This window comes from Equus caballus, chromosome 21, assembly GCF_041296265.1.
Source record: "Equus caballus isolate H_3958 breed thoroughbred chromosome 21, TB-T2T, whole genome shotgun sequence".
In the NCBI taxonomy this organism is placed as follows: Eukaryota; Metazoa; Chordata; class Mammalia; order Perissodactyla; family Equidae; genus Equus; species Equus caballus.
This window is the reverse complement of record NC_091704.1, coordinates 40,083,048-40,145,841: the sequence shown is the minus strand read 5'-3', so window position 1 is coordinate 40,145,841 and position 62,794 is coordinate 40,083,048. Positions and strand designations below refer to the sequence as shown.

The 62,794-nt window shown below is 39.8% G+C and overlaps 1 protein-coding gene across 2 annotated transcripts; it reads left to right on the top strand.

Moving 5' to 3' along the window:
• The first annotated feature begins 3,408 nt into the window (after positions 1-3,408).
• On the top strand, positions 3,409-52,779 carry C7 (complement C7). 2 transcript variants are annotated; one of them, XM_023625703.2, is made up of 19 exons: positions 3,411-3,655; positions 8,639-8,707; positions 9,029-9,084; positions 10,869-10,944; positions 14,053-14,194; positions 16,977-17,124; positions 18,165-18,303; positions 25,236-25,406; positions 26,682-26,925; positions 27,865-27,975; positions 32,017-32,183; positions 35,209-35,437; positions 37,802-37,973; positions 39,976-40,063; positions 42,249-42,381; positions 43,015-43,206; positions 47,379-47,469; positions 49,894-50,078; positions 51,524-52,779. In XM_023625703.2, the coding sequence occupies exons 1-19, from the start codon at positions 3,650-3,652 to the stop codon at positions 51,703-51,705; spliced, it is 2,601 nt and encodes an 866-aa protein (XP_023481471.2). In that variant the 5' UTR covers positions 3,411-3,649; the 3' UTR covers positions 51,706-52,779. The 2 variants fall into 2 exon arrangements, with proteins under 2 accessions (XP_005604353.3, XP_023481471.2); XM_005604296.4 differs by lacking the exon at positions 8,639-8,707 and having other exon boundaries at positions 3,409-3,655.
• The last annotated feature ends 10,015 nt before the right edge of the window (positions 52,780-62,794 follow it).

Here is a 62,794-nt window from a genome sequence, read left to right as displayed (position 1 = left end):
GGGGTTCTTGAGTTCAGATCCCGGGTGCGGACCCGCACATTGCACCACTTGTCAGGCCACACTGTGGTGGCATCCCACATATGAAGTGGAGGTGGATTGGCAGGAATGTTAGCTCAGGGTCCCTCTTCCTCCAGCAAACAGAAGAAGATTGGCAACATAAGAAAAAAGAAATAAACTTCCAGTGTGTGAGTTCCCATTGTCCCTTGAATAAAGTCCATGCAACTTATGCTGGCAGTCACATTTCCCAAAGTGTGGCTCCCACTTCTACTTAATGCCATCTTCCAATGGCTTCTCCATTGAAATTCCAGACAGAAGAAATACTGTTCACACAAGAGCAAATATGTAAGACTGCAAAGCATTCGGGGAAAGGAAGTATTTGTAAACTTTTTAGAGTTAAATAACCTCTGGAATACAATCTCTGGGAACTGAACAAGTCAAGTCCTAAATTATCATAGGTACATGTGTTTGCATGTGATCCATCCTCTAGCCTATGGTTACTCTATAAACAGGCTAATATGATCTATATAATACGTAAGGAATGAAAATAAAGAAGGATATGGCTCAAGGCTTCTATCTATCAAAGCCCAGAGCTTATCATGTTCTGCATCCTCAGTAAGTATTTGTTGAATGTAGAATGAACAAATGAATGCATGCACGCCTGCAGGAAAAGCTGCTGTAGCAGGTGCTCTTGGTGTCTTGCCTCTGTGCCCTCAGCACTCGCCTCTACGTGACAGGCAAATACTGGCGAGTACTGCAAACACCTGCAACTCTCTACTTGAAGGCCTTTTTGTTCTGGCTACAGATATGTGCTCAGCCTACCCCCAGGGCAAGCTGGAAGTGTCAGAGAGTTGATGAGTCCAGAGCCATCCTCAACCCACAACAGACAGAGTGTTGGTAGATATATTGCCTGGTTTTCTTTTTTTAAAGATTGGCCCTGAGCTAAAATCTGTTGCCAATTTGGTCTTCTCCCCAAATCTCCCCCAGTACATAGCAGTATATTTGATCTGTAGGTCCTTCTGGGTCTGCTATGTGGGTCACCGCTCCAGCATGGCTTGATGAGCAGTGCTAGGTCCTCGCCCAGGATCCGAACTGGCAGAACCCATGCCACTAAAGCGTAGTCGCGAACTCAGCCACTCAGCCATGGGACCAGCCCCTTGCCCAGTTTGCTTACCCTTTAGTTGGGATAACTCTGAGATGTGCTCTGCAGTGTCTCTCAGATTTCCTCATTAGACTGAGCTCTAATTGCCACAATCGTATCTTGCACGATAAAGTGCGTTTGACTGATTTCTTTCCTCCCCAATCTCGTTTTCCCACCTCTCAGCAGTGCTTTCTAGGACCACTTCTCAAAAATAAAACAAAACAACACAACGACAACAACTCCCTTCAAGAAACTCCCCCTCAAAACCAACAAAAACCAAAACCCAAAACGCAAAAAAAATCCTGCTTGCAATTGAATTCTTGTCTCAGAATCTACTTCCGGTGGAACCCAAACTAAGACAGCCATTGAATGTAGAATTCCACACTTAGTACTTAAGATAAGCCCTGACATCTGGAATTCATGCGCTTGGAGTTGAATAAAAAAAACATTTCTCAGGAATCAGGGATCATCTTCTCTGTGGCAAATTTCTTCCACACAAACCACTGATGGTTTGAACAAAAGGTGTGGAAGATTTGTCCCTGGAAGACCACACTCAGTTTATGAGGGGAGGGGAGGGGTAGGTCTCTATTGTTCAAGGTCTTTAGATACAGAAAGACAAAAATCATTAAAACTGGAAAATATTCACTAATGGAATGTTTACTCGTAAAATTACTCTCAACTCAAATTTCCTTTCCTACCTAACACTTGGGGTTCTCCTACCCATATCGGCTTAGTAGCAAGCATCAGAACATTTGGCCAAACCATGCACATAAAACTGTACCTCAACTTAAATAAAAAATCTGAAATCTGACCAAAAATGCAGCGTTTCATGAAATCTATGAAAGTGATGTTGGAGAACTGTTAGAATCAATGCAAAGCCGTGGAAAAGGAGATCTGGCAGAGTAAAATAAGGCAACAACTGAAGAAGAGAAAATGGACGTTGATGGCTACCATGATGAGAAGTTTCCAACAGAATTATCTGAATATCAAAAGATTAAGGGAAGTTCTTCAGAAAATTAGTGATGCCTTTAAATATGTTTGCAAAAAATGATGTTCTTAATAGTCTGATCAAAAAATGGGCAGAAGATATGAACAGACGTTTCTCCAAAGGAGATATGTAGATGGCCAATAGGTGCATGAAAAGATGCTCAACATCACTGATCATCAGGGATATGCAAATCAAATCTAAACTGAGATACCACATTACACCCATCAGAATGGCTATAACAACTAAGACAAAAAATAACAAATGTTGGAGAGCTTGTGGAGAAAAGGGAACCCTCATACACTGCTGGTGGGAATGCAAACTGGTGCAGCCACTATGGAAAACACTATGGAGATTCCTCAAAAAGTGAAAAATAGAACTACCGTACAATCCAGCTATCACACTACTGGGTATCTAGCCAAAGAACTTGAAAACAGCAATTCAAAGAGACTTATGCACCCCTATGTTCATTGCAGCATTATTCACAATAGCCAAGATGTGGAAGCAACCTAAGTGCCCATCAATTGATGATTGGATAAAAACAATATGGCATATATATATACAATGGAATACTACTCAGCCATAAAAAATGACAAAATCATCCCATTTGCAACAACATAGATGGAACTTAAGGGTATTATGTTAAACAAAATAAGCCAGAGAGAGAAAGACAAACACTGTATGACTTCACACATATGTGGAAGACAAATAAACACGGGGAAAATGAGAACTATTTAGTGGTTACCAGGGGGAAGGAGGGTGGGAGGTGGGCACAAAGGGTGCAGAGGCACATATATAGGCTGAGTGACAAATAATAATGTACAACTGAAATTTCACAATGTTGTAAACTGTCATAACCTCAACAAAAAAATGATGCTCTTTTTGATCCTTCTGCAGAAGTCAAGCATGAAGAGATAGATATTATAGTGTGTTAGGCTATATATATTTTTTGGGGGGAGGGGTGGGGAGAAATTCCACTCCAGAATGTTTCATTTACATTTTGAGTGACAGAACTGCATTTAGATCTTTTCTCCCGCAAAGTGTTTAATCTCAGTCTGGTGTACAACATCCTTTAAGAGAATATGACAATAGCTGCTTAGTTCAGTAGACTGAAACAGGAAGGAGGCTTACCCCTGGCCTTACAGAGTGTTATTTGGTTGAAAATCACTTAAACATGGCACTGACAATATTTGCTCCTTTTCTTGATTTACTGATGTTTTCTCAGAACTACACTTCCAAACAGCCCCAGCTGGCTGAATCTAAGGCCTGTGTAAATTGATAAGATGCATCTGGCTTCAAGACACAGACTGAGTACAGGCGCAGACTCTTCCGTGTTGCCGGAGAATCTGATTGGGGTAGGAGCTGAGTTTCAGAACCACTTGCTGTATATATCGGTGCCAAATTAACCCCCAGCAGGGAGAGACAGGGAGGGAGCAGACTGCTGGGTTCTTCCTGATGGTGAAATTCATGGGGGACACAAACTGGAGATTTTCTTCCTCTCTTCTGTCCTGAGTGTTTTCCCAAACATGAAGGTAAGATAACAATTTAATTACTTTTGTAAACTAAGCTTTCTCAACAGGGAAAGAGACTTAACTGAAAGAACTCAAATAAGGAAAACACGTGGGAAAGAAAGAAAGAGAAAGATCTAAGGGTGACTTTTAAAAAATCCTTACTTAATGTATTTAACAGTTCAGCCAGGGTGAATTCCTTTTTTTTGTCTTGCAGTTAAAATATTGGTTCAGAAGTCTGGGAATCAGAGAGTGGAGACAATGTTTATGAAAGCCCTGAGAAAACCGTTAAGAAGTACAATAGTACTATTGTTATTTCTTAGGGAAAAACTTCCTCCAGTGGATTTTGTTTGATTTGGAGCCATGCAATGAGCCCCTGGTGATTTGACTTATCTAAGAGTTTTATGGAAAAGTGAATTTAGACACTTGGAACTTCAGAACTTAGAATCCTGGATGAAAGCGTCAGGATTGTGACAGTAGAAGATACAGATAAAAGGAATGAAATTGAATGTTTACCAAACACACATGTTGGTCGCATGCAAAATGGCTAAATGTTTAAAAAAAGTACTATTCAACCAAAGATATGGCCAAAGGCAGAAATAACTATCATAGACTAGACTTCTAGTATGCAAAAATAAAATGAAATTGCTACTACAATTTTATTACTGCAAATTTTGGCATTTAAACTTTAAAAATTTTGTATTATAAGACTGGAACAGTAATTTCTGAGCCCTGTCAACTGCTCGATTGCTTTTGTGGTCACTGTGCCATCCATTTGCAATACTGAATCTATGCTCATTTTCTAATGGGGTTGGAGCAGGAGCCATATACAGGTCCTGAATAACTCATGCGTGAAATTACATGGCATTAAATAATTAAAAATTAAACACAAATTACAAAGTTAATTTGTTTAATGTTATGATGTTAGAATATCAACTAACCCTACAAAGTTAGGATTATAATCTAATCTAATCTCTATTACTCTGTCTTGTATTTTTATTTAGAACTTTAGAAAATTTGTTAGCTCAAAAAGAATATGGTGCTTTTCCTAATCATCTAATTAACATTCTTTCTTCTAATATTTGTATTAATCATCAATGAATTTCCCTATTTATTTTATGAGACATCTTAATAATTGTTTTGTGCTTAAAAATATGTTCACAATCATTGATTATTATGGTATTTTTCTTTTGTGATAATAAATATACTTTTCTCTGTCTATTGGCTGATACAATATCAACAAATAAAGAAATTATTTTCCTGCAAGTTGCATGCAGAGTTCTCACCTATATTTGAAGCAGATAGTCACACTTTTACAGTAAACCTGAAGGGCATGCTTTTGTGATACATTTCAGAGAAGGAAAACTTGGGCTATGAAGACACAGCCACAAATGACTGCCAGGTCTGGCCTTTTAAGGGGGAGTATTCTTTTGTCTCCTTCCCCCATTATTCACATGAACTAAATTCAGAGAGGTAGTCCCAGAATCCCCTTGGTTCTCTTGGTATCCTTTGCATAGGATTCAGTGTGGAAGGGGCTTCTCTCTGAGCTGGCTGTGGCCTAGCCTTTTATTCTCCCCTCCCTGTGAGATGAACCTGGGATTTGCCAACGTAAGGCATCATTCCCATGGGCTGGGATGTGGTCAGGCACAGGGATGTCCTAGCTCAAGTCCTCTCTGCTTCCTCACCACACCTAGAGCTGATCTGATGTTATCAGCTGTCTTCTACCAGTTGTACTGTGTTGTTGTTTGAGCCTTTAAAAAAATGTTCTTTTCCAGATTCAGATGCTACCTTATTGGCAAATATAAATTCAAAAAGAAGAAAATATCTATTATTTTTCCACCCAGAGATAACTGTTGTTAATATTTTAATCTATTTCTTTTCAGATTTTTAAATGAATATGTACAAAATATATTTCACTAAATTGTTATCAAATTGGATCTGGGTCTTTTTACTCTTTATATCATATGGATATGTTCTTTGGACAATCTATAACATGCTTCTGACGGCTATGAAACGCTCAATCATATTATTGTGCCGTTTAGCATTTCTTTATTATTAGAAGTGTTGCAAATTGATGTTTATTTCTAATAAAAATGTAAGTAAGCTGATTTTAAAATCTTCCTTATTCATCTGGAGAATGCCCTATGTTCTAAATTTTTGATCAAGATATTAATTAGGACATGATGAATTAGATTTGATTTTTCCATACTATGTTTTGGAATTTAGGTATGTGGAATCCAGGGTATACTACAGAAATTAATACTTTGTTTTTTACCCTAAAAGGGCTCATGGTTAAGTAGACAGACACAAATGACCAAACTTGGAGAAACTGGAAGCATAGAGATAATGTTTGTAGCTGGAACACATTAGAGGAAGGAGGTAGAGCTCATGCTCATTTGGTGATAAGAAAGAAGAGAAGAGAATTCTGGGGGATGTAGTTCCAGGTTAGCTACATTACACAGGACAAAGGTTGCATATCCTTTCAACTAAACAATTCTTTCATAGAGTCACCTTAGATGTATATCTATCTCTGTCATTAATGTGACTGTTTATTGATGTGGGATTGTTCTATCATGTCCGTTTGATGAGATACTCTTTGCAAAGGCAAGGAATGATAACTGCTTCCTTTCTAGGTCCTCGGCTAGCACATATTCAAGAAATTCTTTTGGTTAATAGATTCAGCTTGTGTAACTCATGAACAGACCTGACCTTGTACTATGTGTATCTTCATGGGTTACAATAAGGAGGATGTATGTGAGGAAGGAGCTGGCAAAGGCACTCCTGGTGAAGAAAAGTATATTCCCTAAAACTTGGTTGGCAGTCTTTTAAAACACATGTAATAGAATGTTAAAAATGGATTTTTCCTCATGCTTGTTTTGACTGAGGGTCAAAGGCCAAGAACAGTAAGTGGTCAGTACCCCCATGTTTTAAAGTGAGATGTTGGACATTCAATGCAGTATTACAAGAAGAGTAGCCCTAAACCTGTCTGGTGACCCTTTGGCCATCCCATTCCCCAAGAGTATGCAAGATCATATCTTTTGGAGTATGAGGGATATGGAGAATGATACCTGACCCACGTTTGAGGCATTCTAAAGGCACAGGCTGGTGACTGGCCTGCCTTTAATGGAGGAAATCAACACAGCATTATTGGTTACATCCTTGGCATTCAGAATTTGACAGGCCAAGGATGTGTGCAGGTATCCTATGGACCAGAAGTGGACCTTTGGAAAGGAGCCAGACTTGGGTTGTCAGAGGCTCTGCGTGAGACACTGCCTGCAGGATGAAGCAACCCTAACAGATAGCATCAGTATGGAAAGGACTCCCAGGAAGCAGGCACTGGTGAGAGGCACGAGTGATGAACAAAGAGATGAATCATTTGTGCCAGAGAACAGTGGCTGTAGATCCCAGAGGGGATACCCTAGGAGCCACAGAAACACTGTGAGAGAAAAAGAATTGACATTCAAACATCCAGTACACCCTGATTTACCATCACCAGACTAGCTGGATCAGTCAAACAATATACTTTTTGGCTTTTGTCCATCTCACTCATCCCTCTCTGACTTTGAAGAAGACAGAGGCAGCTTGGGGAGGTGAGGAAGAGATGCAGAAGAGCACAGTGAGGATTTTGAAGTGGACCCCATCCCTCCCCTATTATAAACATCTGGGAACTGGGAGTCGGAGAGAAATTTAAAATTGGATGATAAATCGAAATTTGACTATTAGATTGTTTCAAAAAAATTTTTTTTTTTTGAGGAAGATTAGCCCTGAGCTAACATCTGCTGTCAATCCTCCTCTTTTTGCTGAGGAAGACTGGCCTTGAGCTAACATCCGTGCCCATCTTCCTCTACTTTATACGTGGGACGCCTACCACAGCATGTCCTGTCAAGCGGTGCCATGTCTGCACCCGGATCCTAACCAGTGAACCCCAGGCTGCTGAAGTGGAATGTGCGCGCTTAACCACTGTGCCACCAGGCCGGCCCCCAAAATTTTTATTTTCTGAAAATGTGACTGTTAATGCCTGTGAGTAACTAGTAAAGCTATGAGATAGGATTTCCCAGGGGCAAGAGAAACAAGTTGACATAGCACAGAGTAAAGACATGCTGTTGAAAAAGAAAAAAAACACGAAGTTTATAATTTAAAAAAAAAAAACCTTTAAAAGGTATTGCTTTACAGTATGTGCTTCACATATTTGTTGAAAAGTCAGAAAAGCATTCATGGCATCCCCCAGCATTTTTCACTCATTTCCAGGATGCTCATAGCTGTGGGTACCTCTCTGCCCTTTTGGTTAAAGTAATCAGAATAATAGAGTAAAAGATTTTAAGAACTGTAAAAAGCAGAAGGAGGCAACTAGGATTTTACAACTGAAAGAAAGATACCTAATAAGAGGATGGGTGATCTAGAATGGCTAGTAGAAGAGTCTGGAAAAAAAGTTGGGAAGCCACTCCACAGCTACATTGAGACAAAAGAGGTTTGGGCTGGTCAGGGGGAAGAGAAAGAATACTGACCTGTTAAAATGTAGGGTGAGATGATTTTAAGGACTTTTACACTGGGCTATGAATCGAATGCATTTGTTATCTTAGAGAGTCTCTACGAAAGATTTGAATTGTATTCCCCCACTTCAGTTGTCAAAGTAGAAAAATACATAAAAGTAAAAATAAAAGAAATCATGTATAATTTCACAGCCAGAAATGAACTATTATCCTTTGTTATATTTCTTTCTAGATTTGTTTTCAGTGCATGTTTGATTTTTCAAACAAAATGTAACCACATTTTATGTACAATTTTGTAACCTGTCAGATCCTCAGTATTTAGGCTGGTGCTATCATGTAGCGATGATTATCAAAGGCCTCAGAGGTGTTTTAAAACTGAGGAGCCACCCACAGAACTAAGGAGTACAGGAGCTTCACCACCCCCGCGGCGAGGGATGTGCTTCACCTTTCGATTCTTCATTTATGAAGCTTATTTCCCTTTTAACTCCTCAGCCCTTGGCTCTGCTCTTTCTTGCAGGCTTTCTCCCCTCGGGATGTCCTCATGGGCGCTGAAGTTAGAGGAGACAGTGGAGAAAGGAATTTAAAGGTGATGGGACTCTAAGAAATGCTTGGAACCATTTAACTCTAGAGAACATTTTCAATTTGTTAGTCCATGACATCGCCCGCCCCTAGTTGTCTTTACAGAAATGAATAGTAGAAGGTGAGCTCAGCAGAATTATAATAAACCTTTATTTAAAATGGAAACTTAAAAGACAAACAGAGTCATCGAACATTCTCCATGGTTCTTCACTGTTTATCTTCCCAACTCACAAATCTTGATTGGTACCAATGTATTCAGTTTCAACTCATTAAAGAAATGCAGACTAAAATCATGTTTTATTGGGGTTTTTTTTTTTTTTTCACCCAGGCAATAAGTTTACTCATCTTGGTGGGATTTATAGGAGAGTTCCAAGTCTTTTCAAGGTAAGAATTGTTTGGATTGTGTGTGGAAATAATTAAAAATTACTTTTTTATTCTTAGGACATTCTTTATTGTGGCCTGAATTTTACATTGCAGCCTGAGCATACTTATCCCTTCAACACTTTATCTTTCCATGCTTTGAGAAAAGGCAATGATAGCAAAAGCTTATTTTATTTTTAATCTTATTTTATTCCCTGTAAGGAAGAAATGTGAAGACTAAAAATACCTCAAGGGTTTCTGCCTGTCCCAGCACCATGGTTTTACCTGTAATTCAGAGAATTGCAGACAGCCTACACATCTTAGAGCAGAATTTGATCTTTAAATGCAGCCATCGCAAAATATTCTTTGGATTTTAAAGGTTGAGAGCTTTTTAAGAAAATAGTTTTATTGGCTCTTGAGACCTGGAACAAAGCCAGCATCATCTGCCCATGGCCTTGTTTTGCTTTCCATGTCAGTTTGATGGGATGGGACCAGGTCAGTTCACTTTATCCGGCTATCAGAACATGTGTCAGGAGCTCTGCTGGTGACGATGAGGTACAAAGAGCACCAAGACAGCACTGAGAGTCCAGGGGTGATTCCGGTCTCGAAACAGCTGATTTCAATACAAATGTGCTAAGGGTTCTGGGAGAGGCTTGCACAGTGTGCTGTGGGAGCACAGAGGGGATGAGGCCAAGTGAGCTTCCCTACCTAAGCCTCGGTGTTTGGGGAAGACCTCTGCCTGTCCCTGGTTCACAAAATAGAAAAACAGCAAGTTTAGATTGTGTATGGGTCAAAGATGCTAAGGCATTTGGATCATTGGTGCCATGTCGAGGCTACAGGTTAGCAAGGTTGGCTCCATAAAAGCACCTGAGGCACACACTATGGAAGCAGACTCCTCACTTACAGAGTCACCTGACAGGCTTAAGATAAGCACGAATCACCTTGACTCAAGAAGTCTCGGAGGCTAGGAAGGTACTGCAAATCCAGAAACCAGGAGTCTTCAATCCTTTCTCCCTTGTAAAACGTGCTTGTAGGCTGGGCTCCCTTAATCTCATAGGACTAAGCCATGTGACCTCCTCGACACAGCCGGAGTGAAGCATTGTATGAGAGCCAACTATCTATTCTCCACATGTGTTTTATTTGAGTGGACTTGTTCAGGCTCAAATTGGCCCTGCTTGGGTGTGTGCTTGAGAAGTAGCCTAAATGAACAGGGGGAACATTTAAAAATAAACTCCTGTCCATTTAGCCTCTGGTAATTTTTAGTGCCTGCTTCTCATAGGGTTTTTTAGAGCTTCTTGTTTCCCTGTTAAGAGTTTCTGTATAACTCTTCAATTCATCATTTGAATCCTTTCAAGGGTCACAATATCTACCTCTTATATGTTCTTACTTATCTTCCCAACTCTGAGCACTCCTTTATTTATATTTCCATAACACATTATACTGTATACATTTCTGTTTTGAAATCTACCAAATTAGATATATTGTGTTATGGATTGTGATTGTATTATGGAATTATGATTATTTGTTTACACACCTGTGTCTTTGTCCTCCCCTCTATCAATGGTTGGTGACCTATCTCTTTTATTATGTTTACAACTCTAGTGTCTAAACAGTGCCTGCTACGTTATAGATGTTTAATAAACATTAATTTCTAAAAAATGTGGGTCTCTTCCATATATATTTGTATATATTTTGGATACCATTGGTACTTCTTAGGAAAAAATTGTGAAGCAAGTTTTTACAACTTTTGACTATTCTTTGTGTCTTCTCTCTCTCATTTTTCCACCTGCTCTATGACAATTTGACAGTGCCTCCTCTCCAGTCAATTGCCAGTGGGCTTCCTATGGCCCTTGGTCAGAATGCAGTGGTTGTACCAAGACTCAGGTAGGACCATTCAAAAACTTTGTTTACGATTTAGTTACAGAAGCAGCTTAGGTAGGGACAAAATGGCATTAACTTTTGAATGTTATTTTTTATGTTTCTCAAAAATAAAATTAGTAATTTTGAATGGAGAAAAGTATGACTTGTTTAATAATTAATATTGTAATAAAGTAATTTTTGCATTCTCATTTTTCTTGCAGGACTTTTCTGAATCTTATGTTGAGCCTAGAAATATACATAGGATAAAAGTTAAAAGCAACTCACTAATTCTTTAACTATTAGAGAAACAAGAATAGCATGAAATGACGTTCATAGATAATTCAAGATCTGTTTCATATTTACTGAGTTCAACTTCTTTTCTTATTTGAAACAAACAATAACAAGTAGCAAAATGGCTGCTTTGTTCTACCTAGCAAATAGTGAATGACAAAGAAAAGTCAAACATTTGCAAAGTTTTAAAGTTTACTTCTTGAATAATACAAACAAAATATGAGATTGATCTGGATTTTCTAGAGTACTTCTAAAACGTGTCTGCTTTTTTCCTTATTACAAATTTGTTCATTGGAGAAAACATAGAAAAGTATAAATAAAGAAAACACTACTTATAATTCCACCATTTAGAAGAAACCAGTATAACAGCATTTTGGTATTTATTCTTTCAATTTATTTTCTGTGTGTTTGTGATTTTTTAAAAATAGAATTATTTGACCATAGTTTTGTATTCTACTATTTTAACCTAACATTATACTATCAGCATGAATTTTAATAGCTATATTATGTTCCCTTATATGGATATGCCAGTCTTGTTTATCTGCCTTGCTATTGTTTGAGATTTAGGTTATTTACACTCTTTGTTATTATACATAAAACTTTAATGAACATTTTTGTACATAGATATCTGTCTTCTTTTCTGATAATTTTCTTAGGATAAATTCCAAAAATATAATGTTTGTTTTAAAGGTTCTGAACAGCTGAGTTGTTCAATATTTTTGTATTCATATATAATTGAAATAGGACATTATATTAGTTTCAGGTGTACAACATGATTCCATATTTATAAAATATTTTTTCACTTAGGATAAAAATGTGTATTTAAAAATCATTTTTTAATTATTACAATAACAGAACCATATTACAGAAGGTAATTTTTGTTTTGAAGCATCATCATTTTCATCAAGCATTTATTGAGAACCTACATGAATGGTGTTTACAAAACAAGTGACAAACGCAGAATTTGGTTTCTGGCAAATATAATAGATGATAACTCTTATTACAGGCACACAGCTACATGAATAACAAGGCAAAAGTCAAACAAACACTAAACCACAGAAAACAATTTTTTTTTACTGAGGAAGATTAGTGCCGAGCTAATCTCTTTTTGTTTGAGGAAGATTGTCACTGAGCTAACATCTGTGCCAATCTTCCTCTATTTTGTATGTGGGTCACCACCTTAGCATGGCTACGGAGTGGTATATATCTGTGCCTGGGATCCAGACCCGCAAACCCAGGTTGCCAAAGCAGAGTGCATCAAACTTAACCATTATGTCACAGGCTGGCCCCCAGAAAACATTTTTTATTAATTGAAAGAAGTTAAGAAAGAGTAATGAATAGAAGTAGATAGAAGGTATTTTTCCTATCAGTAATTTTTTTCTTTGAGTGAAGGTCATCATGCAATGAGTACATCCCTAGATTATAAAAGCAAAATTTTCATCCAGAAAGAGACAAGTGAAAATGAAAAAGCAGTCATAAGATCAGAATTTGACAGGTGAGAATGAGACCACTGAGAGCAGGCAGCCATCAAGGTCATCCTGGCATATGGAGAAGGACAACATTATTTATACCAAAAACACAATCTGTGCTTTAGAACTTCAGAAAAGGACAAATTAACAAGCCACATATGAGAGATGTTTTCATGAATTAAATATGGAAACTAAGAACTTATCAAGAAACTGCACTAAGTTTCATTTCCTAATCATATTCCTCCATGGCTCCTCTGCTGAGACACAATGAATGGTGCCGGAACCAGGCCCGGGCTGATGCAGAACTGCTCAGAGTTCAGATTTCATTACTGTGACCCCTTGTCCCAAGGAATCCCCACTTCTAACCTAGTTTAGGATGGATGAATAGATTCAACATTGGTTTGTATATCTAGTCTACCCTGTTAGTCTTTGTTCAAGGTTTAAATTCTCTGGAGTCTCAGATTTCATTCATTTTTTATTAATGGGGAAGAGATGAGTGCAGGAAGAGGTTTAAAGATGCTCCTTTGGTTGCCATTGGGGAGCAAAGGATTTTGTAAATCTTTCTTTTTGCTTAAATATTAGATACATGTCTTTATATTGATTAAGTGAATTTTAGGACGAATTAGTTGTTTTTCATTTAGCTTGATGATTTCCTCAATTCTCCTGTATTCCCCCCTCCCCCCCCGCCCGAGAAGTTAGCCTTTGACATATTTCCCATTTCAGAGCTCAAGGATTTAGATTGTCTAGTGAAATTCCATTGTAGATGTCCCTTCACCTGGGTAGCTGTACCTAGGCTTCTGTTTTGTGAATTTGACTTCCGTGTTAGCATATTTCTCTCTCTCAGGATTGTTTTGCCTTGCCTTGCCTTGCCTTCCTGAAGAAGGCTTACCATCCAGCACTCAAATCATTTTCTAAAGGTTTCCCTAATTCCACTTCCTCTCAAACACCCCCTCGCCCCCCAGTACCCTTCCCTCCCTCCGGCAAAATTCATTTTGACTTTTCTAATTGGCTCTTGATACACAGCTTTGGCAAAAATACTCATCATTTTATATTGTAACTTATTTGCATATTTGCCAGCTAACTCTGTCAAATTCCTTTCTTAAAGATTCACTAAATTTTTTTTTTTTTTTTTGCGCCCAACACTGAGAATAAATATATGGGTGGGAGTGCTCTGTAAATAATAAGTCAAGTGTTACTGGACTCAAGGACAAGCGGGTCTGTGGGTTTATTGATTTTGGAGGTTTTACTTCTGTAGGACACGAGGACAATTTCCTGAACATTGTTTCTCCAACTGTATTAATTTCTCTCAGATTTCATTTCTCAGGTAAAGGAAGCTGGAGCTATGACAAAGCACGGCTTGTTTTGTGTTTAGACTCGCAGGCGGTCCATTGCTGTTTATGGGCAGTATGGGGGCCATCCTTGTGTCGGAAGCGCTTTTGAGACGCAATCGTGTGAACCTACCCGAGGATGTCCAACGGAAGAGGGATGTGGAGAGCGTTTCAGGTGTTTCTCAGGTATTTATTTTCCGCAGCCTTGGCGTGCAGAGCTTGCATTCAAATGCTATTTGGTTCACTTGCTCAGTATGTATTTGTTGAATTTTACTGAATTTATACTGGCCTAAAAATTAATTTTCCCTAAATATCAGTAGGATTTTTCTTGGCATATTAATCACACACTCAGCTATCATTCTTTCAAATGCAAGGGGAGGCATCTGGTAATAAAGTTGGGGATACTCTTTGCCTCTCTGAGAAGAGATATGACTGTGGACAGACCCAAACAGTTCTTGATGTTGCATTTTTGGTGAAGATGTAGAGTAAGTCTGCTATGTACACTGAGATTGGGCAAAAACGACTTTACTGTCCAAAGTATTATTATGTTTATAAGAAAGGCAAGTCTAATTAGCTAGCCAAGGAGCAATACAGGTCACCCCATGCATGCGGTGATTGAAGCATAGTTTTGGCCCTGAGTCTTATTTGACCTATTGTCTACGTTGCAATTGTACAGTCAGATTAATTCAACCACCTTTAGCAAACATTTATTATTCTTATTATGTTCCAGATATTGTGATGAAGGTTGTGAATACAGAAATGAAACACATACCCTCTTCTCTCAAAAATAATAAAGTTTTATGGGTAAAATAATACATAAATGATGCCTGTGTTAGAAGTCGTCCCTGGGGTTAGCCCAGTAGTGCAGCGGTTAAGTGTGCACATTCCGCTTCGGCGGCCCCGGGGTTTGGCGGTTCGCATCCCGGGTGTGGACACGGCACTGCTTGGCAAGCCATGCTGTGGTGGGCGTCCCACATATAAAGGGGAGGAAGATGGGAGTGGATGTTAGCTCAGGGCCAGTCTTCCTCAACAAAAAGAGGAGGATTGACAGCAGATGTTAGCTCAGGGCTGGTCCTCCTCAGAAAAAAAAAAAAAAAAGTAGTCCTCAAAAATACCTGTCAAATTCGTATTTTACTTTCAAAACCCAAATCGGATGACACCTCCTTTGAGAAGCCTTCCCTAAACCCCCAAGTGATAGAGCTAATTCACAAATCACTTCTCTGTCTTCCCTACGTACATTGTACCGCTGTAAATGCCAACAGGGGTCTTCTGCTTGCCGCGACACAAGCCAACAGTCAAGGGGCAAGATGGTAGGAGGGAAACAGTCTTTTTACCACAGCTTTTCAGCAAGGGGGAGGATGGTGGACTAGTGTCCTAAAGAACCATCCTAAAACTACAAGATTTTGAAGCCGTTCTACAGGACAAACTCGCTGAAGGGAGTGGTCTCGGAATGTTGACCAAATGGTGTTATAGTCCTTGAGACTACAGGGGATCGCTTTCTCGTCACTGGTGACAGATACCAGCAGAGAGATTTTCCCCAAAGGTCGTAATAACCCTGGAAAAGCTCAAAGAACAAAGTTATTGCCTTATTGGAATGGGGAGGTCTATGTATAAGCCAAGGCTACAAAATTAGCAGAGCCTGCATATTTCTCACAAGCAGATGTGTACTTCTCTAAGCTACGTGCAAGCTAAAGCATCGATAACAAGGAAAAGGGGGTGTCTTGTGGGTCAGGGTCATTTATAGTCCTAACACGGTTCCCCTCTATAAGATGGCTCCCCTTACGCTAACCTGTTAACCATTGGCTGTGTTTATCTTAGCTATTTAGGTGGTGTTAACACCACCTGCAATCTGGAGTAGTTGTTGGCCAGGATGTCTCTCTTGGTAGACTGTGAATTCCTTGAAGATACGGATTATATTTCTTTCATTTTGCATTTGGAGTGCCTGGTACATAGTAGACTCAACAAATGTTTGTTGCATTAGATTGAAAGCATAGTGAGGTGCATGCTGTACTATCAGGACAGTGTGTGCGATGCATACTCTGAGGACACAGGAGAAGGACATGCATTGTAGCCTGTGGGGTAGGGAGGATTTCTGAGAGGAGATGATGTTTAATTTAATTCTTGAAGGACAAGTAAGTGATAGGAAGAGAAAACCCTTCTAGCCTGAGAGAACTGTAAGTGCAAGGTCAGTGGAGATGACAGCAAGCCTGACCTTTTATTTATGCAAGTGATCCAGTATGACTAGGGCGTAGGAAGCTGGTAGGGAGATTGGCTAGAGATGATACTGGGGAGGCACACAGGGGCTAGATCATCTGGTACCCTCCAGTGCTTCCTTGGTACCCTGGGCTTATGTCTATCATAACAATTATGTTGCTGAGTTATAATGATCTATGTCTTCATAGTCTTTCCTATTAGATTGTAAAGTATATGAAAAGCCCAACAAATACCTATTTATTCACATTTGTACCCCAACACCTGGAGGAGTGTCTTGCACAGGGTAGGTGCTAAAGAGATGTTTGGTTTTAATCTTTTGACCCAGTTCCCAGGCTCTCAAAGCTTATATATCTAAATCATCAAGAAAAGCAGGACTTTGGCATGTTGGTCAATGATTATAAAAAAGAAATAGAAAACTGAAGGGCAGGAGGTCGATCTAGCTTTCCAGTGGTTGATATTGTATGAATGTGGGGGATTCAGACAAACTGTGTGATGATTGTGAGTGAGAGCCTGGAATTTGAATTCAGATTCTATTTTCACTTTTGTGTCCAGCTGAGGTCAGAATCAGTTTTGTGTGTTGCAAAATGAGGACCAAAATAATCACCAGTCTTTCCCTTGACACTGAGGATTTATCTCAAATTCATGTTAGATTATAAGTGCAATGTTGGTGGTTGGGGACAAAACCTTTTTAATCCCAGGTAGTGCCTCCCTTCTTCCCTCTTTCATTTTTTGTGGGGGCTTTTGTTGCGTACAGGTCAGTGCATCAGCAAATCTTTGGTTTGCAATGGGGATTCTGACTGCGAAGAAGATAGCGCTGATGAAGACAGATGCGAGGACTCAGAAAGCAGACCTTCCTGTGACCTTGATAAACCTCCTCCCAACATAGAACTTACCGGAAATGGGTAAGGTGCCGGGCAGCCTTCGGTAGGTTGTAGTTTTTCATTTTGTTTTGCTTTATTTTATGGTTTGATAAGTCTAATGACAAATCACCTAATAGCCAAGCCTTTGGCCCAGAGCTCTTTGCCACATCCTGAAACATATTTTTAACTCATGCCTGTGTACTTATAATGATATGTGGTAAAACGTAGAGTGGTCAATTGTCCCTGGGCTGTCCAGCTTTTAGCACTGAAAGTCCTGTATCCAGGGAAGCCCCTCAGACCTGGGAAAACCCGGATAGTCGGTCACCCTACGGGAAGGAAGGAGAGAACTGATTCCATGATTTCAGTGATGTGTGGATACTCAAGAAGATGAAGAGAAAGCAGAATGAGAGCAGGGAAGGAAGACAGCCAGCAGTGGGTTGGGATACTCAGGCTGAGAAGCAATTGCCTAAACTAGCTGGGAATTTTCACTTCTAAGGGAAGTTGGGACAATTTTGTGTTTGCTTTTTCACAAAGAGTCCAGAGGAACTTTCAAGGGTCAGACTCAAATGAAAGTTTCAAGGCTTTAAAAGAACGTATTTTAGAGTGATCATTAGATGTGATTTTTCTGTAATATTTTAAAATTCATTAACAGAGAAATGGTAAAATTATTCTAAAGAGTATACCATTCAGCATACTAAGAGGCAATTAGTTGAAAGTCATTGTGGAGTGCTCTCTCTCAAGAGTAATCTTAATTGTATTGGTTTTATCTATAGATTCAATTCAAAACCAGCTGTTGCCATAGATACAAAAGAGCTGTGTTTCCCAAACATATTCTTAGGCTGAAAGGATGTTGGATTTTCCCAGCTATTGGTTTTAGCTATCATACCAAGCAGGGGAAGGTGGATAATGTGTAGTATGAATTAGGATGCTGTTCTCTTTACCTCAGTTCTCTCAAGGAGATGCTTAATGGTAAAGTATTTCAAGAATTTCTAGAGTTCTCTAATGACTCCGTTTTCAGCAAGTGCTATTTCTGGTTTTTAAGTGCCTTTTCTTCTGTCTTCCATTCTTTTTTTTTTAAACAGCTACAATGCACTCACTGGCCAGTTTAAGAACAGAGTCATCAACACTAAAAGTTTTGGTGGTCAATGCAGAAAGGTGTTTAGTGGGGATAGAAAAGATTTCTACAGATTGAGTGGAAATATCCTCTCCTATACATTCCAGGTACTTAATTACGTTGATTTAACTTATTTCCAATCTGTGAATTGTTGCCAGAGAACTGTTGCCAGTTATTTACGTGATATTGATTTTTTGGTGTTTATTGAGAATTTACTTGTGGTCTAATATGTAGTCAAATCTTATAAATGTTTTATATGGGCTTACAGGGCAATGATACTTTTAATTTGTGTCATTTAAGGTGAAATATCCTTTTGCCTCATTTTCAACTCTGTGCTCCAAGTGGGCCTGGGACCTTATGGTCTGTCCCTGTATGGGTGCTAAAACTCAAGGCCCTGGCCATGACTGGTTGTGATGATCTCCTTACCACTGACCCAGTGTCACTTCACTTAAAAATGCGTTTATTTTTAAATTGTGAAATATTTCATATCTACAAATGAGAGTGAATAACATATACATGCAGTTTAAAGAAAACTAATAAACCAAATACCCATGTATGCCCACCACCCACCTTAAGAAACAGAACATTGTCAGGGTCTTAAAAGCTTCCCATTTACCCCGCTCTGCTCACATCCCCCTCATCCCCACTCCCTGCGCAACCACTATCTTATATTTTGTTTTAATCATTTTCTTGTTTTTCTGTGTATGTTTATCCCATATGTCTTTGTCCCTAAATCAAAAATTTGTGATTTAGTTTTGACTGTTTTTGGCCATTTACATAAATAAATCTTATAGTATATATTCTTTCATGACTTGCTTTTTTACTCAAAATTATGATTTTGAAATTTATACCTGCTGATGTAGGTGGCATTTTTATTACTGTTACCAATTTTTCTTACAAAAATGCCTTGAACATTCCTGTGCATGAGTTTCCATGCAAATGAGCTAGAGTTTCTCTAGGACACACACCCGGAATCAAATTGCTGCCTTGTATATGTGACACTTTACTAGGTAAAGTTTCCGAAACGGATGTATCAATTTATACCCCCACTAGCTGTGTGGAAGAGTGGTCTGTGCTCCACATACTTGCCAACATCTGTATTGCCTGACTTTTTAATTTTGCTTATGGTCTCAGGATCTCCTCTGTCCCCAGGATTCTGTTTCTCGAACGCTGTTTCTGTCATACATGCTTAAACTCATCCTGTTCCTTGATTTCAACTCCAAATCTATGCATACAAAAATGTTATGGCTTTGGGGGACATTCTTGAAGATTTGGAGGGACTATAGAGGAGAGATTTCCTGTTGCAGTAGTGCAAAAACATTCAACAAAAACAGTTGGCATCCTCCATCTTAAAACGTCCATCCTTCCACAACCTCAACAAAATGAAGTTTCTGGTCTCATCTTGTTTTAGCCTCTTTCTTGCTGTCTTTTCCAAGATCTCCTTTCTCACTCCCTTACCCCCTTCTTCCCAGAACTTCCCAAAATTTCTGATTCAGTGCTCCTTATCTATTACTCCAAAATTTGTAAACCCAAACTGTTAGGATGTTCAGACGGAAGGGCCTTTTGCTTACCCAAATTAACCTTCTCCAGAAAGCAGAGGGTTTTTTTTGTTTTTAAGTAATTTTATTTGGATTATAATGGTTTATAGCATTATGTAATTTCGGGTGTACATTATTGTTTATCACTTCCTGAATATACTTCATTGTGCTCACCCCCAATAGTCTAATTTTTACCCATCACCATACACATGTGCCCCTTTGTCCCTTTTGCCCACCCCCAGCCCCCTGCCCCTCTGGTAACCACTAATCTGTTCTCTTTATCCATGTATTTGTTATCTTCCACATATGAGGGAAGTCATGCGGTATTTGTCTTTCTCTGTCTGGCTTATTTCACTTAACATCACACCCTCCAGGTCCATCCGTGTTGTTGCAAATGGGACCATTTTGTCTTTTTTTTTTTTTACGGCTGAGTAGTATTCTATTGTATATATATATATACCACATCTTCTTTATTCATTCACAAAAATTAACTCAATATGGATTTAAAATTTGGATGTAAGACCTGAACCATAAAACTCCCAGAAGAAAATATAGACAGTACTCTCTTTGACATTGGTCTTAGCAATGTCTTTTTGAATACCATGTCTACTCCGGCAAGGGAAACAAAAGAAAAAGTTAACAAATGGGACTACATCAGACTAAAAATCTTCTGCGAAGCAAAGGAAACCATGAACAAAACAGAAAGACAACCCACCAACTGGGAGAACATATTTGCAAATCATTTATCAGACAAGGGGTTGATCTTCAAAATATATAAAGAACTCATACAACTCCAGAAAGCAGTTTTGATTATGAACAGCAAATTCCATCTTCCAATTGACAATGGAATAAGTTACATTTAAGAGTTATCAAATCTTGAAAATGGAAAGTGAACCTGATCTGAAAAATGATCATAGCTGCCAATTTTTGAATATCTACTGTGGCATCTGAGTCATTTTAGGCAATTTTTATATGATTAATCCTCACAATATGTGTGGAAGGTAAGCAATATTTTCCTATATTTATATATGTAGAAATCGAGGCTTACAGGACTTCAGCTAATTTGTTCCGAGTCACCAAATTAATGAGTAGCAGAACTTGGATCCAGTTTGTCAGATTTCACAGCCCTTTATTTTTCTACTGTATTTCACTCTCCCAGCGTATGGTATTTCATTGCTGTTCAACTCTAAATTCTACATAGCGAGTAATGTGAATTGTAATTTAACTTTTGTCCAGAAGGGAGAATGTGAAATAGGCATTTGCACAGAATTCGTTTTCTGCTTCTATTCCTAGGAGGATATATCGATAATTCTTTCATAATTATAAGGGGAGTTTTATAATATGTATTTGGGTCAAATTTAGAAAGTTACAGAGCAGAGAAAATAATAAGGAAGAGAATTTCTGACATAGTTGGAAGGTAGACATGCTGGAAGTCTGCAGCTTCTGAAAAAGAGGAATAGTTTAATAACAGCATAATCCTGACATTCGTTTTCCTCAGCATGGCGTGGTTTGTGGATTGACATCTGAAATGCCTTTCCAGTCACTGAATTTGAAGGTGTTTGTCAGAAAGAGAGGGAAATTATAGCCTGTTATTGAGTGAAGAATAGAGATGTCTTGAAGATCCAGCCTGAGGGAAGTGAGGTGGAAGCAATAGGCAGAGAGTCAATCACTGAGGTGCTAAACCCAGGTGCGGCTGTGGAGGCTGTGAATGTCCTTCACAGTTCAAATAGATTGATCTGCGGCCACTGGGATTCAGATATCTACGAGGTGGAAGGTGACTTGGACCATAAATATTAGTAAATAAACATAAAACAGAATCAGTCAATCTCTCTTACAGTCTCTGGGTTATCAGCATGGTAGTTTATCCAGGGCAAACCTGGTTTCTTACTGAGTAAACCACTTACTTTGATGCCACGTGCATTCTCTGTTTCCTCATATTTTTCATACCACAAGGAAACCTTTGAAACAAACACATTTCTGCAACATGGTTTCTTTGGGAAGGTGTCCCTTTGTTTAGTTCAGCCTGGGAGACAGCTGAAGACTGTCGGGTTTATTCTCAGCATGTAATGAGTTGCAAATGAGAGTGAGTAAAGACTAAGATGGAACAATTAACAACTTCCTGGATCCTCCTGTATTTGGTCTTGAATGTACTTGACTTTATTGTTTGAAGATCCTATATGCCTGTCAAATAAATAACAAAAACGTATTCTAAAGGCAATTTTAACTAACGCTTAATGATCTGATCCTCTGCTCCCTCTGTTGGTATCAGTCTAGATATCTGAGATTTCTAAATCTACCTTGTTAACCAAGAACAATTTGAATGATGTTAAAAATAGCTCACATATAATAAAAACCTTTTATATGCAAAGCACTATTTCAAGTGCTTTACATGGATATTTTTTCTTTATAATAACCCAAGAAGGTGTCATCTCTATTGTTACAGATGAGGAAACTGAGGCAAAGAAATGCTGAATAACTTACCCACGATCATAGAGGAAGTAGATGACAAACCTGGGATCTGGACCCTAGAAGTGTGAGTCTAGAGCCCTTGCAGTGGACTAGACTTTGGTGGGGTTAGAATATGTATAGGTATTGATAGGAATGAGCCAATGGAGAAAGAAAAATTGAAGCTATAGAAGAGGGAATAATCAATCAAGTTAATAAATCCTTTGAAGAGGCGAGAGGGAATGCCATACAGAGAAGAGACAGAGAAATTAACCCTAGATAGGGAGGAGGGACACTTGTGGAGGAAAGGAAGAGAAGAAATGTTAAGAAGGTTGTAGATTAATTAGCCAGAAGTTTAAGAGGACTCTGTGATAGGAGGAGTGTTGGTAAGGAAAGAGGTTGAGTCATCTTCTGAGGGTGAAGGAAGTGGTTGTAAGATTGGGGAATTGAAGTAGGGGTATAAGTTTTGAAATTGATACTATAGAGAATGGGAGAGAGTGAGAATTGGCTAGAGAAATACAGGATTGCTAGAATATATTGAAGGTTCCACTGAGGTTGGAAATCAAGAATGGATTTATAGTGGCACCAATCTATAGTTGTGTGAGTTTTGCATAGTAGCACTAAGCAGCCTGGCTGTAAGCATTGAACCAGGGTTGGGTTTTTTCCGGGCAAATTTGATGGTGGGACATATCTAGGCAAGGAAGTTAAGTTCACTGGCAAGAAAATGGTTGAAGTCATGGACCACAAAGCCTAATTGCAACAGGAGGGGCGTAAAAAAATGAAGGTGCTGATAGGGAGAGTGATGGGAAAATAAATTGTCTTATTTTGTCTCTCCAAAGTTGAATACTCAATATGGCAATGATAGAATGAGAGTCAAAAGAGTAAGAGAAGGCAGAGTGTAGTATGTTTGAATTTGTGATTTCGGAGGATCAGTGTGGAGGAATTTAAGGTCTAAGCTGGAAGAAAGAAGGTATGAAAACAATTTAAGATCATACTACTTTGAAAAAGATGATTCTTGCAGCTATGTGTAGGGTAGATGGAGTGAGGAGATGCTGAACTAAAGCAGCTAAGAGGCTTATTTGCATAAATCATAAATCAAGTATTTGAATTGTGGATCTGAAAACGAGGGAAAATAGGCCTTTTTTTCTTTTTGCATTGAAAAGGAGGTAGATAATCTCTCTTTCTGAAGAGACATAAAAACTTAAATTCTGTGTCTATCCAAAACCAAACAGGACTGAGACACTGTCTAATGATTGTAGAAATCTCTAATCGCAATTTTAATAATATTCTCTTTGTAGTCAATAATAATACATATATTCTCCATTTCATCTTGAGGCTGAATTTTTGCATTTGACTTTTAAACAAAATAATTTCATAATACAATGAAAATAATGCTCTAATAAAAGATATGGGGGCCGGTCCCGTGGCCTAGTGGTTAAGTTCGCGTGCTGCGCTTGGGCGGCCCAGGGTTTCGCTGGTTCGGATTCTGGGCGTGGACATGGCACCACTCATTAAGCCACCGTGAGGCGGCGTCCCACGTGCCACAACTAGAAGGACCCACAATTAAAATATACAACTATATACTGGGGGGGATTTGGGGAGAGAAAAAGCAGGAAAAAAAATATATGATAAAATCTATCTTATTTTCTGATGTATTTTTAGCATGCATGCCTAGTTTTTAACATGGGTAGTGATAAAAGTAGCATAATATTTTTTGGCATTTTGCTGAATTTCTTTATAGTCTTTTTTTGACTGGGCATATACTTGCAAGGTTGTAGTTAACAGAATTATTACATTTATACCTGCTTTCTCATTTAACATGCATATTTTGTCTTCATAAAAATCATTTAAGATAGCTGCATAACATTCTGTCACTTTCTTTCCTTTCAGTTTTGTTTTTAAAGTGTATTATATTCATCATTTCAACTTTTTCTGTGCTTATTTATACTTTGATCTCAAATGCAGATATGAATGGATATATAATAACACAAATGCTTGTGAAAGGAGAGTTACTGATTTGAGCATTTATACAGAGCAGACACTGTGAGAGGGCATCGTATTGCATGTTTTGTTTAATTCTCATGGTGATTGACATTTTTAACAAATTACCTTCCTATGACTTTTAAAACTCTAGAGATTTTTACTTAAAGATTCAGATTTATCTCTTTTCTTGAAAAATCAGACAATCTGTCAATGCTAGAACCTGTAATTACATATGGCGACTATCTGATGGATTCGAGTGTTGGGTGTCCCTTAGACAGGGTGTGTCCTCACCTCTTCATCACCTTCCCTTCCTCTAGATGCTTCTGACATTTATATTACTTGCCAGCACACTGTAGACATTTCATTTTGACACTTGATCTGGAGAACATAAAGGATATATAAATGATTGTCTTCTCTATGAATGTTGGAGCTGTAAGTTCTCAGTTAGCCACATATGACTATCACATATGACATATGATACATATGACTATCCTGTTGTCTGTTTCAAAATTCTTTTGGGGTGGCGTTTTCCTCTACCATCCAGCATAGGGAAAAAAATTCCAATTTTAGCATTTGTTCAAGTCAAACAGAATTAGGAAGTTAAATCTACTACTGGATCACAAGGAACAATCCAAAACAAAGTCCAAAAGATCTCATTGCTTCATATCACCTATTTGCATCTCAATTCCCCTCTATTGGATAAAAAGCCAAATGCTTTGTAGTTCTCTGTTAGTGTAGCTTTGTTAATTTGCTCACTTCTGGACTAAATTTTAAAATTAAAGGAAAATAAAAGATGTTTGTACACAAATGGATTTTGTGAATCTCTTGGGATTGCCATTATTGATACCATGCCTCCTACTTAACAAAAAGTAATTATAGGAGGAACTCTATTCTTTGTACTCATACAGCCCTGGTCTTAATGAGAGTCTCAGTTTTGTGTCAATGAAGAGCTTTGTCTTTTGGAGGAGATTGTATGAATAAAGTATCTGTGTTAAAGGATCTGTGAAAAAAGGTTCTTGGTTATATCCAAGGCCTTAACCTGGTCACAACAAAACTTTTCATTTTCTTTATAGGTGAAAATAGATAATGATTTTAATTATGAATTTTACAACAGTAGCTGGTCTTACGTAAAACATACATCGACAGAACGTACATCATCTAGCAGGAGGAGATTCTTTTTTAGCTCTTCATCATCTTCTTCGCACAGTTATACTTCACATCAAGATGAAATCCATAACAAAAAGGTTAGTATGAAATATTAGTTAACTTTTTCATATTTTACTGGTTTAAGTATTTCTAATATTAACAGAAGTGTATTTACCAAAAGGATCAGCTTTCATTTTTTAAGGCAATAGTATCTTCTTCAAAAAGAAAATAGAAAATGTTTCTTTAAAAGGTATGATCTTGTCTTATGAATTCTCTTGATAATATGTTTATTTATACTTTTTATCATCTCATTAAAGTATTTGTTCTTACTTGAAAATCTTAAATAAAAAATATTACTTTCAAATCTTCTAGTTAAAACTATCCTAGGTTTCTAGTTCATGATTATTGATGCTATTTTATAGTATTTTACAGTATTATTTTTAGTATCCAATTTATGTGCTTCCTAAACACTAATACCAGAGTCTTTTTTAGAAGGTGAATGAAACTAAAAGATTTTAAAACTTTATTATTTTTGAGATACCAAAATTTTCTTCCGAGGAAGCTACAAGACTTGTTTTCAGATACTTTGTTGTTTTCAGATACTGAAACTCTCATCTTGGGCAACCTGAACAGTTGCGATGGATTGTACTATTTGATATACACTTACTGCTGATGAATTTTTCTGGTTGATCATCAGTCACAATCTGCCTATTTTTCTCATTCTTAAAGTCAGTAACTTGATTAATAAATCACACAAAGGAGGTATAAAGGAATATTGATTTTATCTGTTTTATGACTAAGAAGCTGACCGTGGAAATACGAGCTGTGAAGACATTTATTATCTCCATATTATACTGTTTACATAAGTGAAGATTTGTTGTAAGGTAGATCTGTCTTGAACATTATTAAAAGATACTTAGGAAATATTTAAAAGACCTCATTATAAAGTGGCTTACCGTGGAAACGCCCCCGTATGGGAGATAAATTATATGGTCACCCTAACTATAGGTTATCATCAAGATGTGGACCCTAGGCACACATTATTTTATATACTTATTTGTGAGATTATTTACCAGTTAATGAAGTTGATTCTCTTTTTCTAGTTGAGGAGGGTGTAACGACTTGGTCGTATGGTTTTAAAAGTCATGTATAAAAGAAATTACCCTGACATCACTCAGATATTATTCCTATTGGGATTCCAAAAATTCCTGCGATTACTTTAAGTGGGTGGGCCCATTATGCATCAAAAATAAAAATTTGTATAGTCTGCATTGATTGGAGGTGACCGTTTATAGACATATTGGACAGAAAACCATTTCCATTGCCTTTTTATCTTCAATCTAAAACTCTTTTACTCTTTCTTCTTCCTATAGAGTTATCAATTATTGGTTATTCAGAACACTGTTGAAGTGGCTCAGTTTATCAATAACAATCCGGAATTTTTACAACTTGCTGAGCCATTCTGGAAGGAACTCTCCTACCTTCCCTCTCTGTATGATTACAGTGCCTACAGAAGATTAATCGACCGGTATGGGACACATTATCTGCAGTCTGGGTCCTTAGGAGGAGAATACAAAGTTCTATTTTATGTGGACTCAGAAAAAATGAAACAAAGCGGTAGAGTATTAAAAACATTATTGTATAAAAGCATTGTGGGGATTTTAATGGGGGAAATACATATAGTTAACTTAAACTTTAGAGCTTCAAAGTATGACAAACAGAGATGAAATTGCAAAGGAATCCAAAATTGCGAGAATCCATTCAACTCAAAATCTTGCAGTCTTTAAAAAAAGCCAGCCTACTCTTTTGGATAGTACCCTGACACGTGAGTTAAGCCATTATTATTATTGGCTATCTCCAGAGGGTGTTCACTGGATTTTTTAGAATACTTTTTAACCTTTCCCATTTCTCAGATTAAATAATATCCCTTGAGGAAAACTAACGCGGAATTTACTGATATTGCAGAAGTCAAAATGTTTTAAAGAAGTATTTTATTCACCTCTGTTTGTTACCACTCACATTGCTTTAAAAAAATCTGCTCTGGATACACAAGTTTGCTTACTACCTAATACTTGCAACAATAGCTTACATTTATTGGATTCCTTCCTCACAACAGGTGTGTTACACGTGTTAGCAATGATCCTCACTACTACCCAGTGAGATGACCACTATAATTCCTCTTCTGCATCCTGAGAAATGGAGACTCGGTGCTATGATAAGACTCATCCAAGAGGATATAGATTATAAGGAGGTCTAACTAGCTCCAGAGTCAGCTGAGCTTTTTCCTTATGCTATGTTGCTGCAAAATTGCCTGATTTTTGTTGGAATCTATTATCTATGTATCTACTATTTTGTTTAATAACAAAAATCAAATATCCCTTTTTATGACCCTTGATCCTTCTAGAACGCTTGAAAATGTACATATTACATCACTCTTGATTGGATGGCCACAGTGGTAGGAAACAACCTTTCATCCCCACTCTCACACCTGGTTGCATCTCAAAGGAGGTCTTCAATAAATGTGGAAATTAAGCACCTTTTAAATTTTTTCCCTAGGTATTAGTTCAGCAGATGAGATGGAATGTACTTCGTCAGATGTCAATCTTATTTTTAAATCATCAAAACACAAATGCCAGGCACTGAAAGAGGCCTTAAAATCAGCTGCAGGTAAATGAGAAGTTACAAGCTTGACCTCCATCCCTCTCTCTTGTGGTTAATTCTTGGTCTCCAAGGGCCTTTGAAATGTCAGCAGGTGTTTTATTTTATGTTTTTCGTATATTTCTTTATTTTTGCCTCTGAACTCTCTTTCCTATGTCATGGCAGTGAGGCATCATGCAGAGTGGAAAGTTTAGTGGGTATCTCCTGTGTATGTAAATACGTCCTCAGTGTACACCACCTTTCTCCCTTATGATGATGGTTGGCAAATAAGTCTAGGAAAATGACATCAGCAGAAGGTTCAGTTCCACTCTGTGACATGGCTGCTCAGTGCAGTTAAAGTTTTTGGTGCACACTGGTGGTGGTAGTGTTGGTGGTAGTGGTGGTGGTAGAGAGGGTGGGGAAGGTAGCATGTTAGTCTTTGAGTGATTGAAGAAAGAATTGGAAGGGTAAGCGGATTTAGACTGTATCTGAGATCCCACGTGAAGGTGTTTGGATTTCATCCTGATGACAAGGGTGCCATTAAAGGATTTAATACAGGGAGTGATTAAATGAAAGATTACAAAAGTAAAGTTGTAGAGAAAGAAGAGGGACTGTGAAGGAATAATCTAATAGGATAAAAACCAGAAAAGATCAGAAATATGGGAAGTAAAGGAGAAGCATTTCTCTCAGCGAGGAACTGGGAATTCTTGGGATATTGGTGGATGGCTGCAAGAAGGAGGGAGACAGAGTAGTAAAAGCAGGTTTATTTACTCGTTCACTTACTTTATTCATCAACTATTTATGGAGCCTGCGGTATGTCCCAGGAATTGTTCGAGGTCTTGGGGATATAGCAGTGAATATGTCAGACAAAGTGCCTGTCTTCATGGAGCAGATACGACAAAGGAGGAGGATGAGCTTTTGAACAAGATGGAAAAAGGATGATCTGGAAACAGAAGTGGAAGCGGGAGCTTTGGGAACATACTGACATCAGTTATCAGTGGGGCTGGCAATTGGAAGCTGCTCCCCAGTTTTATTTTATTTTGTATTTAACAAACACGTAGCACTTACTATGTGCCAAGCACAACGTTAAGTGATTTACAAAAGTTAACCAATGTACTCCTCTTATGTAAAAGTTAAGTATTATTCATACTATCATTTTACAGACAGGAACACTGAGGGACAGAAAGCTTGCCCAAGATCACAGTTGATAAGCATCAGACAAGCGCTTCAAATACATGAAATCTGGCTTCACAATCTAGGCTCTTCTCTCTTGCACGAGGCTGATTGTCTAGGGGTAAAGCGCTAGTGGGAGCAGAGAGCTCACTGGCATGTGATAGGCTGGCTAGAGGCTAAAAAATAAACATAAAAACTGATTTCTTAGAATCTGCAGTTCTTAAACAGGTGTGCCAGTTAAGGCAGTGATATTTTTGTTTTGTTTTCCTAAGATTCACTGCGTGCTAACATCTGTTGCCAATCTTCCTCCTTTTTTGCTGGAGGAAGACTAGCCCTGAGCTAACCTGAGCAAAGATCCATACCAATATTCCCCTATTTTGTATGTGGGTTACTGCCCCAGCGTGGCTGACAAGTGTTGTAGGTCTGTGTCTGGGACCCAAACCTGAGAACCCAGCCTGCCAAAGCAGAGGGTGCTGAACTTTAACCACTATGCCATGGGGTTGGCCCCAAGGCAGTGATTCTTAAACTTTAGTATGCACAAGGATTAGCTGGGGAAGCCTGTTAGAATGCTGGTTCCAAGGCTCATTCTCTCAGCTATTCTCTTGTAGGTCTCAGAAATCTGCAGTCACACCAGGTGATTCTGATTCAGGCAGTTCAGGGGCTGAACTCTGTGATACACTGCGTTAAAAGGGTGACTACTTGGATATTAAAAACACAGGAACTCCCAGCTATAAAATAAACAAGACATGGGCATATAATGCATGGGGACTATAGTTAATAATACCGTATTGTATATTTGAAATTTTCTAAGAGAGTAGACCTTAAAAGTTTTCATCACGGGGCCGGCCCCGTGGCCGAGCGGTTAAGTTCATGCGCTCCACTTCAGCGGCCCAGGGTTTCACTGGTTTGCATCCTGGGTGCAGACCTAGCACTACTCATCAAGCCATGCTGTGGTGGCATCCAACATACAAGAACTAGAAGGACCTACAACTAGAATATACAACTATGTACTGGGGGGTTTTGGGGAGAAGAAAAAGAAAAAAAAAGAAGATTGGCAACAGATGTTAGCTCAGGGCCAGTCTCTAAGAAAAAAGTTTTGTAACTATGTATGGTGATGGATATTAGCTAGAGTTATTGTGGTGATCATTTCTCAATATATACAAATATTGAATCATGTTGTATACCTGAAACATATGTAATGTTATATGTCAGTTATATCTAAATTAAAAAAATAAGGGGCTGGCCTATTGGCGTAGTGTTTGAGTTCGTGTGCTCTGCTTCAGCTGCCCGGGGTTCATGGGTTTGGGTCCTGGGTACAGACCTACACACTGCTCATCAAGCTGTGCTGTGGTGGTCTCCCACATACAAAATAGAGGAAGACTGGTGCAGATGTTAGCTCAGGGCCAATCTTCCTCACCAAAAAGAAAAAAAAAGTAACGAAGATGAGGAAGCATTCAGCCAATTTATTAAAAATATTAAGCTTTCATAATTTCTGATAATAAAAGTATACTTTTTGAATTGCAAAATTTCATGAAATTGCAAAGTTTAGACAGTTACAAGAAAAGGAAAATTGCCCCTAATCTGATCTGCAAGTTAGGAATTTCTAGTCATGACCACAGTAAAAATCACTTGCAAATAGATATTAAAAACTATTTTTGGAATTGAGGCACATAAATAGAAAAAATTGTTCAACTGGTGTTCAAAGTTTTTACAACACTTTTCATGACTTAATGTATGCTTTTTAATTAATAGCTTTTTTGCTTATTGTTAGTATTCTGGATGCAATGAACTGTTTTCCCCTCAATATTTTATTATGAAAACTTGGAAACGTATGGCAAAGTTGAAAAAAATGTAGTAATAAATGTCCATGTACCCAGCTTATATATGTAACAATTATTTTGACATTTTGCTATGTATATCTACATATGATATTTATAATATGGACTATTTAGCAATACATAAATATTGTATATTTAAAATATTTTTAATATTTGCTGAACCATTTGGAAGCAAATTTTAGACATCATGATGCTTCATCCCTAAATATACATGTACTTTCTAGAAGAAAGTCTCCTCAATAACATAATAACTTTTACTAAACTAAGAACATTAAAAATATGAACAATAATTCCCTAATATCATCTACTGTCAGGTAATGATTATGTTTTTCTTTTCTTTTTTCTTTTAACGGATTTTTTTTTCTTGCTGAGGAAGATTAGCTCTGAGCTGACATCTGTGCCAATCTTCCTCTATTTTTTTGCGTGTAGGACACCTTCACAGCATGGCTGGTGAGTGGAGCAGGTCTGTGCCTGGGATCTGAATCTGTGAACCCTGGCTGTTGAAGTGGAGCATGTGAAACTTTAACCACTCAGCCGTAGGGCTGTACCCTTGATGGATATTACTTTTTAGAGTAGTTTCAGGATTGCAGCACAATTGAGCAGAAAGTACAGAGAGTTCCCGTACTTCCCCTGTCCTCACACAGGCACAGCCTCCCCCACTGTTAGACTCCGGTGCCACAGTAGTACATTTGTTACAATCAGTGAACCCACGTTGATCCTTTATTATTGCCCAAAGACTATATTTTATATGAGGGTTCACTCTTGCTGTTGTACATTCTGTGGATTTGGACAAATGTGTAATGACATGTATCCACCATTATAATATCATTAAGATCAATTTCACTGCCCTAAAAATCCTCTGTGCTCCATTGATTCATCCCTCCCATCCCCCACCCTGGCACACTGATCTTTTTCCAGTCCCCATAGTTTTGCCTTTTCCAGAAGGTCATACAGTTGGATGGATTGTGTTTTCATACTTGATAGACTTTTCACTTTTACGTTCTCATTTTCACTTTGTTTGCGCATCCTGACTTGTTTCATTCGCTTTCTCCTTGTGTAGGAACTGAGGGCAATGTGTTGCGAGGCAAGCCATTTGTCAGAGGAGGAAGTGCAGGCTTCGTGTCTGGCCTGAGTTACCTGGAGCTGGACAATCCTGCTGGAAACAAAAACCGATATTCTTCCTGGGCAGGTTCGGTGACTGATCTTCCCCAAGTCATAAAACAAAAGGTATGCGATGCTCTGTTGACAGGAGCAGAAAGCAGTCATGTTTATTTGCACTGGGGAAATTAGGTTAAATCAAGGTGGTTAAATAGAGAAGGCTGTAATTAGCATTTTCGGTATCCCAGTTATGTTTTGCATAGTAAAATAAATGCATAACTTATAAGATGAAACAGAAGGTTTGTTATCTTCTATGTCCATATTTCAGTTTGAAAGGTTAAATGTCTTGTAAATCTCAAGAGAAATTAATGACAAAATTTACATTTTAAGCTTTTGACCTAAATTTGATTATATTTTTCTTGGTCTCTAATTCAGAGGAGTTATAGATTTTCGCAAGAAGAAGGCATTTAGGCTTGTCTACTGTTATATCTGTAAGATCACCATTCTTCCTGCAGCCACGGATTGGATTAGAGGCTCTGGGAGTTATGTAAATTAAGATAGAACTGATTTGGCTGGTAGAATTTTAGGATGTTTTATTGATACAATCACTTCTTTTATATTGCAACATGTATGTTCCTAAAAGTCAGAGAGCCAGGCAAAATTGCACAATAAAGACCACAGGGCTTATGGGAAAAATGGGGGTAGGGACACAGCACTTAAAAATTTGATCTTTGACACTCATTTTAAAAAAAAATAGGCATCAGGGGCCAGCCCTGTGGCGCAGTGGTTAAGTTCACATGTTCTGCTTTGGGGGCCTGGGGTTTGCCGGTTCAGATCCCAGGTGCGACATGGCACAGCTTGGCAAACCATGCTGTGGTAGGCGTCCCACATATAAAGTAGAGGGAGATAGGCATGGATGTTAGCTCAGGGCCAGGCTTCCTCAGCAAAAAGAGGAGGATTGGCAGCAGATGTTAGCTCAGGGCTCATCTTCCTAAAAAAAAATAAATAAAAATTAAAAAATAGGCATCAATAAAAATAGTAGCAGAATTTTATGTTAAAATTGTTAAGAAATGCGTATGTGCTACAATAAATGTGGCATTTTACCTAGAAAAACCCTGAAACTTGCTGGGTGAAGGAGGAGTTATAGCTTGTGAATTACTGTGACATGGTAGGAGAGCAATCAGAAATGGCAGCTCTGACACCGGCTGTGGGTGGGTGTAGTTTATTACACACACAGTGAACCAGATGGATGTTTGAGGTGTATGTGTGTACGTGCAAGTGTTGTGTATTCTTATGCAGCTTGGTTCAATTGTGTCCAGTTTTCTGTTTCTCCTGGTGTTTCTCGTGGACGAAATTACATGTAGGAAAACACAAAATTTGTGATACATCATATTATTCCTTAATATAGCATATTGTCCCTTAATGGAACAAATTCACGTTTTCAAAACAAATGCTATAGCAGAAGTGATTCCATGATCTGTTCCCTGTCTTGGGAATCAAGCAACATCCCAGGTGAAATGACTTTCGGAGATTAAGAAACCTGGACACGTTTTGTAAACTCAAACATTACAATAGCTCCTCAAGTGCCCTCCTGACACCATACTGCACCTACTCACCTCTAAACAAGGGTGACAGTGGCAGGAGGGTTTTTCCAGGGAAGTCTTGTTCTAAAGTGCCATCTGTTAGTACTCAAAATGGCCCATTTTCATGGCTGGTCTTCCACACAAATCTTTAAAAATCTTAAATTGTTGATTATGGAAAAACAGACATTGTCTCTCATTATCAACTACGCTCTTTTCCACCCGGGACTGGAATTATCACAGCTTTGCTAATTGATTAGCTGGGCAGGAAAGGCACAGGCAAAGAAGAGACATTTTACCTGTATGACCATGCAATGCCAAGCAGTTTGAAAGAGCCTGGGCAGAGATGGAGGGAAATGTACCTGATCTTGTCGGTGTCGCAATCCAATGTATACATCAGGATAGATGCAGAGAGGGCTGATGGCCACTCTGAGTTTATTATAACCAGCGTTTCAATATATACATAGTTTACATCTGTTAAACATACACAGGTGTTCTGGATGAAGTAATTAGCAGATGCCAAGAATTCTTAGTGATTTCTCAAGGAGCCCTCCCTCAGACCCTGTTTTGATATTATCATGTTATTGCTGTGCTCGTATATTTTTATCTTGGAGAAGGCAAGATCTCCTAGGCAACAGCCCCTCCTGCTCCTAATATCGATATTGTGTCTCCATCTGTGCCCCCAGGCGACTGCGCCTGTCTTAGGTTGCCCCGCCCTGGAGGTCTTACCCATCATTGGCTGACCGGCCTTCTCACCTCTGGGTCCCAGTTTGTTGGCAAGCCTTTTCCAGTGATTATTAACCCTTCCTGCATCAGGGGTGGCTACAGATCTGCGTTAATCTCCATACTCACAGGGTACGCTGCAGCCAGCTCTCCTTGACTTTCTCAAGAGCCAATGGTGCATATCTGTCACCAGCTCTGTGCTCTGTGACATCGTGGTGGCAGCCAGAGACCAGCCATGGTTAGAGTAGCTATGCTGCAGAAATTGGCAAACACTGCGAATTAGAGACTTTTTGTTCCTGGGAGAACAGATTGTTAAAGCTTAGCTAACACATGTGATCTCGAAGTTGCTTTTCATCTGACATATCAAACACAGAGTGATAATGTCTACCTGTTTTAAACTTCTCCAGGGAGAAAGAGTCATTGTCTTCCCTCGAGTGACACAATAAGTCTCTCAGAGTCAGGAAATTTAATCTTAAATTTAATTGCACTTGCTTCTTGGCTCTAATTTAAGTGTATTTTCTTTTCTTCTGTCCTCTGCAGGGGTGGAAATGTATTATTTTCAAAATAATCTTTCAAAAACTAGAAAATGAAAGTCCTATTGGTTTTTAAAAAATTTATGCATGCATACCAGATACAAAAAATATTCCTTCCTTATCTCTTGCTAGTTTCCCCTAGGTTTGTCTTGCAAAGAAAGTGAATTGCTTTCTCTTTTTATTTGAACAAGAAATAATTGGAATTAACCTAAGAGTGACTTTTGATTTTGTTTTAGTGGGGATAGAGCCTGAAGGCCAAAAGGAAAGTATTCTTGCCTAAAACCCTGATTGCTGACCATGATGTCTTTATCTGTATAGCTGACACCTTTGTATGAGCTGGTAAAGGAAGTCCCCTGTGCCTCTGTGAAGAGACTCTACCTGAAACGGGCTGTTGAGGAATATTTGGATGAATTTGACCCCTGCCATTGCCAGCCTTGTCAAAATGGTGGCATCGCCACTGTTGAGGGGACCCAGTGTCAGTGCCATTGCAAACCATACACATTTGGTGTGGCGTGTGAGCAAGGAGTCCTCGTAGGGGATCAAGCAGGTCAGTGCTGAATTGTCTCTAGTGATGCTGGACACATGGGGAAGAGAAGTACCCTTTCCCTCTGGCCCCTGAGACGGTGCTTCTTTGCGTATGGAAGTGTCACCAGGCATTTTGATTTAGTATCTCCCTCCCTATTCCACTTCCGGATTACAGCTACTGCAGTCAAGGTCCTTTGCTGTCTCCATGTTCCTGTCTGAATTAACACGGTGGTGCCCTCCATTCCCTGTTCTCCATTAAAATAGATTGATGACTGAAACACCTTCCATCCTTCCATCTCACTAAGGTTTTGTCTTAACGTGGGTCTGTGGAGCTTGTTTGCTTAATCTTTCTGACGGCAAGTTCTTCAAAACATCTCTATTTGTAATTTTGTATTATGTCCCATCTATTAATTATTCACAAGTGTTTGTTGAACATCTGCTGTGTGCTCAAAAGTGTGCTTGGTGCTAAAAGCACTATAGTACAGGGCTATGTGAAGTTGACTTTATGAGGAGGCAAAATATGAGTCAATTTATGTACATCTGTTTTTATATTTATTTCTATGTCTCTCTCCTCCAGAAAGCTCATTCCTTAACATCAGGACTGTTTGATTCCTTTCTTTATTCTCAGAGCCTAACATAGAGCTTGATTCATGGAAGCCTCTTAGTAAATGTTTGATAAATGAATAAACACAGCACTAAACCACAGTCGCTTACAGACAGGCATCAGGAAGGCATCGTTACCTCCAAATGTCTCCCCAAGTGGGCCAGTCCTGGTAATTTGAAATTCCACCACTGTGATTTCATTCCTCTGTGGAATGGGGTGATTCCTGCTGGTAAGGAACGGGGTAGCAATCATAGTGTATTAAGCTACTACTACCCCGTATTAATATACTCTGAGGATTACTTTATTAACTCAATTTCTGATTATGGAAGAAAACATAAGGAAGATAATGGGAAAATATCATACAAACTAGTTTAGTTTCGGTGCTTGTGATACCGAGGAGTGGGTGTGGGGTAGGAGACAAAGAGGGGTGTAAGTTGCACAGCAGAAATAGCTAAAGAGTAGTAAACACACCCATCTAGTATCAAGTATCGATGCAAAATAGCCAGTAACCATTCTATAGATAAGAGAGATAAGATGAGTTTTGCTTGAGCCGGAGTGAGGCTTATAACCCTGGAAGGCAGTTTCCACACAGCAAGAAATCATTCCACAGAGCAAGAAAGCATTCTGGGTTTCAGTACAGTCTTATACCTTTTTGGAACAAAGAACATGCATTCAACATGCCCAGGATACATATTCGTCAAAGTTTCAAAGAGGTATTCAGTTGCAAATCAATGTGAACCTAGTGTCCAAGAAAAGGACTAGTATGGGCATTACCGATAGGGTGTTACAGATACTGGCATAGGAGGGGGAGTATGCGTTCTTAAGAGAGTGCATTCTTTACTTTACCGGATAAAACAGTTGTGCAATGTATGTTTGACAGGCCAGAAGTCAGGCTTCTTTAGCTCAGAATGAATCAATTTTGAACCAGAAGTTAGCCCATACACCCCAATATGTGAAAATCTCTTGTCACAAGAAAGAATGCTTCAGGGAATGGTTTCTGAGATCAGTTTCTAACTAGGAAAGCAAAGCTCTTAGAATATGGTATCAGTTCTCTCTTGCCTCTCCCAAAGAGTATGTTGGGGGAAAATACCAAAAGAACTGTGAGTCATGAATTGGCCCTGAGATGGAGGGTGGCCAGAGTGGGTTGAGGAAGTGCCTGTAGACTGAATGAGAAGGATGCTGACAGGAAATAAAAGCATTTCTCCTACTTACTCATTTTCTCGTTTTATACAATGCCAGCTCTGGGGTTGGCAGCCTGGAATACCCAGTAGCTTATGTCCTTCTCATGCCCAAGCACTGCTTTAACAATAGGAACTTATTTGCCTTATTGAGAGACTGTGGGGTCATGAAAAGAGCCCGGACTCAGCCATTAGACTTTGGCAGCCATTACAGCATTGGGAATGGCATTTAACCACTTTGTTTTAGATTCCACGCCTATCAAATAAGAAAGGTAACAGACCTCTGCCCACTTGGATTCATTCTTGTGAGAAGTAAATGAATGATATAATGTACATGCTTTAAAAGAACATGCTTTATGTGCTTGTAAAATAATAAGTTTAATATATTATTGCAAGAAGTTTGTTAATGCAGCCTTAATATGCACAATGCTAGTCAGTGTGGAGACGTTCTGGCCCTTGTTGAAGACCTCAGTGAACAGAATGAAGGTAATAAAGCCCCAGATCATCCCCTCCCCCAATAACCACATGAGCAGGAAGCTTAGCCCCAAACTCTGAAATCTTCCTCTGCACATACTTTCTGAACAGCCTCTCTCTTTTCTTGCAGGAGGGGTTGATGGAGATTGGAGTTGCTGGTCCTCTTGGGGCCCCTGTGTTCAAGGGAAGAAAACAAGGCGCCGAGAATGCAATAACCCGCCTCCCAGTCGGGGTGGGAAATCCTGTATTGGAGAAACGTCGGAAAGCAGGCAGTGTGAAGATGAGGAGCTGAAGCATTTTAGGTAATGGAGACCAGACCTCCTGGCACTCACCTAGAACACAGTGCCCTCTGCAGTAAGCATGGAATACGTGATTGCTGCTATTAAAAGGTTTAAAAGTTAAATGGGAATTTTTATCAGTGACTGCTTTGCCCTTAGCACTGGGGCCAATTGAAGGAGGGAGGCGAGGTGTGCCCCACTTGCGCATGTGTGTTTCGAGTTTCCTGACACAGATGTTACAAAAGACTAGGTAACTGGGAGCAGTCTGGCTGAGTGGACATGAGCAGCAGCTTTGGCATCAAGCAGATCTGCCACCTACTTGCTGTGTGACCTTGGGCAAGTTACTTGCCACACCTCTAAAATCATTATAATAATAGTAGATAAAACGGTAATAGGATGTTGCCAGAATTGAATGAGATTAAGCATGTAAACGGATTAGTTCAGAGCCTGGCACATAGTAAGCATTCGATAATAGTTGCATTGCTTTTCAGATATACCACTCCCTCTCACTCATTCATTCCTTCCTTCCTTCATTCATCTATTTCTTTAGGATTAAGCCTAAAGCCAGATGCTTGAGATGGCTAAAATCTTGACTGATTAGCTCAGTTGTCTGATACCAATTTCCCATTTACCAGAACCTTGGAAAAACTATCTCAAAAGTGCTTAGTTGATGAATCATACCCCTGGGTCAGAATTCTTTACACCACGCTCCACTGTTCTACACTGTCCTTACTAACCTCTTCAGATCAGGGATTGGCAAAAAGTTGTAGTAAGATAGTTTGAAGGTCCTATGAGTTGAAGAAAGATGTGAGATGCTTGGGTATCTGGTGGGAGCCTAGGGAGGAGGGATGCCTTACTCCTATATCTTCCGTGCCTCGTAATCTAACAATAAGCAATATCTCTTGATGGGGCAACTGGCAAGCAGATGAGATTATGGTAGGAGGAGAATGCTGGCTTCAGGATATGCACCTCTAGGAAGATGAGGGTCTCTGAGGGGGCCGCTGCCCAGTGGGTGTATTTCCCCCGGCTTTAGACAGAAAGCTGGAGGGAAGGGAACATCCTAAGGAAGGTGTTGAAGGAATTCTCGCTCCTCTTAGTGCTCAGAGGAGGGGAAATATCCTCCTTCTCCTCAGTATGAGGGAGGAAAGTGACGATCAATACTTCACATTTCTGGGTTTCTTCAGAGTGTGGCAAGAGGATAAGGAACTCAACTGAGAAAGAGCGACACACAGGCCATTTGTGATGCTTTCCTCAGATTTCGCATCTCCTGAGTGGAGATAATACTGATGGTATATTGACCTCAGAGGTGCTATTGGAAACCACTGTTTAATGATGAATATCACTGTTATCATTTTCATGACTGTGAGCTCCCTCTAGAAATTGCCTTGTGAGAGGTAGAAAGAGCATGGTTTGAGGAGCCTAACTGACTAGATATGAATCCAGCCCTGATATGTTTTACTTTATAACCTTGGACAAGTTATTCAAACTTTCTGAGCCTGATTTCTCCACGTATCTCAGAGGGTTACCGTGAATGTGAATGGAGACAATGCACATTTGTAGAGCACATTTGTGGAGCCAAGGTCCCTAGCACATAGTAATGTTCAATCAGAAGTAATTATTTTGTGTTACCTCTCTCGCAGGATCACTTGCTCTAATTACCTTATTTTTAATACAGAATTAACTTTCTGTTAAAGGAATTTCAGAACCAAACAGCAGGAGAAAAAGCAGGTCTGAGAAGGTGACCTCTAGAAGTCACATAAAGTAGTTTAGTTTTTTTTCCCTTTTCTTTCTGTTTTTCATACTACTGACCTTATAGCTATCCTTTGGAAGCTTGCGTTTACATTTGAATTTTCTGTCACAGGATGTGATCAGATATTTGGTTCTGAGAATGACAAAAATATCACATCAATACATACATGGAGGGAGTCCCTTCAGATGCCAATGAAGAATTCACTGTGGTACACAATGTTTATTACACTGTGGAAATCCATCACATTAATTTAGTTTTATTTCCTTTTCCTTTCAGATTGCTTGAACCTCATTGTTTTCCTTTGTCTTTGGTTCCGACAGAATTCTGTTCGTCACCTCCAGCCTTGAAAGATGGATTTGTTCAAGTTGGTTATGAAAGATATTTTTTCCTTTACTCATACCCTTTGCTCCAAGTGTTATCTCACTACTGATGTTATAATCTATTTCCTTCTTCCATGATGAAATAGTGCTAAAAGTATTGTAAGTGTGCATTTCACTTTTAGTGGTGAGGGTTTTCATTTGTGACTTTTCTCCTTTGGCTGAAGGTGATTAGAATTCTGCAGAAGGCAGTATATCGTCTGTGGTAAGCTGACTCCATACTGTTGCTTAGTGAATTAGAAATGTAGTCATGCCAGAGGGCTGCTGAACATTTCTGTTCTGAACACTAACATAGGACTCTATAAGCACGTTCCTCAACACAGAGTACTTTCCCTATTCTTGCCACTGAAAGAAGTTCTTTTTCATTTTTCATAAATATGGGGTTTGGGATGAAGTATTAGCTTTATTCTCGGAACTGATAAGACATTTAGCCAGTGTTGGTGAGATATGGGTCATTGTGCTTGGAGCAATTTTCTTGTTTGGGAAGGAACACAAGTCATGTGCCCTTGTCATTCTAGGAAATTTTCTTGGCTTTGGGGTCATATGAATTTGTGCTCTTTTCACCCTTTGTTATGATGAGGCTTTGGCCTCAAGCCCCAGTGAAGTCTCCTCATGGCGCACATAGGAGATATTGTTCATCAGGACTCTCTCAGTGCTGCCAGCCTTGCTTTCTCCACAAAGGATTTTGCCTCTCAAATTCCAGGCCCTTGAACACACACTGAGATTTTGCTGAAGGTTCCCCAAATGTAGGTACTGTTGGGAGATGGAAGAGGTGTGTATGTGTGTGTGTGTGTGTGTGTGTGTGTAAAGAGAGAGAGAGAGAGAGGGTGAACCTAGCATCTCTAACACTCATACTGTCCCACTGCAGTCACCACAATCCATGAAGTTCCTGAAGGAAACATATTTTTGGAGAATGAGGCCAAACAAACTCACATACTTCAGCAAACCATGAAGCTGCTGTCTCAAGCTTCAGTGCACGTGGTGTTGTCTGAGGCGCCAGGGATTCCCAACACTGCTCCATGCAGGGGCTTCGTCACAGTCACCCAGGGAACTTAACAATAGAGATTGCCGTTTGCCCCTCGTCCTCCATTTTTTCTCATTCTGTAGGTTTATGGTAGATCCTGAGAGTCTTTCCTTTTTTTCTTTTTTTAATTGCTACTAGTGGTTTTGGACACTGTTGAGTTGACTTCCCCATGCAGAAGTCCCTTTTGCAAGGCAGAGGAAGGCCTCGGGGCTAGAACCAAAGCAGATCAAGTGGCTTTCCCTATTTTCTTCAAACCTCCATGTCAGCCTGGGCCCTCTGCTTCCTACCAACTCCCACGATGGAGCCAGGCTGAGCCAGGACTGACAGTGAGGAAAGGAGGCACCACAGAATTTTGTTTGTATGCCTACAGCAGAGCTGGTCCAGCTCCAAGTTCTCTCCAAGGCCGATTTTCTTCACTATCATCTTGGGTGGCAGAGAACCAAAAGGACAAGGGAAAGAACCAAGAGAGATCTCAAACGAGCATGATTACCCCCTCAAGGCGCATGCTTCAAATTCTTCCTTGCTCCCATGAAAGCTCACTCGCTGGCAATCTAGGCTAATGACATGTCCTTGAATCTGACCCAGCTGCAGCAGTACTTCCCTGACAGGGCAGGGGTTGGACGGTGGGCTGGGAGAAAATCAACATGGAATTTCCCCTAAAAGTCTTCAGTGAGAAACTTAAGCTTTCAAGAACATGCTGATTGCATTCGAGCATTTTCCATACTGGCATTTATTAGGCAGTACTGCCAATGAATAGCCCATAACACATTATTATGAACACTTGACTGACAAGGACATTTCCAAAATCTGATAACAAACTGCCTTTTCCTGAAAGTATAAGGGAAAGCAGTTACTCGGGCACTAAAGTAATTTTGGTAAAATGCTAAGTATAGTGCTTGGTACTTTGGGAACAATCAACATTATAGTGGCATCAATGTTTATTTCAATTAATGGTGGTACCAGTGTTGTTGGCTAGGACTATAAAGGGAAAAACATTTTTATAGACAGTTTTCCAAATCAGTGATTTCAATGTAGGTTGCCTGATGATTAAAAGAACGCGTTATTTATAGGCCAAATATATCTAAAGAAACATTTTGTTAACTCAAAATAGACATACTCTTTCTCTTCCATCTTTTATTTCTGTTTAGGATGAAGGTGCCATGTTTCCTGTTGGGAAAAACATAGTGTATACTTGCAATGAAGGATACTCTCTTGTTGGAGACCCTGTTGCCAGATGTGGAGAAGATTTACAGTGGCTTGTTGGGAAAATGTATTGTCAGAGTGAGTTGCTTTGGTTGTAGTATATAATTTAAGATGAGAGAATAATGTGGGAGAGAATGAATCAAGATAAATAACTGCTCACCCTATGCCCCACGTCTTGACCTCGCTTTCCTGAAATGCTCATATGATCTTGTCCAAGTTCCGGTTGTGTCTTGAAAAAGCCCTCAGCAGTCTCCAGTTGATAGTGCCTCTGTTAGGCAAGACACATTTTATTGCAATTTTCAAGTTTCTAGTGCTAATTAGAATAGGCCAGGTGCTCAGTTCTGGCTGAGACTATCAGGACATTCTTTAGAGTTCAATTTCTAGAGGTCCACCACAATCAATCTACTTCTTTAAATGCTTTGGATCCTGTTCTGTTTATAAGGCTTATTCATTTTAAGTTGTCACATTGCTTTGAGAGCCGGGGTGGGAGGGTGGGAACAGTTTTGATTTTCAGTCATTCATTGGTCATTACATGCCAGGCATTGTGGGACACGTCTTTCAGGCACCCTAAGAGTGAACTCATCTCTTCCTCCTTGTCCTCAAATGTGATAAGGCAGAGCAAGTGTACCAGCACCATTCAAGGCTGTTATTCTTTAAAAAGATGGCTTAGGAAAGCAATGACCCTTGTGTTCTGCTCTCCTCTATCTTTAGAAATTGCCTGTGTTTTACCTGCTCTGATGGATGGCATACAGAGTCATCCCCACAAACCTTTCTACACAGTTGGCGAGAAGGTGACCTTTTCCTGTTCAGGTGGCATGTCCTTAGAAGGCCCTTCAGCATTTCTCTGTGGATCCAGCCTTAAGTGGAGTCCTGAGATAAAGAATGTCCGGTGTGTGCAAAAAGGTGAGCAGCTCCTGGTTCTGTCCAAGGACATCTGCACTAAGGCAAGTTACAGGCCTTGTGGCCATCCTTTATGGCACCAAATCACCATATCTGTGACTCATTCCCTCTACCCCTGCCCCTCTACAAGAAGGAGATCAGTTCATAGACTGGGTAACAGACTTTTTTCACATGGCAAAGGTAGAGTCATAGAATGCGAGAGAAGGCAAGAATAACCCTAAGGATTCTGAAATTTTAACTTAAATCCTTCATTTCAAAGATTAGCTTTATATCTGTTTTGTTGCCAAGAAAATAGAATTTTCTTTTGTTTTTTTGCTGAGGAATATTAGCCGTGAGCTAACATCTGTTGCCAATCATCCTCTTCTTTTTGCTTGAGGAAGATTAGTGCTGAGCTAACATCTGTGCCAAACTTCCTCCACTTTATATGTGGGTTGCCACCACAGCGTGGCTGATGAGTGGTGTAGGTCCATGTCTGGGATCTGAACCCATGATCTGGGCCACTAAAGTGGAGCAGACCAAACTTAACCACTATGCCACAGGACTGGCCCCGAAAATAAAGAATTTTTAAGAGCTGATTTCTGGTTTCATCCTGATTTTTTAATTGTACTTTTGTTAAGTACAGAATTGAGATCATAATTTATATAAAATTTAGTATGTTTCATTTCTGGGCTCTCAGAGTTTATTAGTATTACTGAAATCGAAAATTTAAAAGAATTTGCACTTAGCACTGCAAAGCAGAAATTACTGAAGGAAAAGTGTTGTGGTTTGTGAAGTTGTTCTTAATAGAGGAAATCCAAAAATCTGGTATTTTTGAACACCAGGCAAATTAAAATGGCCTTTTAAGAAGCTAAGGTAGGAAGAGATGTAGAAAGCCAAAAGATTTCTTTTTAGAGATATTCAAGATGGGATGGATTTGTTTTTAAAATAATCTCCTATTTCTTCTTTGTTTACATTTTTTAAAATAAATGGAAAATATATGTTTGTAACAATTAAAAAGAGGAAAGGAGAAAAACTCACCTGCATTCTATTTTGTACGGTATTCTTATGTCGCAAGTGTAAGATTTTTAATTCAGTGCTGGAACTGTCTTTTATAGTGAGGACGAGCGGCTGGATTCTGTGAGTGGGACTATCAGGTGCATTAGGTGGTGACAGCTGGAGAGAGAGCAGGCTGCGCCAGGCGCTCCGGGGCTGACGGTGGGCGGGGGTCGTGGTGGTGAATGATCATTGACCTCAGGAGAGGGGGCAGCATGGCCAACGCAGTGCCCACCATGCCAGTGCCCACGTGCTCTTTAGCTGTCAAAGGCCCACATCAGAGACAAGTGCTTTGTTTTCTACATGCACTGACGCATAAATATGAATTTATTTGGGATAGTTGAAGGAATGGACCTGGACCAGTAATTCTAAAATTAAAGAGAACAATGTACAGTTGATGAGGTTGCTCTTTTATTCCAAATGAGATCATATACTTATCTTTCTAAATTGTCTGCTTCAGTCCCCTTATAGCACAATTTGGTATGAGTTTTCTCCCACTCAGGAGCAAATTCCATTAAAGTTTTAGTTAAGGATGTTTTTCAGACCTGTGTGTTTTTCGAAAGATGTGGATAACAATAATAACTACCCTGAAAATAAGCCTATAACAAACCAAAAATTCCAGCTTTGTCATCCTCCAAAGGTGATGTTGCAAAATACTGTTGTAAAAGTATTTAGTCTTTTTTTTTTATTGTGGTAAAATATATAAAACATAAAATGTACCATTTTAACCATTTTTAAATGCACAGTTCAGTGGCATTAAGTCCATTCGCATTATTTGCAACCATGACCACCATCCATCTCCAGGACCTTTTCATCTTCCCAAACTGACACTCTGTACCCATTAAACACTAACCCTTCATTTCTCCCTTCTCCCGTCTGCATTCGGTCTTGAAGTGAAGATATTTGGTTTTGAGACAGTAAAGGTAGATACTGTAGGTGGGCCCTAAGAGCATGTTTATTTGGTTAACCGAGCTATGAAGATAACCAAGCGATGTTCTTCTCAAATGCAAAAGTCTGCAGGTAATTCCATCAGTGATTTTGCACAAATTATAATAACTTTTAAAATCTAAAATTTCATCCTTATGAATGATAAGCAAATAAACTTCTTTTTAAAAATATTTTTTCCAGTTTTATTAAGGAATAATTCGACATACATCACTGTATAAGTTCAAGGTGTACAGTGTGATAGTTTGCTTCACGTATATTGTGAAATGATTACAATAGGTCTACTTAACATCTATCATCTCACAAAAATACAGTAAGAAGAAAAGAAAAAAAATTTCTCCTTGTGATGAGAACTCTTCAGATCCACCCTCCCAGCAACCTTCCTGTGCACAATGCGGCAGTGTTAGCACAGTGATCGTAATGATCATTGCCTCCCTGGTACCCATCTGTCTCAGAACTGGAACGTTGTACCCTGTGACTACTTTCCTCCAAGTCCCCTCCCATGCCCCCGCTTCCAGCAAATAAACTTCTAATCATAATGCAGAACTAAGTTACACAGCTTTGTCATTGAACTTTAGTTTTGGCACATTTAGATTAGAATTTCTCAACTTCTATGCTATTAGAATTTTGGGTCTGGTAATTCTTTGTTGTGGGAGCCTGTCCTGTGCATTGTAAGATGTTTAGTCCTTGTCACTAGATGCCAGTAGGACACTTATAGAACACTACTAGGATGCCAGTAGAAAACTCATACCCAGTTATAATAGCCAAAAATGTCTCCAGACATCACTAAATGTCCCCTGGGGGAGGGGGGAGGGCAAAATGGCCCCTGGTTGAGAAGTGCTGATCTAGGTAACACCATTTTAACAAACATTTTATTTTGCAATAAGAAAAGTTGCAAATATAGTTTCCTTGTAGTTTACCCATCTTTCCAAATTTTCCCATCTTCCCATAATATTAACATCTCACATGACTTGACATAATTTAATAGATTAAAATGAAGACATTAATATTAGTACAATACTATTGACTAAACTACAGACTTTATTCATATGTCACCAGTTTTTTCACTAATATCGTATATGATCTAGGATCCAATTCAAGATACTACACTCCATTTAGGATAATATCATTTTAAAGGGAAGTCTTTAAAGAATGAATACTTATTACAGATATTGCTGGACGTGACAGACATGCTTCATATGGCTACCATTTTTACAGGTTTATGAATTGTTCATGAGATTTTACCTTCATGTCTAAAGTTCTTAAGTTTTCCAAAGTAAGGAAGTAATCCATAGTTTGTTCAACCATAAGAACATGTTTTTCTGCTAAACTACCTTTATAGATATATCCAACAGGTAATAGTGTTATGGTGGGAAAGTATATGCCACTGGATTCTGTTGTAATGAAGCTGGCAGGAGGTGGACATAGTGGAGTGCTTTAGGTCATTCACATTGTAATCAGGTATAGCTGAAGAGATGGCAGTCAGAGTGTGCTCTTGTAAGCTGGACCAAGGTGTTTTCCAGCTGATTGACTTTTAATCAGTTTGTAGAAAACACAAAGCAGTGGAAAGGATTTTATGAATGTAAGTAACTCCAGGCATTTACTCACTGTTGAGCGGAGACCACTTGGACATTTACATGTAAGAGGTTACTATGGATCTCCTCGGGATACCATGGAGTTTGCCATGTATAAGTCAAGTTATGCTGCTGCTGCCTGTCCCATTATAAGCACAGTGGGAAAAATGAGGTCCAGACAACAGTCTGTCAGCACCAGCTTCTTGAGAAAAGGGAGCCTGCTCTACTGGCCTTGGATTCAGACAAATATGGACTTAAATCTTGGCTTGGTCAACTTGTTAAATGTGTGAACTAGCACCAATTTCCTAACTTTTGTGACCCTTAGTTTCTTCATCTCTTAAATGGGCATTTGTTGAGGAGGATTAAATATCACACTGTATAAGAAGTGCATGGCCAATAGAAAATGCTCCAGAAATGGTAGCTATTAGGATCAGTGAAATTATTTGTAGAATGCTCTCTCTCTTGGAAAATGCTTTAAAGATTTACTTTTTTACTGTACAAACTTGTGGCAGTTGAGAATATTACAGAGCCTGATTCAACAATTGGAATAATGCCTTGTTTACCATGAAGAAGTTCTTCTCCTAATGATTGCCTCCTCTGCTCATCCTCATCCTTTTCTTTTAGGGGCCCCTTCGACACACACAGTGCCTGCATGTCAGCGCTGGGAGAAACCAAAGAATTCAAGATGTGTTTGTAAAATGCCCTATGAGTGTGGGTAAGCTCTGTCTTTGCTCACTTCTCATTTTATTTTATTCGAGATAAATGAAATGATTTCTCAGACGCTAGTCTTTGTTAGATTGAAGGTGTTGCTTACCAAGAGTTAAGGCTCTCTGCATTTTAATGTGGCCCATCTGCTGCCTGTTACTTGCCTGGGTCACCAGGACTGACAACTGGTGGCATTAAGCAGTGTTCTAAACTGGCTAGTGAGGAAGGCTGAAGCAGTACTTGAGCACTGCTTGTTCCATATATAAAATGGGGCAACATGACAAAGCTGCTGCCTAAGGATTTAGAGCATGAGAGGATCACGGCTGAAATTCCCTTGAGATGTAAACTCTTAAAGCAATACTGATAGACCAAAAAGCAGCTGCTTTTCTGGTTCTTGAAATATCCACGTCTCCAGATTTGCATTGCAGGAATGCCACCCAACTTGAAATCACTCCATTGTAAGTGGGTATCTGAAGTAGTTACCAGATGTCTGTGCCGTGGTCCTAGTGGGATACAGATGGCACGGTTAAATTAGGACAAGAGGTTTATTGGTGGGACTATTTACACAAGTGTTCAGAGTAAAGGAAGCTGCACGTCACAGGGTGGTACTCTGGACTGGTGACAGCTCGGGTATGTATCCATGCCCAGGCCTGAAGGAGTGAGGGGAGGAGCATGTAAGAAAACTGAAGACAGAGAAGGCTATGTGGAGATGGCAGCTGAGGAGGAGCTGAGTCCTCATTTTAGGGACCTCAGAGATCCCCCAAGAGTGAGCTAGGGGAATAAACACTCCAGCTGCACTCTCTTCCCTCCCTCCAATCTCCTGCCAGTGCTCCCCTTTGATCAAACCACCTGAAGCTAGAGGACAAGCAAGTCTATTGATATGGCCCCTACCTGTCAGCCTCCCAGGCGGGGTGGAGAAGAATGGAGAGTGAAGGTGGAGAGGCAAATGGGAGCCATCCTGGCCCCCAGACTTTTTGGTCCTCTTTAAGGTTAAGAATCAAAATACAAATTTACTGATCAATTACTTGGCTTTTAATTGTTATTGTCATCAAAATACATATCCAACTCCTTGAACACCTACAGTGAGTAATGGTCACTATGATGGGGTCTTATAAGAAGTAACTTCTTGTGAGAAGGATAATACAACTCAGTAGTGTAAATGGCAATAGCGGTCAGCCCAGAATATTCTGACTGTGCTGTTAATTTCTATTTATCATTGTTTACTTTGATTCGCTTTAATCCTCTAACTTCTCCAGATTCATTTAGTTTGTCTGCAGCCTGCTGTTTATAGACATGGTGTGAGTTTCCATATCAGATACTGATAACAAGGTGGCCTTGTAAAGTCTCTGTGTTTAAGCTGTTTTGAGTATTTCTATTCAAGGTTTAAATAAGCAGATAAAAGAGAGGTACAAAGATTTCTTTTTGTTATGTAAATAACTCCAAGTAAATTTAGCTCTTGGTTGGAGAAGAAAATAGTAGAGCTAAATATATATAAAAATAAAAATAGACACTGTCTACTATATAAAAATACCTTGTTGTCTAAGGTTTCAGTACAGTAATGCCTTCCTTATCCATCAGCTTTCAGAAATGTGGTTGTTTTTATTAGTAACATTTCTGAAAACCTGGATCTCACCATTTTAGCACCAATGCTTAAGAAAGCAAAAATTTTTATGGAAATATTTCTAAATTATTTTGTAAACATAGATTTAAAAATAAAATTTTTTGGTGAAGAAGATTGGCCCTGAGCTAACATCTGTGCCAATCTTCCTCTATTTTGTATGTGGGATGCCTCCACAGCATGGCACAATGAGCCATGTATGGGTCCACACCGGGGATCCAAACCCATGAACCCGGGGCTGCCAAAGCAGAGTGCGCAAACTTAACCACTGTGCCACTGGGTTAGCCCCTAAACATAGATACTTTAAAAAATAGCATTGAAAAACACAGTTTCATTTTCCCTTGAGAATTCAGCCCACAACTGTTGGCCGTTGCTGTATTATGGACATGAACTCTCAAGGTTGCCGGGCTTCGAGGAGCCGCTTCCTCCTGCAGTCAGTGGTCTCATTCAACTATTTGAATGTCTGATCTTTGCTGATTTTCTGTCTCATTCTTTGTCAAGCCACCAGCTGTCCCTAACAGACCTTGCCTTCTCTTCCAATTTGCTGTATCTGAGCTATTCTAGAGAAAACTGGATATACACTAGATATCCAAGCTTGTATAATTTGTGAACACGTAAAGACTGAAATAGGTTCATTTTGAAGATCTAAGGGGGTTGGGCCCCAGGAATGAAGGGGATTTGAGTTTTTGCTCTATCATTTTGTTGTGGGTGATACCATTTGAGGCACTGAGCTCAGAGCCTCCCCTTTCACTTCTCATCCTCAGCTTTTAAGAGTGAAAACTTTGTAAATAATGTAATTTAAAAAATTTGTTTCAGATCCTCCTTGGATGTATGTGCTCGAGATGAGAAGACCAAAAGGATACTGCCTCTGACAGTTTGCAAGATGCATGTTCTCCGCTGTCAGGGCAGAAATTATACTCTTACAGGTAGAGAGAGCTGTTCTCTGCCTGCCTCCGCGGAGAAAGCTTGCGGTGTGTGTCCACTATGGGGAAAATGTGATGGTAAGGGGCATTTCATATTTGTAACTATAAGAATGCGAAAGTAGTAGTTTTTGAAAATGTAGTTTTCTAGTTTAGCACCAGATCAAAGCAGATCCCTGAAGATGTGAGAGACTCAGACTGGTGTGAGCGCGAACCGCCCTCCCCGCCTGCACTCCGTGGGGAGCAGGGTGGATCAGGCACAGAAGAGGACAAGAACCCATCCCTGATGGTCTGAATGTCCTCCCAAACCTCAGTGATCCCCATTCCACCTTCAGGATTTTTGCTCTGTCCTTGTACTATACATGTTAGGTACTCATTTTAAAAAATAGACCATAAAAATAACTTTATATCACTTTCTTAAAAGGAAATATCACTTGCCGTAAATATTAGGTAACTAGAAAAATGCATATAATGAAACAAAATAAGGTTGGTAGATTCTAGCCAGATGCTGCTGGGAGCTTGAGGGATGCTGTTTCTTTGGGATAAAGGAGTTTAGCAAGTGTTAGAGGGGTGTTAAAAGCATACCAGTGCCAAGCTGACACCCTCCTAAAAGTAATCAGAAGGATTTGAAGAGAATAGGGGAAAGAGTTACTTTCTCAAGTTGCGAGTCAATATTTGCTAGTGCTATGTCCAAGTAGCGCTCATAGCGATCTTGAACACCATCACCACTGCCAGGACACACCTCCCAGGGTTTCGCTGTAGAACGAAGGGGGAGGCGCTGGGTTGTGGCGCCAAGTCACTGCCCTCAGTTTCCCCAACTGGAAATTTGGGAGCTGGACTACGTGATCAGTAAGGTCTCTGTCAGCTCTTCAGGCCCTCCTCCTGCTGGCCTGTATCCGCCGGGCGCCCTTCCCCTTAGTCTTATGGTTTGCAGCGCAGACGGTGACGTATGTAACTCTAGCCACGTCTGGGTCAGTTCTGGTTTGGCTGTCACCACAGTCGGCTGGCTGACCTTGTTTCTCTCCTTCTGGAGACACCTGGCTGGGTATTACAGCCTCTCACCTTCTGCACACACTCATTTCTCCCTAACTTTCCTCCCTAACTCATTTCTGGTTTGTTTTTATGGGATGTGTAGCCTTTTGCGTTTCATGCCCTCTATCTCCAAGCAAGGTGAAGTCTTTTTTGTTTGTTTCTCAGAGCCTTGTCTCTCAGCTCTTTGTGGAAGTCTTCTCATTCCGTCCCTCAGTTTCTGGTTCACATGGGCAGCAGCATGGAAGAGAGAACCACCCCAAGTCGGTCCACCCAATAGAAATCCTGGCACCAACCTCGAAACCTGTTTATGCTGAGCGGAGCAAAATGCGTCGCTTTCCTGGTCCTACTGCCTTTCCCTGGGGTGGTTGACTGCATTACTCCAGGCAGGAGCTTCTGTAGCTCTCTCATCACCACATCGTGACTTTCGAGATAATGTGCCTGGGCTCGCCCGACGTCGCGATGGGCCATTAAGCCTCTCTTACTTATTTTTCCAGACCAGAGCAGCAAATGTGTCTGCAGAGAAGCATCGGAGTGTGAGGAAGAAGGGTTTAGCGTCTGTGTGGAAGTGAATGGCAAGGAGCAGACGATGACGGAGTGTGAGGCTGGCACCCTTCGATGCGGGGGGCAGAGCATCTCTGTCACCAGCATAACGCCCTGCGCAGCAGGAACCCAGTAGGCTCCCAGGTGCCCCGTGGCTTGCTCGGAATCCAGCAGCACGCTGTTGCCGAATTAAAATATCTGCATAGCTGGGGCACTTCAGACAGCTTTCCCAGCGTGGAGGCATAGTCTTTCTCCTTCCGCTCCGGTGTCTGCTTCTGTCCTCGGCTCCAGCCACCTGCATGAACACAACCCCTTGTTCCCCCAAACCTGAATCCGGATACTCTTTCTTCTTTTTTTTAAATGCCCGTCAGGATGAAGAATATTCATGAATCTTTGCATGAGCTAACGGTGTGTTGGAAAAATTGCTAACTTCTTTGGACCTTGACTTTTTAATCTGAAAATTAGAGGATTAGACCAGAGAAACTCGAATGCTCCATTTAGCCCTACCACTCTTTTTAGGTATAACTGACCTCTCTGTGGGCCAGAATGCACTCTACAAATTGATTAGGGAAACAGAAACATCAGAGAGGTTGACCTCCCTCGGTGAAACCAAATAGGAAGGGGACTATAATGGGAAAAGACAGATGCAATGATTCCGTCCCAAGTAGTAATCTCACGCTTCCCCTTGTTGACTCAAGCCCCACGTGTGTCCGGAGATTGAACCACTGAAATGTCAGAGCGGGATTCATCACGCTATGGTCATGGGGCGCCTCCTGCCTTCTTATGTGAGCCCAAACACAATTCAGTCTTCTCTTTGGGGTTTTTCTTTAGTATGTGTCAAACACAAGACCTGCAGTTTGCTCTTCCCCTCGCCTCCCCTTTCCGCTTGTAGGAAGGATCAGTTCATGCCTGGGCGATTGAGCGATGGTGCATGTGAGAGAACAGTTTTCTCTAATGTGGATACATACCCAGGGTTTTCAGGGGGCTATTAGGTAGATCAATTTGAAGCGCTGGCCTTCTATTTATTCTTTATTCATCTTCCATTGAAACAAAAAAGCAGCTGTGGGAGGTGAAATGAGTGGGCTTAAATGGAATTTAAAATATGCTTTTATATACAAATAATATCTCTGTATTTTTTGATATTGATGCATTTCAACAAAATTTTAGTTAAAATGATTAAAAAGCTCATTAAAGGTACTGTTCTTTGGAAGTTTTTGATCTGTATTATGTTTAATTTTAAAGAATCTTTCCTTGAATAATGGCTAACGTGCTCTTTTTTAGTATAGTTTTATTTTGTAAACTATTTTATTGAGGTATGATTGACATGTAAAAAGCTGTACATATTTAATGTATACAAATTGATGAGTTTGGGGATGAGTATATACCCATAAAGGCCATAAACATATCCATCACCTCCCAAAGTTTCCTCCCACCCCCAATATTATTATTATTATTGTGGTAAGAACACTTAACATAAGCTCTTCCTTCTTAGAAATTCTAAGCATATATTACAGTATTGTTAGCTATAGGTCCTATAGCTAGCACATAGCTATAGTGATGCTGTGTGGTGGATTTCCAAAACTTATTCATCTTGCATAACTGAAACTTGGTACCCTTTGACCATCACCTCCACATTTCTTTCTCTCCTCAGCCTCTGGTAGCCATCATTCCACTCTCTGCTTCTAACAGTTTGACTATTTCAGATTCCACATGTAAGTGAGATCACACAGTATTTCTTTCTTTATCTGGCTTGTTTCCCTCAGCATAAATGTCCTCCAGGACCATCCATACTGTTGTAAATGGAAGGATTTTGTTTTCTTTTCTTTTCTTTTTTCTTTTAAGGCTGAATAGCATTCCATTGTAGGTATATACGACATTTTCTTTATCCATTCATCCATGGATAGACAGTGAGGTTGTTTCCATATCTTGGCTTTTGTGAATAGAGCTGTAATGAACATAAGAGTGCAGATATCTCTTTGAGATTCTGATTTTAATTCCTTTGGATAAATACCCAGTAGTGGCAATTGTTGAATCATATGGTAATTTTATTTATAATTTTTTGAGGAACCTCTGTACTGTTTTCCACAATGGCTGTACCAATATGTTCTTACCTGAAAAAATGTGTATGCCGAATTGTCCCTTGAGTGAAGATTCAGATATAATATGTGGAAATTACAAGGAGGCTGATTTAAATTGATTGGAAACAATAATATTCAGAAATGTTTGAGGCCAACTGCGTTTGTTAGAGGTATTACGGAGTTAATTTCCACCATGGGTGGAGGGTAGATTTGAAAATGCCGGGCCCAGATGCAGATCCCCAAACAAAGAATTGAGCAAGTAATTTGATTGGGAGGAGATAGATCAGCATCCTTCCATAATTTCTCCTCTTTTCTTAAGTTAGTATGGAGTTAAATGTCTACTACTTATGTACCACCACTCTCCTTTCCTAACTAATACAGAGGATACGGTCATCATTAGCAAATGCTATAAGAGAATGAGGTCCAAAAAAGGAAACTAGCAGATTTGACAACTAAGAGGTTTGAGAAAGAAGTTTCCCAGAGTTAGTGGAGGAGAAGCAAGGGATTAACGAGCGGTTGGTGGAGAAGGAGGTGAGCAGTGAATGAGGCTGTAGAGAGATGCTGTCGTGAAATACTAAGTATCATGCTTCTTTTTCCTTTTCTGAACATTCTTATCCTTGACCTTCCCTCTAGTTAGAGACATTTGCAATTGTCTATGAGAGAATTAGGATTGTTGCAGCAGGTCTGCAAGGAGAAAGTAACTTTCAACATTGAATCTTTCAAAATGTTTTGAAAGTTCCAAAAGAAGTTCTGGAACATTTAAATAGAAAGCTTTAAGGAAAGCTAGGAGGACTACTTGTGCTGTGAAAATTGATTGCAAAGAGAACCAAGGGACTGTAAGAATTCCCCCTGTCTGCCCTTCTCTCTGCTTCAGACCAGGTGAAGTTCACCTGGGCTAGGATAGAAATAACCTTGGAGGAGAAGGCAGAAAGTACTGAGATTAAAGTCATTTGGACCTAGGGGGGAACATGGAGAGGAAGGAATTGTCTGGTGCATTAACCATCACTAGCTTCAGGGAGCTACATGGGAGCCAAGCCACATCCTGCAAACCATTACTCACAATTTAAGTGGACCCTGTAAGTCACCTGGGCAGAGAAGCCACTTTGGAAGATCCCCTAATTGCATTGGACAGCGCCTTCTTGTGACACACCACACATTTCTTAACATTGACTGGCAGAAATGCTGCTTATCGATGCCCTGAGATTTAGTGAGCCGCATCCAAACTGGTCTGCACGTAATCTCCCTCCCCACCATCAACAGTCCAGGATGCTTATAATCTCCTTCAAAACAAAGGGAAGGTTCTTGATATTCAGATGGGGTGTGGCGGGGCTGCAGAGTGGCACGCAGGACTATCTGAAAAATGACCCCTGGAACTCTGAGCTACTAGCAACTAGCCAGGTAACTGGCTAATTTGATTGCAGGCTCTCCCTCTCTGCCAAGCAGATCGTGGGTAATCTCAGCTTCATATGGGAATCGTGAACCCATCCTGATGCTAACTAGCTGCTCAGAGACGCAGATGCTGGGCAGTTGGTTTACCCAGCATTCCCTGAAACAGCTTATTATGTGCCCGCACATAAATGGTTAATCAACTTTTCCTTTTGGTTAAGATTAATTTGTATATTAATCAATATTTTTGAACTCCATAGTTTAACATTTGTTCTACATTTTCTTTCTATACCTACCAAAGTTTTTTATATCTACATACTCACACACACAATAACTCATCATAGGAGTTTGGATTATTTGTAAGATGAGCATAATAGCTAGTGGAGGTGGTCCTTGCAACTATAATAAAACTAAGATGCTACATACTTTGGGTACAAGGTGAAGTGGTCTTCAGGTGCATGTACTACTCTTTCTCTCTCTGAAGTAGGAGAGAGAGGGGGAGTATAGACAAGAGAAGAGAATAGAAATGAAAAGAAGAGCAGAGAGAGAGAGAGAGAGAGAGAGAGAGATTGGACCATTCTTAGTATAGGATTAGCAGAACCGAGCAGCCACGTCAGTCCTGTGACCTACCACTCCACTGAGACTTTTCTTCCTTGATGGACTGGTTAAAGTGTCTTCAATACTTTGCAGGAAATGAAATGACCTGTTTCTCTTTTAGAACACTGAGCCAGAAAGCAACTGCAGTCGGAAGCAATTTCCATTAATATCTGAAAAACCAGGGTATATGCACGCCTTTCAATTACCTTGGTCTGTCAGGCAGTTCGCACATTTGGGGACAAGAAAGCTGATCGCATGATAGGAGTCCCTCCTGTGACAACCACAGCAACTACAATTTGTCTTTTATTTATTCCTGCACAGCTCCAGATTTACACTCAAAGTGTCAACCACACAAGAAAATTTGCTTTTTTCAGCCATGGGTTAACAAGACCAGATGGAAAGACGGTCATTGTTTCGGAAGGAATAGGGCCTGAAGGTGAGAAGGTGGGCAGGAGAAGAAAGAGCAATAAACTGTTCTTTTTGATTCGCAGGCTGAGGACAATTTCCTGTGAAAGGACAAACATAAAGAACTGCTGTGTTATCACTGTTATTTCCATGCATCCTGATGAGGGGAGACTTGTACTGAATTCTAGGAGATGGGCCTTAGGTACATAACAGATCAATGAGGTTCAAGACAGGGAAGCCTTGACTGGAAGAGTAAAGCATGTACGCTGCCAAATGAATGTCTGTTGTGTAATAACGAGCTAACCAAGTGGGCTGGGAACAGAGAAAGGTCAGAGAAATTTACTGTAATAGTGAAATGGAATTTTCTCATCAAAGGAAAGTTTACTAGACATCCTCAGGAGAAAGTGATTAAGGGGAAAGGCTCAGGATTGGTGTATTATTAGACCATATGCAACCCAAGTATTTAATAAAGTATTATGATAATATTTAATAAAGAGCCCCAACTGAACTCTAAGTGCAGAAACTCTTCTCTGCACAAATATTGAGCACCAAGAGGAAGGCTTGAAGTCAGGTGTGATGTAAAACTATGGCCAAGCCCACTAACTGGATGATTGTGGCCCTGTAGGATTAACTACTTAGGTATGATGATAAAGAGCCTTCCAAAGAATCTTAAGTCTCTTAAAAATACAGTTATTAGCTGTTTACCATGGACATGGTGCACAGATTCACTAAATGTGAGAGAAAGGCGCCTTTGAAGACATCTGGCTCCAAAACCTCCTCTAGATTGTGAGGGTAGATTCTAGAGGGTAGAGAGTAGAGAGGGTAGAGGTGGTCGTATACGGTTCTGTGCCCCCTGTTGCTCAGTACACTGGCTGTATGTGCTCAATAAAATGTCCATTTCATAGTCACTTTTCCATAGTCATATAGCTAGTTAGCAGAAGACCTAGTCTAGAAATGGCTCTTCTGCCTCCCAGGTAGTGCTCATCCTTTTTCACACAGTGCTGGCCTCTTTACTGTCTCCCCGGCTCAGGAAACTACCTACTTACCCTACATCTCTTTACTGTCTTGTAGACATGTGGATGTTATGTTTGATTTGTGTTTTGCCAGACAGGGGTGGAGTTAATGAGCTGTGTGGGTGTGGTCTCTTGCTACTCCTATAGGGCTGGTATTCTGAAATACTAACTTAGACTTAAATAGGTTTGCTTTATCTTTTGTGCCGTGGAACTATGTCCCTCCTAATTCTCCTCCTTCTTTCTTTTGGATATAGATAGGAGATTTCCTCTCACTTTTCCTGTGGGGGACTGACTGAGGGTGAGGAAGCTGGCTGCTGAGAATTGTGGTAGAAAATGAGGCAGAGGACTTAAGGAGGAAACAGAAATTCCTGAGATCTAAACAATATTGACAAACAAGCCTAAGTTCTGGGAAAGTTGATCTTGGGATGCCGGCGTCTTAAGAGACTGCTGCTCCGACTTCTAACTGTGGAGGTGGCTGGAGCAGACAGTTCCCTTGGATGCAGACTGGGAATTATGATCCTCTGATGAACATCCTTCCCCATTTTGGTGGGAGAAAGAACAAGACTGTCTTAGTCAGCTCTGGGTTCTATAACAAAATAGCGTAGACTAGGTGATTTAAACAGCAAACATTTATTTCTCCCAGTTTTAGAGGCTGGGAAGGCCAAGATCAAGGTCCCAGTAGATGGGTGTCTGATGGGGGCCCTCTTCCTGGTTTGCAGACAGCTGCTTCTTGCTGTGTTCTCACACGGTGGAAAGAGAGGGAGCTCTGCTCTCTTCCTTTTCTTATAAGAACACTAATCCAATCATGGAGGCTCTACCCTTATGACCCCTGACCTCATCTAAACCTAATTACCTCCCAAAGGTTCCACCTCCAAATACCATCACAATGGGGGTTAAGGCTTCAACACATGAATTCTTTTTGTTTTTTGTTTTTGCTTTTCAGAAAATTTTTTTTAATTTTTATTTTTTTCGGATGTACATCATATTTCAAATTCTGTATACATTACATCATGTTCACCACCCGAACACTAATTATAGTGCATCCCCTCACATGTGACCTTAATCACCCCTTTTGCCCTCCCCCCTCCCCCCTTCCCCAATGGTAACCACCAGTCCAATCTCCAATGCTATGTCAACACATGAATTCTGAGGGGGCACATTCAGCCCATAGAAGATACCGCTGTGATTTATTGGTCAAACCTGTTGCTTCATTTGGGTTTGTGAGGAATCCTGCCTTACAAGCTTGCCCTTTAGCAATCTTGGCAAGTAATGCAGAGATCAAGGTAAATTTATGGAGACTGACATATTCTCTCAGCATATTCTAGGAGACATTTTTCTCTTATGTTATAATAGCAGTGCTTTGAATGCCCAATACAAGTCCTGAGGAACTCAGGCTAGGATGTACCATTTCTTCCGAGAAGAAACACTGGAAGTCAGTCTTGGGATGTAGAATGCAAAGACCTCAATTCTGGAAAGGAGCAGCATTAATATTTAAACCCAAATCTTCTATGGGGCTTATCAAGTGCCAGTCCCTGCTGTGAGCACTTTACATATATCAGCTCACTTAATCAGCCCAACAACACCGTGAATAATTACTATAATTAGCCTCATTTAATAAATGAGGAAATGGAGGTGTAGAGAAGCTAAGAAATTTATCCAACTGCACACAGATAGCAAATGGAGGACCAGAATTCAAATCCAAGCCCTTTGGTTCAGAAAACCGTGTTCTTAACCACTATTCTGATACGTTGTAGACAGTAATAGCACTTCTCAGAAGACCTTAACAGGTTCTAAAATTTTTGCTATCTTTGGTCAAAATAAGCTAAGATTCAGGATAATATTTGGCTACTGACATAAAAACACAGTAGTTAAACTTTTGTAGCTCTTTTCAAAAAGATTCAGTTATATAAAAATGATGAATTTCTCAAACTGATCTGTTAAAATGAATTGAAAGTTTTTGGAGCTCTCGTGCTGCACGAATCTATACTCTGTGTGTGTGTCTGTGTGTGTGTTTGTGTTTGAATGAGTCTAGGGGTTCACCCACCTGGCAATGACAGTAGTAAGGTTTGATCTTGAGGCTATTGCACTTTAATAAACACTGGCTTGTTTTATTAAACAATACTTGATTTTCTAAATATTTTGGAGATTTCAAGATGTCTTTCTGTTATTAACTTCTAGTTCAATTCTATTGTGGTTAGAGAACACACTTTGTATGATTTCAATCCTTTTAAATTTACAGAGATTTGTTTTACGGCCAAGAATATGGTCTGTTTTGATGACTGTTTCCTGTGCACTTGAAAAGAGGTTGCATTCTGTTGTTGTTGTTCAGTGGAATGTTCTGTACATGTCAATAACATCAAGTTGGTTAATGGTGTTGTTCAAGTCTTCTATATCCTTATTGATGTTCAGTCAGCTTGTTCTATCAATTATTGAGAGTCTTGAAATCTCCAACTATACATGTGGATTTATCTATTTCTCCTTCAATTTTATCAGTATTTGCTTCATGTATTTTGAAGTTATGTTGTTAGGTGCATAAACTTTTAGGATTGTTATGTCTTTTTGATGAATTGACCCATTTATTGCCATAAAATTTCTTTTTCTATGATAAAGACTTTGTTTTGAAGTCTGCTTAGACTGGTACTAACGTAGCTATTCCAATTTTGCTGTGACTAGTATAGAAGTAGTATATATAAGTGGTGTATACCAGTAGAGTGTATTAGTCAGGACTTACCAGAGAAACAGGATATGAATATGTATGTATGTATGTATGTATGTATATATAAAATATATAAAATTTATCATAAGGAATTTGCTCATGTAATTATGGAGGCTAAGAAGTCTCCAAGGGCAGGAGAAGACCAATATCTCAGCTCAAACAATCAGGTAGAGAGAAAGAATTCAACCTTCTTCTGCCTTTTTGTTCTATTGTTCTATTTGGGCCCTCAGTGGGTTGGATGATGCCCACCAACATTGGGGACAGCAATCTGCTTTACTCGGTCCACCAATTTAAATGCCAATCTCTTCTGGAAACATATTCACAGACATACTCAGAAAAAAATGTTCAACTAGATATCTGGACATCTTGTGGCACACTCAAGTTGACATAAAAAATTAACCATCGTAAGTCCACCCCCTTGTTATCCTGACACCCGTACACATCTCTATAAACCATACTTAATCTCCAAATAAAGACAATAACAAGGTCATAATTCCACCTAACGTGATACAACTATTCTACATACAACTGAAAACTACTCACTCCTTCTCAAGAAGAAGAGGTAAAGAGCTTGAGTGGTGTTTATTCTTCTCCTTGATATCCCATAACTTAGATACTATGATATAGCATTAACAATACTTAAATGCTATGATATAAAGTAAATGATCTCATGTTGCATGATAAGGAGATGAAAGAAAAAAATGATATTTGCTTAATACACAAAATACACATTTTCATAACAAAATAAGTAGAAAATACTCATGACAATTATAGTCCTCATTTCTGTAACTAGTCATGTGTTTGCAGCTGGCATTTATAACTTCTTTGTTCCACTACCCAATCTGTACTCCCTTTGCCTTCAGCAAACACCTCAGCAAGTTGTGGTTCTTTACCTGATGGAGTGATCCACAACTTCATTCCTGAAGGGTCTGGGTCATTAGTAGTCCTGCCTGGAGTGGGTTGTTGTAGTTTTCCATTGACCTCAATCACAAGGCATGGTAATACAATGATGTACCCTAAGGGAGCTCCTGTATTCCAGACATACTCTTCCTTGCCTCCATTGTGGAGTAGTGGTCCAACTTCCCATTGGTAGTCAGAATCAATCACCCCACCCAACACAATTACTACCTTCTTTGCCTGTTGATTCAGATTCATGAGGAGCCCAAAGTGGCCAGGTGGCAGCCTTAACTTCCAGTTCAGTGGAATCACTGATGTGTCTCCTGGTGGAAGTATTCGTCCCTCTGGAACTAAGACTTCCAGGCTAGCAAAGCATAAGATCTCAGGAATAGGAGGCAACAATTTTGCTAATGATTTACTAGGAGTAACAGTGAATGATGCCAGTGAGTGAGTGACGTGATGTGAGTGAGTGAGTGATGCCACTCTCATTTCCATCCCTTGATTCTTGGATCTCTGAATTCTGGCTATGGGAGAAACAACACCATATATTGGATGCCGATTCAGAGCATATATAGCCCTTTTCCCCCAAGCCTGCAAGATGTTGCCACCGAGCTGGCACTGTAACTGAGCGTTCAAAAGGCCAGTCTATGATTCTATCAAGCCAGCTGCTATAGGATGGTGGGAAACATGGTAAGCCCAGTGAATTCTATGAGCTTGAGCCCATTGCAGAACTTCTTTTGCTATGAAGTGAGTTCCTCGATTGGAAGCAATGCTGTATGGAATACTGTGACAGTGGATAAGACATTCTATAAGTCCACAGGTGGTAGTTTTGCCAGAAGAATTGGGTGCAGAGAAGGCAAATCCATATCTGAGGTGTCTATTTCAGTAAGAATAAAACATTGTCCCTTCCATAATAGAAGCCCTCAAATGTAATCAACCTGTTAACAGGTAGCTACGGGGCTGATCACTCTGGGAATGTGCCTTAATGAGGACTCAGTGTTGGTCTCTGCTACTGGCAGATTGGGCACTCAGCAGCGGCCTTAGCCAGCTTTGGTGAGTGGAACTCCATGTTGCTGAGTCCATGCATAACCTCCATCTCCATCACCACGACAACTTTGTTCATGAGCCCATTGGGATATTACAAGAGTGTCTGGGGGGAGAGGCTAACTGGTGTCTACAAAATGGGTCATCTTATCCCCTTGATTATTAAAAGTCTGAGGTCACATTTTGGTGAGCATTTACACGGGATACAAATATCTTCATATTTTTTGCAAATTCAGAGAGGTCTATCCATGTACCTCTTTCTCAAATTTCCTTGTCACCAATTTTCCAATCGTGTTCCTTCCAAGTCCCTGACCTTTTGGCCAACTCATTGGACACAGCCCATGGATCAGTACATAATCACATGTCTGGCCATTTCTCTTTCCAAGCAAAGTAAACAACCAGGTGCACTGCTCAAAGTTCTTCCCACTGGGAGCATTTTCCTTCACCGCTGTCCTTCAGTGATGTCCCAGAAAGGGACTGTAGTTATACAGCTCTTTATTTATGGGTGGTACCTGCATATTGTGCAGAATCATCTGTAAACTAGGCCCTAGTTTTCTCTTTCTCTGTCAACTGTTCATAGGGAATTTCCCATGAGGCCATACATGTACACTGGGAGAGAGAAGGCAATGTAGCAGGAGTAGGGATAATGGGCATTTGGGTCAATTCTTCATATAATTTACTTGTGCCTTCACCTGCTCAGCCCTGATCACACATACATTATTTCTATTTGATGATGGAGTGCTACTGTGCAGACCCAAATTTATGGCTTGGTGTGTCATATAACAGCCAGTTCATGATGGGCAGCTCAGATCACATGGTAACTTGATGACCTGCGATTAAGTGTCAGTCTCTACTAAGGCCCAGTAGCAGGCCAAGAGCTCAAAAGGAGAAAAGTTATCTGTGGAGGATGACAGGGCTTTGCTCCAAAATTCTAAGGCGTTGCACTGTCATTCCCCTATAGGGACCTGCCAAAGGCTCTGAGCAGCACCCCTATCGGCCATCAACAGTTCAAATACCATTGGATTTGCTGGAACACGGGGCTTAAGTGGTAGAGAAGCTTGCAAAGCAGCCTGGATCTCTTGCAGAGCC

What these genes read in the sequence shown, in the direction of transcription:
- C7 (XM_023625703.2), top strand. An exon ending in CCTCGTAGGGGATCAAGCAG is followed by an intron (nt 35,438 to 37,801) that starts GTCAGTGCTGAA and finishes CTTTTCTTGCAG; the next exon opens with GAGGGGTTGATGGAGATTGG. An exon ending in ACTATGGGGAAAATGTGATG is followed by an intron (nt 50,079 to 51,523) that starts GTAAGGGGCATT and finishes TTATTTTTCCAG; the next exon opens with ACCAGAGCAGCAAATGTGTC.